The sequence below is a fragment of the Manacus candei genome, unplaced genomic scaffold (assembly GCF_025592945.1).
Source record: "Manacus candei isolate 608988 ecotype Guabito, Panama unplaced genomic scaffold, ASM2559294v1 h1tg000027l, whole genome shotgun sequence".
In the NCBI taxonomy this organism is placed as follows: Eukaryota; Metazoa; Chordata; class Aves; order Passeriformes; family Pipridae; genus Manacus; species Manacus candei.
In genome coordinates, this window is record NW_026138075.1 from 4,218,375 (window position 1) to 4,289,564 (window position 71,190).

General features: G+C 39.3%; 1 protein-coding gene and 1 long non-coding RNA gene across 2 annotated transcripts; both read right to left on the reverse strand.

Annotated features, from left to right (window-relative positions):
* Positions 1-19,464: 19,464 nt before the first annotated feature.
* Positions 19,465-39,992, reverse strand: LOC127471936 (zinc finger protein 474). Its single transcript, XM_051789469.1, has 4 exons — positions 39,812-39,992; positions 29,748-30,623; positions 22,965-23,145; positions 19,465-19,799 (listed from the first exon to the last, which is right to left on the reverse strand). The coding sequence occupies exons 2-4, from the start codon at positions 30,177-30,179 to the stop codon at positions 19,648-19,650; spliced, it is 765 nt and encodes a 254-aa protein (XP_051645429.1). The 5' UTR covers positions 30,180-30,623; positions 39,812-39,992; the 3' UTR covers positions 19,465-19,647.
* On the reverse strand, positions 24,618-27,968 carry LOC127471972 (uncharacterized). Its single transcript, XR_007904818.1, has 3 exons — positions 27,811-27,968; positions 26,870-27,021; positions 24,618-25,546 (listed from the first exon to the last, which is right to left on the reverse strand). It is a non-coding gene; the product is annotated as an uncharacterized LOC127471972 (long non-coding RNA).
* Positions 39,993-71,190: the final 31,198 nt, after the last annotated feature.

Here is a 71,190-nt window from a genome sequence, read left to right on the forward strand (position 1 = left end):
AGCAAAATTCTTAGCAGACCCAAGCGAATTATTTACAGCACTTGACTGTCACTACTAAAATCAATTCCATATTGGAATAGGCCCATCACTGTCTGTCTGTGTTGGGGCACAGGCAGTGGGGGCTTGCACCTGCATAAGAAGACACAGTTCTAGATTTCTTTCTAGTAAGCGTTAAGAGCATCTTCCATTTCCAGATGCTACTTTTAACGTACCACATTATGACTCTGTAACCTTAGAGTAAGCACTAATTAAAACAGATCATGCAATTTATCTACTATGTTCTCTGTCATAATAGTTGGTTAAGACAAATGTGCACATTTAAAGAAAAATTATTTTGAAGGAGTCAGAGTTTCATAATTTCATTAATTATGAGGACCATGATGAAGGAAGTGGTGGAAAAGCATAAGAGCAACAAATCCACCTCTTTCCATAATGTCAATCCTTAAATCATCTCTTTTATTATTTAGAATTGACATTAAGAATTCTAATTTAACTCTCATTCTTTCCTGATTAGTCTCTGCCAAAGTCTTTTCACATGGCACAGGATAAGGTATCAGTGTCTGGAATTTGTCTGCAAAGGTGGCAAGGCTTTCTACAAGGCTTGCACAGCAAGGTAGTGTCTATAAACTATTCCCTATCATTGTAAAGTTTCCTTGTTGACCTCTTGCTTTATCTGCAGAGACCATTTATAAAGTGGACAACCCCTGTCAGTAAGAGTATCATATAAAAAACAACTGACGAACATCAGCTTGGGTTGGACAGAGCCAGGGATGCTTTGGTACTGTGGGTCCTGAAGGAAAGGAAACATTCAGATCCAGACTGCATCCAGAAATAACACGCTTTGTTTGAGTTCCTGGGGGAAGGGGAGATGGGGGGAAACTATGACCTCCTGATTTGCCTGGTTTTGTACAACCTAAATTCAATCTATAAGAAGGAATGAAACAGTCAGCATTTCAGAAGCTTACCAAATAAATTACTAATGCCGTGTCTATTTGTAATTATAGATCAGCTCTTAATACTGCTGTAAACCACACATTCCAGGGCTTTGCAAGCACTTAAGAGCATATTTTAATCTCTTTGGATAAGAGAAGCTGCCACTGGCAACAATAAAAGAAATGTAGACTAAGTCCCTTAGCTCTTACTACAGAATTCCACTTTTCACTACTTTAAACAACTGCCCCAGCATACAAGCTGCATGCACTCACATACCACCCATGCTAAGCTATTTCTTGTGACAGCTTCAGCTACATTATGGAAAAATTCAGTGATATACTGATATACTGTATCACACCACCACACTGACAGTGCTGTCATGATACTATGTCTGGAGAGTATGATAATAATATCGGAGGCAATGACTCATAAAAGGCCTCACTCACTGCTCCACAGACATATCAGATTCAAATGTATCAGATCAAAAGAAGCTGCAGGCACCATACAGTGTCAATGGCAGAGGTTTAGCTTCCTATGGATGTAATTGATCTTTTTGGATTTGGGGAGTTGTACAAAGGCAATAAGAGTTGGATTTCTTTACTGTATGTGTTATGTTCAAAAGTACATCAATTATCATGTGTATCAGATGGAGGATATGGGAAGCATGCAACAACAGCAACAAATTCCTGGTGGTGCAGTGAGACTTTCCTTTGCCTTGAGATCTCTTACCTCCTAAAGCAGGTATAGGAGTCCACAAGGAGGACTTTTTCTGGCTTGCCTGTCTCTGTCAGATGCAGCTGTGGGGAGGGAAGGGTGGAAGGTGCTTATCGTGCCCACCAACTTAATAAGGGCTCAGGATCCTCAGTGCAGCTCTTTCTGACACTCTGGCTGCTCCCTTGCCCAGAAGGTCTGTGCTGTGCTCTTCTGTGTGTCACCCACGCCTTTAGCTGCCCCATTAATCACAGTGTAAGACAACCTCCCAGATGGGCATGGATGGCAGGCAGGGCTTAATCAAGACTCTAAATGGTTTCATTTATGTTGAAAGGAAGAAGCACTGAGCTGATGTTCTGGCTCTTATGTTAGAACTTACTGAAGCCCTGAACTCAGGAAATGAAGGAAAAGATGGATCTTGAGATTTTAAACATCCATTTTATCTATTCAGTGCATATTTAAGGATATAATAATAAAAAGGGAAAATCATGGTTTTTCAACTATGTCTGAGGTCATGCAAAATCAGAAGGAAAAACAAAAAACCAAAAAGCAAAGTATTTTTCTATCCTTTGTTCGCTCCCCATTTTCAAGGTTTCTTGTGCCTTTCCAGAGTCCTGCTGATGTTATTGACTAGCAGGCCAAATTGGGGAGATTTTGTCAGTGGTTGCAGCATCACAATTTAAATGGTGTGGCAGTGATAGTACTATCCTTTTTCCTCAAGTATGATATAGCTTTTCCTGAAATGATCAACAAGTTCAGCTTGACACTATTCAGGCAGCAAATAGATTTGAATTTGGTGCTGCTTCAGAAAGGATTAGACAAATAAGAAAGTTCCTCTGCTCCTAAGAGAGATCATTCATGTAGTATGAAATGCTTCCTTTGCAAAGGGGGATGCAGATGCTCTTTGCATTGATGAATGCCTTTGACATTCTCTTGAGAGGAAGAATTTTTGTCTTCCAACAAGTATTTTGTGCTTCATACAAAGTGGAAGATTTTAAAATAAAACTGTTCACAAACCCATTTTCAGCCTTCCTTGGTATTGGATTGCATGGTGGCTGGAATACACTAACGGGAACTGTTTTCATCCCCACAAGCAGATGATGTGAGTGAATACGGAGTTGCCAAGCCTTGGCGGCTTTTCTGATAATTTTACTGCCATGGAAAAGGGATGCTATCAGCCAGCCCAGCCTGTCATATCTTTTCCTGCTTTATTATTTTTTAGAAATACTCTAAAATGAAAGTACATTGTTTCTGAAAAATGTGGGGTTTGGTTTGGTTTGGTTTTAACCACAAAACACATTGGGGTATGAAGGGGTTTTTTTCCAAGAAAACTCAAACTCTGTTTGTCTTTTTTTTTTTTTTTTTTTTTTTTCCTTTTTTTTGGTGTATTAATTTTAGGCCCATTCAGGCTGTAACAATATGAAGTCTGGACTATTGTTCTGTACAACTGGAGTTTGGGCTTCTGTAATAAGCTATAGCAGCTATAGAGCTATTTTGTTTCAGTACTTTGACACAAAGAAGCTGCAGAACAGGTTTTACTTTCTTAAATAGTAAGTCTTACCTGTTCACGCAAAATTCCATTATCACTCCATGTGGTGGGGGGAAACAGTTTTCCCCCTGAAGCTGTAAAATGGTAAAACCCCAGGGGGTGGTGACCCTTGAGGTTTTACCCAATGAGCGCTTCTGCAAAATATAAACATATCACAAGCAGAACAGAAGAGAAGGTAGTTGTAGTTGTTGGAGAAGAGGTAGCCATGTTGTAAAACCATGAGGAGAAGCAGCAGTAGCCCCACTGGGGGCTGGGCCCCCCAGACCCAGCTGTGAGGGGCTGCAGGGACTTGGAACAGTGTTAAACTGAGCTAAGTGCCTGTAGCTAGAAAGCTGAAGGAGTTTTCTCCACCGTGAGTGGGCAAATGGAGCAGCAGCAGAGGCAGCAGTGGACAGAGAGCAGTGGCAAAGAGCCAACAGATAAGAACTGAAGAAGCAGCAAACAGCATGCAGCCAAGGAAGACACAGAGTTGTCTGAGAGAGCCGAGAGAGAGAGCCAGCAGCAGAGAGAGAACTGAGTTCTACAGAGAAAGTTTGGGTAAGAACTGAAACTAAAACCCCAAACTCCTTGGAGACCTCCGAGAAAGGAGGATGATGATGGACTCTTACCTGAAAGAGTCTTAAAGTGTTACAGCACTGCAGAAAGGAGCTAAAAAGCTCCGAGAAGGAATGTGGAGGGGGTGACCTTGGCCCCCCCCCGCTGGTTGAGACAGAGCACAGAGCTCTGCAAAGGGACTTGAATCCCCCGAAGATACAGACCGTCACAAAGACCTCCGAGCTTCGTGATATGACGTGGTGATAGCACCCGTGTCCTGGGAAACACAGCCCATGGAAGAGAAGACCCTCTCTTTAGATGATGGACCACGAGGGCTTGGATACCCCCTCGTGTGTACTGGCAGAGATCCAGCTACAGCTGCTGCATGGAAGAGAGAGACAGAGAACCTGCTGCCATAGAGACTGCTGCTCTGAAAGTAGAAAAGATCTTTTCCTTCTTCCCTCCTGGACTTTTATTTGGAGGGGAGAAGAGATTTGATCCATTGTAAATACTTTTATGTCATGGTAGAAATAGTTAAGATTGTATATAACGTATTGTAGTATTTATTTGTACAGTCATTGTAATGTATATTCCCTTTCCCCCATTCTGAGTCTCATGTGGTGTCTGGAAAACCCATCTCACACTGGGTTGAGGTGTGGGAGGGGGTTTTGGAGCTCTCAAACCATGACACTCCAGGACAAGCCACTAGCTGGGGTAAAGGTAACTGTGTATGTCTTGTAGCTTACATGAGTATCATGGCAATAACATAAATTCTAATCTAGCAATCTTGGAAATAGTTTAAAAATGCAGATGACAAAAGCCTTAGTTTATTTCTGTGAATTATTTTCCATATCATTCTTATTGAAAGTTTTCAACATGCAGACATTAGTCACAATTACAAAACTGCTTATTCATATACTGTAAATGAAGTGTTTCAAATGTGATGGACTAATGTAGGAGAACAATGCTGCATATAGAGAAAAAGGATGTTATGACTTCTGCTGTGCTGACGTTTGCTTGTCAGTTGGTATCTGAACCAGACAGAAGACTGTGGAACTGAGGTCTCAGTGGGCATATCGTCAAATCAGGAGAAATATTTAGTCAGGATTGCTGAATAGAAAAATCAGGTAATTTCCACATAACGTTGTGGTTTGATTGTTTGGGTTTTGGTGTTTTGTTTTTGTTTTGTTGTTGGGGTTTTTGGTTGTTTTTGTTTGTTTGTTTGTTTTTTGGTTTTGGTTTGGTTTTTTGGTTGCTTGGTTGGGTTTTTTTTGTTTGGTTTCGGGGTTTTTTTGTTTGTTTGGTTTTGGTTTTGGTTTTTGTGTGTGTGTTTTTTTGTTTGTTTGTTTTTGTTGTTGATGGTTTTAGTTTGGTTTGGTTTGGCTTTTTGTGTTTGGGTTTTTTTTATGCTGCTTCCTTGAGAAATGATGTTGTTTAGCTTGCCCACTTAACTGAGGGAAAGGCCAAGTATCATTATCCTTTAGAAACAAGTATGCTTTGGAGAAACATTCCAGAACAGCATAAACACTGTATAAGCATAAAAAGAAAACAAGTCTTATTGTTTTCCAAGCCTTGGAATACAGCTTCTATATGCACTGGTAAATTAGGAATATAACAAGGCCTAATAAAAAGGATCAAAACAGAACTGTACTTGAAAAGGCTGGCATGAGTTATATAGGGCACTAGTGCATGGGAAGAATTATGAGATAATCCTTCACCACCTCCTTCCTTATTTTGTCTTTTAAAAATGTTCTTTTTGAAGCTTCTTATTGTGCCACAAAACAATTTTTATACACACCAATATTTTAAATTAATTTCACATAACAGTAACTCTTTGGTTTGTGTTTTATTACAAAGCACTTTAGGGATTATAACTGTGCAGCATCCTCAGTTCTTTGATTACTCTGCCATGAAGGAGAAAAAACTAATCCACACGAAATACATTAGGCAATAAAGAGAAGAAATGAAGAGTGCTCAAAGGTACTGAAAAATCTCTTGCATAAAATTCCAGAGAATAAATAATGCAACTCGTCATTTTCTAACAAAGAAAAAGGCATGAAATTGCATTTGATTTGAAAAGTGTAGGTGAATTGATGCTGCTAGGATTTGAATTTTGGCTTAAAGGAACAAAGTATTCACTTAAGTAAAAAAATTTTATATCAAGTCATCCACCAATCTAAATAAATTGACTTTTAGAGGTGATATAAATACACCAATTTTTAAAAAACTTGTTGAAATTATATGGTGAGAAATTTGGGTCTACAGGAAAAAGCAGAATTTGAGCTTCCAAAACCACAGATTATGAGTATTGTTTTGCAAATCTAGAGTTGCTTCACCTAAGCATTTATTGCTAACACATTATAAATTTTCTTTGGTGTAATGAACAAAGACTGTTTTGCAACTCCTTGCAACAGAAGAAAATAATGGCTACTTCCCTGATAGAGACACAGAATATTATTTTTTCTATCACAGGATAATCGATTAATACAATTCATCTTATTTAAAATACTACGTTTGGTAAATGCCCCAGAATCTTTTCCCTGCAACAAAATCAATGGCAATTTTTTTATCGGCTTCCTGGGTCAGGATTTTAGCTTTAGGGTTTCTTTGCTACAGAGACTTTAAACAAATTTACACAAAGGCACAACAGATACAAAGATAAAATCCAAGGCCCTGAAGAATGGAAAAGGTCGTTTCACTGGCACCAGAAAACCATTGGACTTTAGTTTGTTATGCTTTGTGACTAACAACAGCAGCACTGTAAACTGAACTTCTGCAATCCCCTCATTAAAAGGCATGCCTGAGACAGCGAAATAACATCACTGGGAAGGCTAAGTAGCAATATCCCAATTAGAAACTGAAGCACTACATCTCTGTAAATTTACATGGCACACCAGTGAAGGAGCTGAGATCAGATTCTCCTGGAGCGCTCCAAACATCAACAAAGAGTCTTTTGCTGCTTGTCACGGAGATTTTGTCCTTGTTTTTATACTAGAGTATCCTTTTCCAGCAACAGCACAGAGCTCATGTTCCAGCAGAGCAAAAATAAAACGGAGCTGGTATTGCAAAAATTAATCCACCAGGGAATGATAATCTTTTGGCTACTGACGCTTTTCAACTTGCCAGATTTGCCCAGTCCTTGTTTTTTGGTAAAATCCACCCTTGTGGTGTTTCCTGATACTTAGTATCAACTTTTTAAAAAATGACACATTTGTGTTGCACTATAATTTCTTACTTTGTGAAAATGTAGTAAATTAACTTTACGTTAAACCACTTTGGAGATGCTGAAACAAAAAAACCTACCATACATATTTCATCTCCATAGTAATTTCTAAAGTAATCTTTGGTTCTTCCTGTTCTTTGCTGAAATTTCTTACACAAATACACAGAGGCACAGTACTGTTGTGTATTTACTTGTTTGCAGGGGTATATCTATTAAATCTGGCAGTTGTTTGATTTTCTCTTTAGATATTTACTGGCTTTTAGTAATAATTGATTAATAAAAATATATATTTTAGAGAAAGAAGTTGTATAACTGCAAATTAAAAATATTTTTCAGGCATGAGATAGAGAACAGAAAATAATACTTTTGTAAACTTGAAAGCATCTCATGTAAAGTTTTCCATATGCCTGGCAGATATTAATTACATTAGTGATGCACAGTACCTGCACTTTTTAAAGTATTATTGTTCCTAGAACATTTTATAGATATGGAGACTGGAATTCAGAGCTTGTCATATGGACAAAGATAAAAGGCAAGGATTTGGCAAAAGCTAACCAGTAATTCAGTATTCTTAATATCCGGTCTCCTTCTCGGTTGATTCTTTGCAAAATATTTAACCAGTTATCACTTGTAAAACCCTGACACTGGCCATTATATTTGTGGACATGTTCTTTTTTCAGGAACTCCTGTGAGAGGATAAGTTTGGTTCTTAAATGTATTTTTCACTGGTTAGGTCACATATAGTCAACATTCTTGAGGAGGAAGAGGATGCATTTTATATTAAAATATCTATTAGGGGGTTTTTTTTTTAATCACTTTCAAATTTTATGGACCTTTCTTTTGTCTCCAACTCAGACATCTGACCCAAAGGCTCTGTTCCAGTGCTGGGCCATCAAAAGAGCACGTGGAGAGTGTCTGACTGTTGGGAGACAGAGCCTGACTGATGTGTGTGGTGAGAAAAAAACTCCCAAACCAGCTAAAACTGACTACTGGTTTTAGCATCCGGACAAGGTTGATGCAGCAGATCAAGGAGGTGTTAGTTCTTTGGACACCTGGTGAATAAGAGAAATATTATCCCTCTAGAGGAGACTCTGGCACAGAGAGAGAGGCTGGCCGTTCTTGTTGTTGAAAACTGGGGACAGGTCTCAGAAGTGAACCTGGTTATTGCATGCCTGCCTCCAACAGCTGCAGCTGCTCTTCCTGGCACCCTGAGATACTGTGCAGGAAGGAAATACAGGATGACTCTGGAGAATTACAACTAATGCACTTTGTAGCAGTTACTTCTTCTGTCTAGATATTCATCCAGTATCTAGCACGTTCTTCTCCAAAGCCAGGTTCAGGGATTCCACTGTATGTGCTCAGCATTTTTAGAAGTTTGTGTCTATACACTTGCAAGCAGTGTCAGTGGGGATGTTCACAGGCCTTGCCTTCCTTCTATACACCACAGGAACCACGTCTTCCACTCCTCTCTTCAGTAAGGAAATGGGGCAGAAATCAGGAAGGCTGCCTTTTACCTTTAAATGTAGCTCGCACCACCCTTTAAAATAATATTCAGCTTCAGGTTTCCCGCAGGTATTGAGGTGAACTGTATTACCAGGATAAAAATTAACCATGTCTGTGCTTCAGTACAATGCAAACATTTTCTTCTCTGTCATTACTACAAAAAATATGCTTTGTTTCTAGTAGTAACTGAGACCTTGTAGAAGCAAATAGGTGGTGCATACAAGAAACAGTGGAAATGGGGTCATCTTTGATTCTATCCAGTTGCTAAAAGAGGAGATATTTCTTTAAATTCAATTTTGTACTGGCTTGCATCAAACTGCAGTATGTCACATCTGATATTTACAGTAGTTTATGTACTGAAAAAGGATGAGGTGAATTCAAGGTCAGGAGGATTCTGTAAACACTATTCCTGCTGTTCTCTGTAATCCTGTGTACCTGTGTAGGGAATATTCCAATTTCTTTTTCACACTTGTGGGTACTCACTCTGGACCCTACCTAAATCAGTGCTGAGCACCTGCAGACACCTGCAGGTCCCAAACACCTTCCCCCAACCCATTTCTTCTCCATAGTAATTTGATGAGCTGAAACCTTATAACCATACCTTCCTGCCCTGCCCCAAATCTTACAATGGTCCAGTCTGGACTTGAGCTCTGCGGCTCATTGCTGATTTTGACCATTAATTTCTTCCTCACTACAGAACATTCATAGACTGTGAAGTCTGCAGATCTCTTGGAGAGAACAAACACGTAATATGACATTGCACCACCTGCACAGGAAGGACAGCCCGGTGGTTATAATTAATCATTATCCCAAAGGTGACTGTGGTCTTCTGCCTTTGACAGAATACACAGCTACAGCCAAAGTCTGATCTCAGTTACACACACAGAAATCAAAAATAATTTCACTGTATTCTCTGATGTAAGCAAGACCAAGGTTCAGGCTTCAGTTTCTTTTTATTTTTTGTTGTGGTTTTTTTTTTTTTTTTTCAAAATATGATATTCCACCAAGTTTCTGATCACAAACATTCCAAGTCTGTAGTGGAGCATACACAGTAAAACTCTCTTCATCAAGATTTGGCAACATTTAAAGTATATCTGCTGAAACTTACAGCAGAATAACATAGACATGGTCAGATACATAGATAATAAATGAAAATAGAAGGGAGGAAAGAAAAGATGAAACAGAAAGGGCTCAAAGAATGTAGCAAGAAGATAAAATCAATACCTACTAGAATGCAAAAGCTTCACCTCCTTGCCTGCATTACTTGTATGTCTTAAGTTTTATACAGACATACAGGTTTCTAAACAAATGTAGTTTGGGCACCAAGAGATTTGAGCCTTACTGACATTACCCTGATGAGTATTTCCCCTTCTTTGGAAAAGTGATCTATGGACTTTGTGATCCTTCAATATATTTCAAAACTTGGGAATCCAAATCTCTCTTAGAGATGCTCATTCAACCCCTTGTGACTGCTCACTGTGCAATCTCCTGAGTGTAGGAGTGGTGCCTGGTCTGTGTCAGGCTGTGGACAACTGTCAGGAATGTCAGGGAGACATGCATACAATGGAAATCACCACAGTCCCTGTGTGCATTACTCAGGGCTGGGGGCAGCCAAGTGGCGACACAGTGGTGGCAGGTCTGGGCATGGAGAGCTGCCACTGAGCCAGCAAGCTCCTCTGTGCTTCCTCTGGAAGCTGCTGACATATTCCCGTGTTCCACCCAGCAACCCCCAAATGTGCTCCTTCTCCCAGGCACCTCCCACCTCTCCTTCCCCACGTTGAAACATGCCAGCCAAGCTGCATCCTGCCTGTCATGGGGCTCCTACCCTGCCAGCTGAGGGTCGATGTAGTGTTGAATAACTGGGGAAAGGGTGGTGCCCATGTCCAGAGCTTAATGGGTGGCCTTGCCTCCAAGTTGTTTTCATCAAACCCAGATGGTGATGTGTGCCAGAGTTCTGCTGCTTTTCTTCCACATGGGTCTGCCTCTGAAGGCTAGGCCCCAAGGCCAGGGTGTCACAGACCACGAGTAGCATTATGACAAAGTGCTGGCAGGAGATTCTGGCTTGTCAGACTGTGGTCTCTTCTCATGAGAGACCTATCAGACAGTCTGACTTAGCTCTTCATCTTGCTCACTGACAGGGCCTGAGCTCACTGACAGGGCCTGTCACAACCAGCAGAAGTGACCTGCTAAGGTTCCTGGTGCTGCCTCTAGAAAGAACTCTTAACTAGAAAACCATTATTACTCTCCTGGTATAGCCTGGCCAGAAGGCAGACAGTGATCTACTCTGAAACTCGTGTGTGATTAGGACTGTGACTGGGCCTCAGAGTGCACCTTTTTGGGGGGGGTGTTATATTCTGCTTTTCCTTCCCCCTCTTTTTTTTTTTTTTTTTTTTTTTTTAAAGGAAAGAGCAAAAGAGGGAAAAAATACCCATAATTTGACCCAAAAGATCAAATAGCATACCAGAAAGCTAAGTGTCTAAATGTTAAGAAAATGCCGAGTGTATTTATGCCAAGCATCCTTGGAACTGTTCTCATACAGCGTAAGGGTAGCTGTATAAGCATCAGGTTTCCCTGGCACATCACGGTTTGGAAAACTATTGAAAGATTCCTTCTTGAGATGTAGGGGCATCTCAAGGAAAGCTTGCAGTGAACTAGCCTGTCATTCATACATTACTGGTCTGTGGTGCAGGCATCTTTCCTCCAGATGCATGACATGAGTGTAAGTAGCAGGTATTACATAAGTATAACTGAGGAATAAAGGACCTCTCATTGAGCAGGTTACTCAACAGATTTGTCAAGCAACTGTACTATTGTGAGCAGAAGCAACCAGTTCTGTTCTCCATAATCCCTGTTTGGGACTGCATTTGCAAAAATCTGTTTCTCCTCAGAAAATGCCAAAGATTTTACGTAGTCCAATTGATCTATCTGCATCTGACATTCTAAAACTGGTTTGCAATATTAAAGATTAATTTTAACTTCTAGATTGACTGCTGTAGTTCAGAAGATCGGGCTTCTTGGCAAACCTCAAGTTCCTAGCAAACAACAGTCAGGGTCCACTTTTTGGAGGTCACGGCGGGCAGAGGAAAACAGGAGTGATTTGTAACATAACACTCCAGCAATCAGTTCACCAACTTTAAAATGGTGCTAATGAGCCTTGCCCAGCAAAGGCTGTAAGCCTTAACTACTGACTGGTTTTAAAGTACTTGGAGAGCTCTGAATGGAAGATGCAGTAGAAGTGCAAAGTATTACGGTTATTAGAGTCTGTCAGAACCCTTAGCAGTCCGTGTAGAGTTCTTAGAGGCTCTCCAGCACTTACAGTTCTTAATTTCACCCTGGGGGACTTTCCAGTTACTTCAGTACCCAGAAGCCCAGAAGAAAACTGGATGTCCACTAGACTCACTTTCTTAATATATTTCTCTAAGCATATACTGATATTCAGGACTCTTCAGGAAAAGTAGTTTAAAGCTAGAAACATCTTCTTTAAATATAGCCTTTGCAACCTACACATGCCTTTTCCCATAAGCTCTTTGTTTGAGTTTCTTTCCTCTCTTTCCTTAGGACTCCTGAGTCCTAATCCAATCTCAAGTATTTTCACTCCTCCCTAAATAATATACATTCATATACAAATGTAGCTGGAAATCAGTTGCCTACCAGGAGATGTAATCTTGAAGTCATACTGAGGAAGGATTCATAGTTTTGAAGGAAGCTGATCAATTGCAGATAGAGCAAACCTTTTGAAACCTTAACCAGATGAGAACTTTTATTTCATGTGACTCATATGTAAAACCTGCTTAGAACAGCATTTTAGGAGAAACATCTAGTCAGAGCTTACTCTGTCAACTTACAGAAATAAATAAAATATCTGATGTGTGTTTCTAGATGTAATCTGCTCTCAGCAGCTACAATACATTGTTCCACCTCAGATGAATGCAATAGTACTTGGTAATACCAAAGACATGAGAAGGATCCAGAGATGGAAAGAATGCCAGACTGTCACACATGGAATTTGCTTTATTTTAGTGAATAAAATCATTATCAGTGTTGAGGCTTATTTTCCATACAAGTCAGAGCTGTAAATGACTAAATCATCATAATGCTATTGGATGACAACAGTTTAAGGATTTCAAATTACGAGAAGTGCTTATATTGCCACCTGCTGGGCTTCATTGCTTCACGAGCATACAAGGCAGATCAGCAAGGTCTTCCACAAATGCATGGTTTTTCAAATGCCTCTTGCAGATATGGGGTCGTCAATCATTTCAATGAACCAAAAGAGTCACAGAGAAAAAAAAACAACAACAAAACCATCGGTGTTAAGCTGTGAAACTCCCAGGCTTGCCTGGAACATGCTGACATTGTGTGCACCCTAGACTTGGAAGTTAGTTAGTCTGGAGTCACTTATCAAGGACCTTGGGATGTATGCTACCACCTCCTCTTCTCCACACACAGTTCTTTCCTTGAAATAGCAGAGTCTACCAATATTTGAGAGGATCACATTCAGGAAGAAATCAAACTATAGATCTGATAACACTCCAGAAACCTCTTAGTTCTAATAAAAAAACCTCAAGACATTTTTAGCACATATATATTGTTGCTGGAACTCTACTCAATGGAGCTCTCTTCATTCTTCAGTCTTAGAAATACTATGCTGCCTAACATTATACTTGTCATGTATTCATCATCAAGCCCACAGATCTTCTTCAGATCCTTCCTAACACTTGCCAAACTTCTGCGCAAGCCAACAGCTTGTTCCACCATTTAGACAGCTTACAGTTCTCTAGTTAACACAGCTGGATCTCTTGAGGTAGGAAAGCACCTAACTTTGACCACAGACTCACAGGGGAAGTAGAAAGTCCTCTTGAAACGAAATTGCCTGACCAGACCACTCTCTACCATAGTCACATTTCTGACAACTGTCTAGTCTCTCTGGTATTCAGGTCAACTTCACAGACCATACTGCATGGAAAACTAAAGGACCTGCAGGTACTTTTCACTGACTTTTTCAGAAGAGCTGAGATAAGCTGACCTGGGTGTCCTGCCTTGTCTTTTTAGAAATCTAAATTTTGCTAAAGCAGATATTCTGGAAATTGTACTGGATATTTTTAATGCCACATGAATGAGGACTTTGGTATCTAGTCTGCTATGTTACCTAATTGAGATAAGTTTATAACACATGCACAAGATCCTGGGCATGTCACAGTTAAGCATGCAGAACTGAAATTCTGTAAATACTCATTTCTACCCTTGAACTTGGTTTGTTTTTTGAAAATTCAGAGCTGAAATATGGCATGCATGACAGACCAAAGATCTGAACAGACTGTCTCTTTATTCTCACAGCCACAAGTATGTTTTTCAAGAAATGTATTTCTTTTACATCCTATCTTCTCAGTGATACAATGTAAATATTACATATTAGGGAATTAAAACCCCTCCATGTGGCTCTACTGTATTATTTGAGTGCATCCAGGTTATCATTTTGTAACGGGGAGTGTGCAGTGTGATCCATGTTTCTGACTCGAGCTTCTTCCACGCTGCACATATGTCATGGCCATATACTGAGAAGTGTAACTTCTCCAAGAGGTATTTAGAAAAGATACCTCTGTCCAAATGCATCAGAAAAGGCTAAATGGTGGAGGAGGGGACCACAGGGAGGTAAAGAACTACAGGGAAGGCTATGGTGGCTAACAAACCAGCACTTGTGCAAAGAGAGAGTAGACTGGAGAAGGAGATCTTGGATATCTGCTTTTATCAAAAGCTATATTTGGCAGGACCTTTGTTTTACTTTTTTTCCAGCCTTTAAACAGCCTTTAAATAGACAGCAGTGAGTATAACTCGTTTTCAATTGGAGGTATTACAAAAATAAAGTGCGAAACATGAACAGCCAGTTTCCTAACCATTTAGATTTACAAGCCCTATGAGCTAACCTAGGTAAATCTTTTTCCCCTTAAGGTGCCAGAGAAAGCAAAAAAGGCAAACCCCGTACTTGTTTTGAAATCAATCTCCTCTTTCTGATGAGACTGGCAACTTATATTCCATTTGAGACTGTATCTCAAAACTTTTTTGTCAAGAGATCTCTCACTGCTGCTCTGAAGATCTCATTATTACAACCTGACTTGGCATCTGATTCAACTTCCAAATACAGGTACAGATCATAACCCAAGTCAAATACTCTTACCTTAAGAAGCAGTTTACTCTTGTTATTTATTTGTTTTATTAGGCCCACATTCTTGGAGAGATGGGACTACTTTTAAAAAATATACATCTTTCAGTTTCTTCTTTTTAACTGCTACCTTTGAAGTACCTAATTCAGAGATAGCACTGGCTACTTGCAATATTTTTCATAACTTTTTAAAGTAATTTTTTATCCTGAAAATTATGTGTCAATTATTATATTTCATGATAATATTTTAGAGTCTTCTAGTCCAGTGTCCTACAGGCTGTACTGTAATACAAGGCTGGTCTAAATTTATTCATATTAGACCTATGCCTATGCATTATTTTTTTAAAAAGAAGTTCATGTTTGTAAAAATCCCGTCATAGACAATCCCCCAAAAATCTCAGTAAACTGCTCCACTGTTTTAATGATCTGAGTTTCTTACTTCTGAGTTTGACTAGCAACAAATTCCTACTTTAGAAATTATTTAATCTTTTCTTCTGGAAAGAAGGCTCTGTAATCTGGATATGTACAGGCTATCAGTGAGGCACTTCATCTTTTTTTTTGGAAAAGTTAAACAGTTTGGGCTCCTGGAGACTAACTTTTCAGGTAAATTTTCCAGTTCTGTTGTCAATTCTATGAAAATTATAAATTTTTTTTTGAATGACAGAAGTTTTTTAAGAAATATAGATTTAGGATGAGTCCCTTACCCTTGCATGTTCCAGAGTCAACAATACGCTGGATATGTGTGTTATGACATTGACCAAGGAATAAATGCGTAACAGCATGCAAGAATTTAGATGGTCCATCAGGCAACTTCTTGGAGGGTTTTCCAGGCCAGTAGGTTTTGTTTTTTGGCGTACTTCATGCCTCTGCTGAATCCTGCCTTTGCATGATGTAGCTACTATGTAGCTGAGGGTGGTATGTCTCCAGGCAGAGCAAACTCATTTGAACCCACTGTGGTTGATACAGCTCAGAAATACAGAATTCAGAAACCTTCAACAGTGAAGCCAAACTAATTACTTGGGCAGACAGGACCCTCAAAGCAAACACTGATCCACACAAAAGCCCACCTAGAATTTCTGTGCATAGACCACCTCCCTGGGTATTAAAACCAAAATTCTCAACTATGAAATTCTATTGTTAAATGAACATAGGCTATGAAAGCTTGTGCACCATCATAAAAAACTGCAGGACTTAATTTGATTAAGACATATACGTGTCAACATCTGATTGATCTCTTAGATTTTCTGGCTCCATCCTGTACCCATCTGCTACTGTAGGATTTGGCTTCAGTGAGTACAGAATCAAATTATGTTTACGAATTCTGAACTAAAGCTTAAGCATTTAAATTGTCATTGTCAAGAGGCAATGCCAAAAATATAATTTCTATATAGTGCTATATGCTTTCCAGGTCTGTGCCATGCAGAGAGAATTCACAGATCCATGTATGCTCTCACTATCTTTTAGATAGAAACTGACATTGCATTTACAAATTTTTTTGTTCCTCAAGCTGTAGTCTACTAAGTACTGGTAGCCCTTAAGAAAAACAATTCAAGAAACTTTTTTGCTAAGGCCTACCAGGAATTTTTTGCTATTGCCCTTAAAGATGGAGTACTTTTTGAAGTTTGTATGGTAACTAAAGGACTGTGACTTTCAACTTTACACATAATACTTTTCTGCAGGTGCGGGTTCTTTGATGTCTGCAGTTAAACTGACTACAATCTTCAGAATTGCTTTCATAAAATATCCCATTTTTTATTTGGAACTGGCAGGTTCAAATGGCTGAACTAAAAGATGAGTCGAGGCTTTTATTTATAATCTGAAACTGCATGGTTATTTGTTTAATGTGATCGAACTTTTCTTGTCAATCCATGTTCTCACTTTCTGTATATTTTGTCCAGGAATAGTTCTGGCTGCTATCAGCACATTTGTGGCAAACTAGATGGAATATCATTGGTTTTGAAGTACCGGAAGATATTTTTCAGCTCTTTAAATGTGTTGTGGCAGTAGGAAACATGGGATTCAGCTGGAAATAACATTGAGCCAACAGTGGATGAGATAAGGTTAAAGTGACAAATCACTCAAGTACGGAAACAAAGGAGGCAACGTAGCTCAATTTCTCATTTCCTTTTCCTCTCCTGCAGAAAAGTCAGAATGATACATGCCAAGCAATAATGAAAAATGCTCATAAGATCTCATTTTAACTATGTTGAGAGCAAACCACGAAGGTACTACCAGTGGTTCTCCCAGTGAACAAAGTTTGCAATAGAACTCACCATCACCATTGGCACAAACTAACACTGGTTAGCTCAGCAGAGAAGCTTGTGACAGAGTAACCTAGGGATGTGAGTGAGAATCTTTGAAATGGAACAATATGCACTTCTATGTCAGTGCTTTTTATATTTCTACATATTTTGGAAATCATTGTACCCACAAACTTGTGGAGGGAAGAGGACTGTACAATCTTTGAGATCCTTCTGAGGGCTGTTGCCTCCTCCTGAGTTTTTGCGTGCTCCTGTCTCACCATCAGCCCTCACAGCCCAGTGCTGACTTGACTCACCATTTCTCAAATCCCATGTTAAATTCAGAGCTCAGCAGCAATCATGTATTAGCAGAGACAGCTCTTAATTTACCAATTCCTCATCTGACTTTTGTAAAAGCTAACCTGGAAACCATACTCCAGGCTTATGGTTTCAGAAGCTCCCATACAATGGTATTGCTGGGTAACAACAGTGCAATTAAAGTACAGTTAATATTGGTACTTTCTCTGTTGTTTATAAACATTCAGCTCAGCTTATCAGACAGATTTTATCGCTTTCTGGGATAAAATTCTAGAAAATAAAAAATATACACACGTAGAGCTGACAATGAAACACAGAAAAACTGTTCTGGGTGAAATTTCTGACAGATTTAAAATCATCACTGAGCCCAGCTTTTAGAATGACACAGACTCTGACATCTGAATCCCACCAAAAGGAAGGGCTAAACTTTTAATGCCAAGGACTGCAGTGACTCTGCAAAGGCTTAGTTTCTTTAAAACATGCTTTTTCTCTTGAAGTGACTCTAGTGCACTTTGATGACCCGCTGAGGGAGATGTAGCCAAAAAATGCTTATCATGTCTGAGAAATGAAAGTGGGTTCCAAGAACTGGAAGAGGGGACATAAAGGTGAGATTGTATGACGCCCATAATCCTCCAATTACCAAACTACTTGTCAGCAGGCCAGCAGTTGGTGTGACTTAGAACAGCCTCAAGGTCTCATGGTGTATGTTGCCTGCCAACAGCTCCAAGGAACCAGTTTAACAATCACAAACCAGTGTCCTAGTTCTTCTTTCCTCAGGCCACATGCCTTCTCCCAGCCAAAAGGAGGAGAGATGGCACTGGTCCAGCTCTGCCAGCACCTCTCATGGTTGGAGACACTAGCAAGGACAGATCTGCAGGGTTTATACAGCTTTGTTCTGTAGAACAGAAACTGAACCTTTGACTCCTGAAGATATCTATCTTCAGACTATACAATCCTCATTCTGAAGATGAAAGGGCTGCTGAGGTACCATTGATTGTTTTGGAAATTATTTTCACCAAAGAATGCTGGTACCACTCCAATCTGAATTAACAGACTGCCAGGGCTGGAGCCAGGAGCATTTCTCTAATAACAGAACAATGATATTACTTCTTATTTCACTTATTCCACAAATCACACAGCTTGATAGCTTGGAAAAGAAAAGTTGCTGGTACCCATATTTCATTTTAGTGTGTATGAAGGCATCCACTTAATCTGATTTTTAAGTACAATAGTAAGTGTGAATGCTCTGAGAAAAGTCACACTGATCACAAAATACATAACAGACAATTATGGGCCTTAAGCCTGCAGACAAAAACATACATGATATACAGTTTCTTTCATAATATCAGGAAGCATAGATTGCTGTTCCACAACTTGTACTGGATTTTGTCATACCTTTTGAATAACCTCACCACTTAATAAAATGTTACAGAGTAAGTAAAATAATAATAATTGCTCTCTGCTGTATCTTGTAAAAGTGAGTATTACTTCTATGTTTTTAGCCTATTCACTGATGTGTTTTGGCACTGATTCTTCTACATAACAAAATAGCACCATCAAACACCTTCCCCACAGCTTTATTGTAGTATACCTACCCTTCTTGCCAATACTGGCACTCTGTTATGGCCACATTTGGTACAGAGGGCAGGGTGGTATTTTATGCCAACCATCTGAGACCCTATGCATGTTTTATCTTGACATAAAAATATGTTTCCTTTTACAATGTTCATGACAAAGATATGCTTCTCTGACTTATAATATTTTTGGCATGATCAGTTTACTGAGCTGAGGATAAATCAAATGGTCAGCATCATTCTGAAGCACAAAATGCTCCAAGAAGAGGGCACTTCTGGGGTCTTTTCTAAAAGCAGTCAATTTCTGCTTCTATGGCCCATGACTGGGTCCCTTTATATGGGAATGTTTCACTTGTAGCCGTCGAGGTCTTCACGATGCACTGTCACACAAGGATATGAACCCTGGAGTGCTCCTTGGATTTAAGTTCTGAGTGGGAGTCCTTGAATAGTCTTGTGCTGAAAATGGACAAAGACACCGCCTCCCTCCCATAAAACCCCCAAAACTTTAACAAAAATGAACAAACTTAATTAAAGGAGCTACTTGGCTTCTCTGATTAGTCAAGTTCAGCTACAGTTCCTTACACTAACCAGAGAAGTCTTTGGTAGAGGAGAAACAAAATTATCAAGGAAATAATTTTCTGTATTTGATCTTATCCCTTGGTAGCAACTGCTGATTTTTACTCTAGAGATTTCTGGAGCACATGATATGATTACACACTACAGTTTTGATGGCCATGCCTCTCAGCTGAATTTTATTTCTCTAGTGGTTTGTCTGAAAGGTATGGGTGCATGCGTGTGCCTTCATGCACACACACACACACACACACACACACACACATTTTATTGATGCGTGTTTGTGTGTTAGCAGGCGTGTATTTGTATGTATGTGTGTTACATCCACTTCACTTTGCAGGTTTTGGTTTACAGGACCTCTGGTGGACGATCAGTCTGTCTGGAAGAAAAGTACGCCCACAAATATCACATGGAACTAGCTGGGTCTGGGCGCTGCTCCAGGCTGCCTCATTTAAAGAATCAAGATCATAGAAACCTTTGGCTGGAAAATTAGAAAAAGAAAGTATCAGCTTTCATTCTGGAGACCCACATTCAACTCTTTATGGAAAATATTTTCAGGAAATACCTGTTGACTGAGCCTTTCAGTTTAACCAAACCATATTGCTTTTGCAAATGAAAAAGAAAAGAAAGAAGCAAAAGAGTAAAAAATACATAAAAAAGACTCTGTTTTTTGTCCCAGGGGTTGAATTAAATTGACTTCAAACTGAATAATTTTGTATTGTATGAGAAAACATCATGCTGTGTGTTATGATGTGCATTCTAAGTTAATTACTAACATCTTTACACACATACTATTATCAGCAAATTCACTTTTTGGCTTCATTTCAAGTTCTGTTTAATGAGCATGTGTTATCTGACCATGGCTACGGGCGGGAATGTATCATATTTGAGAATATGCTCTTTGCACTGCTCTGGACAAGGGGCTCAATTTTCTTCCCATTGAAGTTTATGCAAGTTTTGCTAAAAATTGGAGTAAATCTTAGATAAGGCCAAAACCTTACAGACAAAACCTACAGTACTTTTAAGCCACAACTTCCTGTGAGGTCATTGCACTGATGCATCTATTGTGATCTAAACACTAATCCAGTCTTACCCTCAGTTATTTTCCACTGTGGGAAGAATGACTGCTTCAAAAACACGGGAGCATTCTTCAAACACTCAGATGTATTTTCAAGATTTTATTTGGGTATAAAAAAAAATCTTGTTTACTTTCATCTTGAAATTGACTTTTCTTTTCACATACTATTGTCTCAAACTGATTTGCAAAAAGGCCAGGCAGGTTGCTTAATACCTGGATTTAGTTCTTAAGAGTTTTCATTTGAAGTACGTGCAGAAAAAAATCCACATGGCTTGAAGATGTACTTGCTTCCCCCTTCTCAAATAGTATGACAATATAGAGACAGATTTAAAAATCTAGTTTTTTTCTTTGAACTTTTAGCAGTGGACAATTTTTAAAAGAAAGGCATTTGTGCATTTAAAAAAAATTCCATGGTTTCTGTCACTGGCACATGATAGAGCCCTTCATTAAAGGCCCATACAATTTTAATATGATTCATATCCAGTGGTTCACATAACCACAATAAGCCTTAGATCTCTTAATATGCCTGTTCCTAATGTTCTTTTTGTTAGAAGAGCAACCAAGTAGTGTTTCTTTTCTTGGCTGAGACAAATATCCCCTTTGCTTGCAGGAAATGAAGCAAGCAAAGTACTTTGGTGAGTTTATGGAATACAAAAAAAAAGGGGGGGGGGAAAAAGAGAGATAACTTTCTCCTTGCAGGCATGTGTTAGGAATTCCATAAACAAAACACTGTGTAATGAGGGCAGTGGTTGTCTTCTCGTGACACTTGAGTTTTCAGAAAAAGATTTATGTAAGTTATAAAAAGTTTTATGTAAGCAGTTAATATTTCTGAGCTTTTTTTGAACATTCAACAACATTTGTTTCATTCAACAACAGGGGTAATCCCTTCTCCCTGAGCTGAGAAACTGTGAGACATGCAGTACATGCATGTGGTCTCAAGGTCAGTTATAGCATTTACCAGATGATCGAGAGTAACTCTTACGGAAAAAGAACAACACTGAGATTATTTTCTTGAGGCCAGAAGTATGAGGCAACTGCAGGGGGAACAACAATTTTAGCTCAAGGTACAGAACTGATCAGGCTTGCATCAGCAGGCATTTGGGGACATATGCTGGAAGCAGGTCAATGTCCCCTGGGGAACCATGGGCACACAACACTTCACAGGAGATGAGAGGCGCCTGATATGACTCACTGCATAAGACAACTTTCTGATTCATATCTGGGAGCTTTCTGCTAGACTGTTTTCTCAAAGAGTTGCTGTCTTTCTGTTTCCACTCCTTCAAAATAAGAACAGTGTATTTAAAAAAAAAAAAAACAGATTTGTCCTTTTGCATCCTTCTCTTTCTCATGGAATTCTCATTTTCTCCAATCTGTTTTACCCCAAAATGTGTAATAACTAAAAAGTGTTTAACATCTAAAAGAGCAAATACAATGAAAACATCTTTCGAACATATCTTTTACTGCAGATTCAACTCTGCCACTTGGCATCTGTTAACCAAGTTCTGATTTGATATTATTTGATCTTTGATTATTATTTTGAACAGCTGTTTAGTGTTCTTCGTGATCCTGCTCTCCTCTGTGTGTCTTCTGAGGACATATTTCTTTATACTGCTGTAAACTGACCTAGTGTATGACTCGTTCACAGTGAGTTGTAGCAGACTTTGTCTACTTTTCCAGACATTAGGGGAAGCTGAGGGAAATTATGGGGAATATAAAAAAAAACATGTGTGGATTAAACGCCTGTGAGGAAGTGGTCCAAACTTGGCCCAAAGTAGCTCAGACCAGCTGGCAGAGCCAGGGAAAGCATCCAGAAGAAAAGGTGAAATAACTTTACATGGGAATAGGGAAGTCCTGGGAACAGCTTCCAGGCAACGCACAGATAAGGATTTGGTTTTGGTCCTACAGTGAGCAAATCCCCCCTGGAATACATACCAGAGCCTATCTCTGTGGGTGCTGGGGATCATCAGTGTTTGTTGATTCGAAGAAGTGGAATCTTACAAAACAGGATCCACAACATAAACATGCCAAATTGGCAGAATTATTTTTTTTTTTACTACCTGTATTTTTTCTTCACCATGTTTATATTATAATATCTCACAATGAAAGCTTCTAATACTTTTAAATAAAAGGGATCAATAACATCCACTGGATGTTGACTGCAGAAGAACATAGCTGAAGCATCTATACCTATGTTGCCTGAGGGTATTTCATTTTAATGACTGTATGTGTCAAGTCTGCACATTATTCTTGGATGTTTTTGCTTATTTCAAAACATACCTATCTACAGTGTTGAAAGGAGTCAAAAAGTAGTGATGTAGTGTTTTGATTCAGAACATACTGACACATAAAGGGGACTGTCCCAGGAGCCACGTTCCAGAGTCAGTGACTACTCTTACTTCTCACGGATGCTTTACAGAATAACTGGATACTTAATAAAAAGCTTAAAACCCGTAAACTGAAGAAAGCAGTTCTTGCAAACTGTTTATCTACTACTTTAAATTACTTTTTATTTTTTTTTTATTCCTCGCACTTTCTTCATCCCATATCTTAATTTAGTATGTATCTTACCTTGCACAATTCTTACTTCAGGCTTTTTAGGTTCTGGCCTTCTCAAGTGCTTGGGTAGGTTGTCATTCTCCTGGTGCCATTTTTTCAGGCATTGTGGTTCATGAATACTAATAGATTTTGTTCCATACTCACGACCACATATGTAACAAATCACTGTTGGTGGTCGTTTTATCACTTTTGCCTGCAAGTAACAATGGTGAAGAAGAATAAATACTGATTCAACATTAATTTTGAATCAGAATGACTGTGGATGAAAACAGTCATGTAGATAAGGAACTTGATACTTGTGAAATCAGTGTAACTGTTTCTATCAATTTCATTTTGTTTGGATTCAGTCTCGAAGCTTGTAAGAGATATCACCTCATTAACAGGTGGGTTCATTCTGCAGATACTGGACTGAAAATTCATGTGTGTGACTAATACTTAGCTATGTAAGTTTCATCTCCTATTTTCACACCTTCAAATTCATGGAAATGCTCAGTCTTCACATGCAGAAACAACTCTGCTTCATCAAGTTGTTGAGGAGCAGCATCCATCTTAAATGGTCAAAGCCCTTTTTTACAGACCAAGCAGAAGTAACACGTAAAGCAGCAACAAAAGCTTCCTCAGCTGAACACAGCTGCAGTAACAGAAAGACTCCATCTTCTGGCAGAACACAGCTCAAACCACTGTGTCCAGCCTTAGTGTCTCTCTAAAGCTGGACAATGAGGGCAGCTGTCCCAAGCAGTGACTGTGGTCCCTTACCCTATGTTACTTTTGCCACAGGTCAGTTAGTTGATGGAATTCTTGGCCTTTAAGGATTAAAATCAACCCAGGATATTTCAGGATGAGCAGCAAAATAGGAATTGCTGTTTGTTTATCCCAAAGGCCTCAGTGTGAACTTTGCCAGTGACTGTAGCGAGTGCAGAACTGGACTCTAAGCAAGTTATTGTTTTCACACTTCAAATATGCTATTGTTCTCAGAAAAAAAACAGCCCAACAATGGAAGAAAAAGATTCCTCAGCCCCAGACCTCACAAATACATATTCTAAGGCTGAAAAATGTATAATTACTGTGGTACGGTAGATTATGGACTCGGCTGTGTCCTTAGGCATGTCCCGGACTAGGTGTGGTGTCAATACCAGCCCTGTTCCAGGAAGTAGAGTAAAAACACACTGTAGAGACAGAACTTGGAGGTACACAGATGGGTCTCTAACTGCAGAATACCAGTAAGAGATGAGCTATCCCCTGCCCTCCTAAACTTAGAGGACAGCCATGCCAGACCAAACATGGGAAGCCTTTCTCACTCAAACAAGGGAGGTGGGGATTTAATTTTTTCCTCTGCTGCTGTTTAAGACAAAGAGTAACCTGTTCCAGTATTTATGACTCTCTCTGTCAGCCCATCAGTGTGTTCAAGAAATTCTGGGCATTTCTTCTCGCATTTACGTTACAGTCTGAAAATGTCATTAGTGAACAATCTGCATAAGCTTGCTTTCCTGTATCACACATGTAATCTCAATTATAAGAATACTACTCTATAAAGTGTATTTTTGCTGGGAAAAGGTGGACTCAGCCTAGAAAGTTCTCACAGTGACTTGAAATACAACATCCAAAGACAGTCTCTCCAAGGAGATTTTCAGCCTCTTGACTTTCAAATGGAATTTTCTTAGCTACCTTTGATAACACAGTATTTATACATGTATATTTTCCAATAAATATAAAAACATATCCTTCTCCTACTTGTAGGTGAATATATCAACAGCTATTGTAAGAACACCTTCTGATTTTTCACTATCAATTTTCACCTACTTCTTTGCTTCAAGTCTTGAGCTAAATCTTGTCTGATTTGGAGATAAGACTCTGGGTCCAGATGGAGTTGTTTGACGGCACTATATGTTTATTTGTAGGCTCTGGAGAGGTTTAGATAAGGATACTATAATCTGAATTCTTGAGGTCAGGGGACTCAATTCAGTGTGCATTCCTGTTTTGGGCATGTTACAGCATTTTAGAAATGGTTTCCTTAAAAAATGCTATGTGTAAAATCACTGGGAACACATTTTCCTTACTAGTGTCATTAGCTAGGTTCCTGCCATTCACTAAAATAGGTTATCTATTGGCTGAAAACTAGGAAAGAGCAATTTGATTTGTATTCGGTCTGTAGGTACTCTTTATATACCACCAGAAATGAAAAAAGGAATCCTGGTCCAAATGCTGTAGAACTCTGTTCAAGTAGATGTGTCTGTCTTTTGTAACTTCCACAATAAAAAAATGTACAGGAACAATAGCAGAGACCAGAATTAATTAAAAGGAATCAGGTCACTCTAAGGATAGAATTATTTTTTTTCCAGAAAAATAGTGAGTTTGAATCATCACCACACATAAAATTATATTCACAAATCCTTCTCTGCACACATGTTAAAAACCTGAAAAATAAAACCTGAAGGAGATTAGCCTTACAATTGGTAGTAACAGGTTTTTCATTTTTTAACTGTGGAATCCAAGATATGATAAGCTTTACTTGGAATTTCTACAGCTGATGATATTTACCCTTCATTTCTTTTTCTCTTCAGAGTGTGCTTATCCCAAATGTCACATCTGGAGGCCTGCAGTTTGAAATGAAACTATTTTTGGAAACACCACAATTTTCCAACCCAAACTACTCACAGGCCAGTGGCTAGGCTGTCTGCTCACTGCTTTGTTTTTAACTTTTAAAAAGGGTTGTAGGGAAGGTCTGTTCCTGAGGATATGTGTTATTATAAAAATACCTACAAATACCTAACAGTGTAGTTAGGCTTTCCTCTGGTGTCTCAGTATTTTCTTTTTTTCTCCTAGACTGCTAAGTATGTCTGCGTGACCATGAATGAAGTTATTTAGCTCAGAGGGCTATGCAACTATGTATTTTCAATAGACCTGACATTACTTGAGGTTAGCCCCAGGCTGCTTGTTATGGTGTTACATGAGGTCAAATCCTTCCATACTGCACAAAGCTTTTAATTTCTTCTTAAGTACACACAATAAGACTGTCTCCCAAACTCCACTACATAAATATTTATCATCCAGGACTGCACACACCTCTGCCTCTCCTATTTGTTTAGTTATCCAAGTATTTTAATGGGAAGAGGGGAAGCATCTTGCTCTAGGACAGAGCTCTCATCATAGACTTGAATTGCCCAGGGAACAGAGGCTCAAGACAAGATCGATGCAAACACTTAGCAGCACCATTCTGTTGTATGACAGCAGCCCTTTTCATACACTCCTCCCTGGAAAGTAGAAAGCATTTTGCACAAGGAACAGGGACAAGCTGTGGCATGGGGCTCATGACTATCCAAAGTTGCATTTCACACCCCACTGGAGCACTTTCAGCCACAACACAACAGCTCAAATGTTAGGACTAGTGTCCTATATGCCTGTGTATAAAATTTATTTGAAAAGCAAGGTAATTTTGCCAGATGATGCTGGTAATTAAAGATATTACTACACTGGGAGCACTAGAATATCCCATTTTGCTCCTGATGTGTTTTATTTTAATTGAAATACATCAGCATAATGAACATGGCTTTTTTGTACAAAAAGAAAGGCAAGAAACTCAATCACTCCCAACGATAAGTTTCATTCAAACCATCTGTTCACTATCCATTCTCAACTAACTTTCCATATTTGAAAATTTGTTTGTCAGTATTCTCCTAAAAAGGTGTTCAAAACCACTGCAATCAAGGCACACAAAGCTTTTCATTGACTTTCCACCTTCATTAGAATTACACAGCATCTGAAGGAGTCTTCCTTTTACCAAATGCCTAGACAGCTTTATGCTAGAGCAAAATACAATATCAACATTGTTGCTACATGAATTGTCAAGGTTTATGCTGTGTTAAAATGCACTGCAATACAGCAAAGGAAGATCAGTGAAATCTTTTTAGGTAGTTCACCTGATAAGAAGAAAACAGCAGATGGCAGCACCAGATGCTAGCGATACATCAATAGGCTTCCAAGATCAGCGTTATCTATTGTCAAAACACCCGTAACTCATATACACACAGCAAGTCACTGGTGCTCACTTACACGTACCACACATTTTTTTCTATGAAAGAATAAAACACAGACTCTGTTCTAGTGCAAGTCTCAGTTTCAGTAGCTCCAGACACCACTTCTATTTTTTGGGGTATCACAGTAGAATTTCTGAGTCTTTAAGCATAGGCAGTGGTTTGGTTTACAAAGCCACACACGATCAACTCAGATGTGTTCACTGATTCTGAGAGCAAGGGCAGTAAGTGGAAGAGATGGTTTACAGAGGCTGTTGTGCCTCCACTTCTAAAGGCATTTAACGCAGAACTGTGAAAGAGTTTGTCAGTAATGATACTGGTCTAGTTGGTCCTTCACTTGCTAAAGGGGAGGGAGCTCCAGGACAGAGGCACACAGACAGAAGTGCTTGCAGCTGTAAAGTTAAAATGCCCTTCACATGGTGTACTACTAAATCAGTCAAAACTTTTATTTTCCAAATGAAGATAATCCAGCTTTTTCATTTAGGGCATCTTTCGTTGCATAAATTAATTTGACTGCAGCATTACTTCTCTTAAATACACTTATACAAGGGTTGGATGTTTTTTTCAGTTAGTCTTTTCCTCTGATGTTTTGCTGAATCAGGACTTTAAATAAGTACTTAAATAATTCACGATCACAGCAAGTAAGTCTGTTGAGACAATAGCTGCCCCAAATGCTTTCCAGACAGGACCAAAACATATTGCCATTTCACTCCACTAATGGAGTACTATTTTTTAACAGAACTAATAAGTAGCTGAGGAGCTGGTAAGGTGAACAAAACTAAAAACATACGTTGGAAAAAGATGAAGACTGTAGAGGGGACACAGACCTTGTCCCTGTTCATAGCAAATCTGTAGATCTTCCATAAGCTTAGTGCTTTTCCACATCCTTCCATCTGTGGACCTTTCAAAATTTTCAACTGTAAATAGAGAGCCTCATGCAGAGAATTTAAACCTATGGAAAAGAGGCTTCCTTTGACCACTTCCTATAAGCTGTCTGCCAGTCCTGAAGAACCACTTGGATCACAGGATATTTCTTTCAGTCTTTCTGTTCTGCTCTCTGCCTTTAAGGTGAGCCTCTGCACAAAAGAACGGCTCTAAAAATATAAAAATGAAAGACCTCAGAGAGGTAAAATCCATCACCCCTTCTTGAAAGTCATTGTTAATAATAAAGTCCCTTAGAGTCTATTACAAACTGCAAGCTGTACAGCCTCATTAGTTCTGTTGCAACTGATGAACTGTAACTGCTTGGAAGTAAATGAGGAAACCTGTCGTTCACACAGAAGGAAGAACAGATTGGAACAGATTTCACTCTGGCTCTGCAGAGCTCACAGAACTAAAAAGTGGTAATAATGTTGTTGTTCAGCAAGTCAGCAGATGTGACTGAATCCACACAGGGAGCAGATATGTTGTGCAAGAGGGTAACGTTTTTACAGAAACACTGTCAATGCCAAACCACATTCTAAACTTTTTTCTTTTTTTTCTTTCTGATGGCATTATAACTATAGCCAATTCCCCCACGCCCTTGTTTTTTTTTTTAAACTACAGAATTATGTGCGATGGATTAAATTCTCTGTTTCACACCCATGCCTTTCATTGAACAATCACCTTTAGAGCAAAGCCAGTTCTTTGGTAAAGGGTACAGTGTAGTGTAAAACAAGAACATCACCCTTCTTACAGCTATAGATGCAGCTGTGCAGCACTTTGAACTCCTTGGAATTATTTGAAATTTGCTGATAGAAGACCTAAGGAGTGAACCTTAATTTGCCAGTATCTATCAGTTAGTGGCCTCATATAGCATAATAAAAAAATAGTTCCTGTTGTCTTAGTCTCATGTGAGCTAGGGTAATGCTATTATCTTTATTTTATTCAGCAGCTGGTAAACTAACAGGTAACACCCTTTGATTTCTAAAGCATCTTTAGAAATGTTCTGCATACCACTGCATTCCTTTGGTGACTGAAAGAGCTAAATCTCATTTTCAAAATAAGGTAGGCAAACAGGATTTCAATCCCCATTTAAAAAAAAAAATAGAAAGAGCTGTTTAATTTAGACACTGGGCCTAAATTTAGACAACTATCTTACAAAACTCCTGGCCGAAAGACAGCTTGTGCAGAAAAAAATGCAGAAAAAAATAAGCCATTTTCCAAAACTCTGTATAGTTTTTGGATAATGTGAATCAGCTTCTTTACTCTTGGATCTTGAATCAAATTCAGTGGAAAGAAATGTGCAGTCCTACTTATTTTGTTGTTGTTAGACCCAGAGCTGCTGCCTTTGAACATGCAGTCCTCAGTAAACTCATGTTCCATGCCAAGGTTAAGAAAAATGGTAAAATATGAAAATCATATTTTGGAGTGCTTATGGGACAATGAAACACTGCTTTTCATGTTAATTAAATAAAAATACCTAATATCTGCTAAAAAAAATAACATCCAAACCCTGCCTAAGCTACTCAATAGAATTGTCTAGGGAGCTATAGCAAACAATGGTCCCTCTTGGGGCATAACTCTTACAGGACCACAAAGAAGGAGAACCCAACTACTCCCTTTCAAAAAGAAAGTTGAAACAAATAAGAATAAGCAGTTTCTCCATGCACCAAGTATTCCACTTTTCTTTTTCTACTATTCAGCAGATAAACTTTTTCATGGAGCCTAAAGGTCTTTCTGAAGGAAAGTGATTTTAAATTTGATGGGAAACCAGTCTCCCCTGGAGATCCAAGCATCAAGATGCATCCACACACTTTCATATAGCACATGCTTAGCAATTTACCTGCGCAGCTGATGCAGTCCCACTCATTCCTTGATGGTTCTCAGATTGATCATATCTTTCTGAGCCAGCTCCAGATCTTGGTCCTTTACCAGATTTATGAGCGCTGCTACCTCCTCTGCAACACCTTTCATGCACAGGAAGACGCTCAGGAAAAAAGGTTCGGCCACAGTTTCCACAGGGTACGAGTTGAGCTTGAGCACTCTGATAAGCCGCCTCATTTTCATCTGTAAGTGTATAGGAACCACCAGGAAGGACCTCAGGTTTCCTGGGCTCTGGTCTTCTAAGGTGCTTCGGTAGTTGATCGTTTTCAATATGCCACTTCTTTAGGCACTGGGATTCATGTATAGAAATAGACTGTGACCCAAATTCTCTGCCACAGATATAGCATACCTTGAAGCCAGGTCTCCTTGGTGGGAAGGGCGTTTGAGACATGTTTGAAAAATCTGACAGTTTTGATGCTATTGCAGTGCCTGGTCACCTTTACAGGGGTCCAGCTTCTAGATGTACTACTTTGGGAAAATTTCTGGGAAGATCTGCACGTTAGATCTGCCAGATGATGCTCTGAGGACGAGGTACTAGAGATACTAGTAGGGGCTTCTCCAGGACTTGACAGAGCACTACAAGTTTTGTTCACATTCTTTTTCCTGGCATTTGTTTCCATGAAGGGTATGACATTTTGGGAAATTTCTCCCTCTCCTGCACATAAAGGTCTTAGGAAAGTCTGCTATTCAGAATGATTCTACATCTTCTTAATCCATTTTCATGAGCCAACATATATTAGGGACTTCAAAGCTGGAACACTACACCTAATAGCTGTTTCAGTAGAGAAGGGGGGTTTCTGTGTGTTTTCCGTTTGTCTTTTGTTCTTACATGATCCTGAAACAAATGAAATTAGTACATATTAATATATGTCTTCTTCCTTGTTAAGGTTACCAACCAGTGGTTTACCACAAGGAACCTTAATACTCTTGTACTTTTAAATAGCAGATAAATAACATCAAATATATCCTTACCCTTAACGCGCAGTTGAACAATGTAAACCCAAAATTCTAGCCTCAGAGGACAGAAAGTCGTGAAGGACATGAAAGAAGATGGATTTGCACAAAGTGAAGCTGATGAAATGCAAGTGGTTCGGAGTATACTCAATAGGATTTATTTTGAGTTATTGATAGAACTGGTATTTCTAGCACAGTCCTTAATTTTATAAAAATAAGCCTTTATGTTGATAGTTAAACATAATTTCCCTTTCTCCAGAGAGATAAGAAAAAGTCCCTTAGCAGAGGGATGTTAGTGTCCAGTCTACAAAGGGACTGTCAGAAAGGAAAATGTTTCCAGTCTGTAGGTTGAAGGAAATTATTAGGTCCCTTTATTCAGCACTTGTGAGGTGGTGGCTCAAATTCTCTAACCAGTCTTGATTCTCCCAGTACAGGAGAGCTACTAATAAAATTGAACAGGTTTATTAGTAAGAGCTAGTGACATGCTTTGGGGGCTGAAGCACATGCAATATGAGGAGAAGGTAAGGCAACTGCATTTGTTTAGTCTCAACACAGTACTAAACATATTTCAATTTTTCACTGTGCAGTCTATCCCTGTATACAGATAAATCCATCCTGTATCCCTTAAAAGTTCATTTCTTATAATATTTTAACCTGGTCCTCTAAGGATCAGAAAATAAAATTCAGACCATACGTATGTATGGTAGATGCTACTGCGTTATTGCAAGAAAAAAAAGTAGCCAGCACGTTGCACAGATAGGCAACTGCCAAGGACAGTCTACTTTTTCTGTAATAGAAGAAATGGTTGGCTAAATGGTCACCTTGTCCTTACCAAATATTCCAAACTTCATCTCATTCCTTCCAAATTTTTAGGGGGTTTCTAACTCACAAACTTATCCAGAGATTCCATTGACCTGTCTTGGTTCACTTTCTCAGCTACAACCAACCAACCTGGTGGATCTGCTCTTTACTGTGGATCTGCTGTATTGTTATGTCACCATGGAAGACTTTGTTTCCACTCAACAGCCTTTTCACCCTTATCACTCCCACCTCTGAACCCATGGGCTGAATTTTACTATCCACAAGGGAAATGACGCAGTTTTTCAGATGACAAACTTAAACTTTATCTGTGCCACAGAGACACACTCAGCTCATTCTAGTCTCTCATAAATATTCTAGGGGATGTCTTAAGGACATGGGCAATAGTGAAAAAAGTCGTCACACAGGTTCATGTGCATAGTCATCCCTCTTACCAGGCACATAAAAAGTGTTTAGATTGCTGCATTGACACTGCTTGCTTAAATACTCACAAAGCTACATATTCCTGGGATACTTTCTTACTTAAAAAAAAAAAAAAATCTTCTGTGAAGCTCAGATTTATTTGTAAGGCAAATTGGAAAATGTGAAGACCATCAGACCCAATGTGTGATTTGTACTGGAACGAATCTCTGTGAACAAATATGTTGCACTTAGCTGTTAAAAATAAAATTCTTGAGGGACTTTGCACTCAAAGTTAACACCTCATCTAAAACTCTATTAGATAACTGCACTTTGGGAAAAAATATGGTAATGTACAAGGATTTAGTATCCTCTGATGTCTCAAGCTATCAGGTACACATACAATGTATGTTGAAGGTTACACAAAACTGTAGCGCTGGAATTTTTAGTTCAGATATCAAAATAACAGGTTCAGCAGTATGTGAAATTTAAATCTGCAAACTAGTTTTGAGGCTACTGTACTGCAATGCTGTTTCAAGGACTGGGACAGTTTCCAAGGAGGGTGGCCTGTTGGATGAATCCAAGTTGGGAAGTAGCCAAGCTCTTTAGGAGGATGAAGGGAACGGAGAGCCAGGGAAACATTAAAGGGTCATGAAGGCAGGGGAGATAAGGGTTATTGGCAGGTCACAGGAAGAGAGCATCAGAAAGTTCAGTTACATTTCAGGGAACTTCTGAACTTTGTAAGGTCCTATTTATGTCCTATTTATTGATTTATGTCAGACCGAAACTTTCTGCTACCTGAGAGGATTCTTAAAGCAACAGTGAACACTGAACTGCCTGCCACATGAAGAATGTTAGGTGACTAAATCTGTTGCCATTAGGAATGAATCAGTCAATAAAAGATGCTATAAACAATCTATTAACAATACAACTTATTGTTGGATTTCTAAGCTTGCTATTGTAAATACTTCATAACAGAATTATGTTTCCTTGTGGGGATTACACCATTTGGTCTACATTTATTCCTGCCAAGTTGACTGTTATTATTTGGAAACTTACTATAAATTCAGTGTGAAATGAAAAGGAATATGAGCAGTGCAAATTTTCTCTTGAGCTCAGTGGTAAAGTTGTGGAAGTAAGTCAGACTGTGATTTTACATTTCAAAACATAAAACTTCCTTATGTTTTCCTTTCAAAAATGTTGCGATATGTTTTTTAGTAAAGTGGGAAGGTACAGTTGATCACTGCATATAGCTGTGGGAAAGCATTTCTCTCCTCTGCAGTTCCACTGAGGACAATACTTAAAAACAATCTCATGAACTGCAGTGATAGGTCATTTACAACTAGTGAAGTTAAATTTAATTAAAAACAAGTGCAATACTATGGCTAGTTCAGCACCAGGCTGAGAGCTTCACTCTGACCAAAATAGAACAGAATGACAAGAGTGCAAATATCTCAGTACATCTCTAATCTTCTTGTCCTGAAGAGGGAACTGGAACTCTTGCACATTGTTTTTAAGCTTCATCTAACCAGAAATTGCAATAGCATTATTATCCATGCTTCACTAATGCTGCCTGCTCTTAGCTGCCATGTGTGATTCAACCTATACAAGTAAGTGGAAACTTCTTCCCTGAAATGGCCTTCTTTATGTCTTCTTTTATGTCAGTGTTGGAACTTGGAAGCAAAGTTGACACATACGTTTCCTATTTCCTGTATGCAGCCCATTTCTGAAGAGCGACCCTCTCTGTTTTTCATCTCTCTTGATTCTCTCATGTAAACAATTCCTCAAAACCCATTATAAGGTCATTTTATAAGCCTGGATTCCTTGACTGAATTGAAGAAAACATACTTGTGTTAGCTGGGGAATTAAACTGGCTGTTTCCAATGAATTCTCAACACTACTGCTTTTGACTTAGCTAGAATTCCACATTGAGACCTCTCAGCTGAAAAAAACAGAGATTACCTTATGGAAGAACACATTGTATGAAGCCTCCTACTACCAGGACATAACCATGCTTATTAAATGGACAAAATAAAAGAACAGTTGTGACAATTTTGTACAGTTTATGGATGCTGACTGATATCACAGACTTTCCATGTGTAGCTGTAACAGACTGTAAACTCTGTTTAAACTATATGGCTGGCTTACTGTCATTGTTCTCATCTGCCAGCACAAAAAGGAATGAGATAAATCCTTGCACCAAATAAAAATAGAGCTAAAACAAAGGTCACAGAGCTTTCAAGCTTATACATGTCAAAAAACAAACCAAAACAAACCCAAAACCCCTTTTAACTATGTTTGACTCCATCTAAAAGCAGAGACAATTTTCAGAGAAGACCATAAACAAGCAAAATAAAAATTGGGAACAACTGATTCCTTTACTACTTTTTTTAAAAACAGTTCTTGCAAAAGCTATGAAAAGGATTTATATGAAGTACTTGCTTGAGGTTACAGTGGCTTAAATCCAGGAGGCTCTTTGAAGAGTTCATCTATAGTTAGAGAGCACTTACAAAATCAGGACTCCTGTAACAGAGTTATGAGAAGGTCAGCATTGGTTGATCTGCCTGAGGAAGAGTATGAAAGGCATAAGAGATACATTAAATGAAGTGGAAAACATAATGCTCCAAAATGGTGCCATCTGAGTACAACAGCCTGCTGGAAGCCCAGCTATAGACCATGCTGTCAGTGCCAAAAAAAGAAGAAACTAATTTTAGCTTGCAAAAAAATACTGGTTAATTCAGTATCTTGGATTCAAGAGTTCTTGGCTGTGTAAACCCTTGTTTAAGCAAAGCCCCACTTCACTCTGAGTTCTGCCTTTGTTTTCCCTTTCTTCAACACTACACTTAAGGTTGTATACTCATTCTGCCTGTTCATCATGCCTTGCTTGGAGCCATAAGCTTTCTGTTTGTGACATCACAGTTGTTGTTATGTGGGTCAATTAATAAGGACGATTCATATATATTGGACTAAATTTGCAAGTATTCTAAAGGAAAAGTTTTTCAGTTGTAATACCTAATTTTACTGTTACATAAATTTGAAATATCTCAAATAGCTTTATATAAGAAGCAACAAGCAAAACTTCCCGCACTACAACAGTACCCAAATATCCTGGTTTCTCACTCTGCGATGGACTGTCCATAAAGACAAAGGAGAACAACAACTCAGTCTAAACAACAACTCAGGATGAGAGATGCAGAAAGAGAGAGATGAAGTAAGTGATCTGCTGAGCATAACAGAGCAAGTCCGAAAAAGAAGGAAATTACTCTAGATTTTCTAGCACCCCAATACTAAATCAGGCCAGTCGCAGGATTTTCTAAGGCTGATTCCTAACTTTACAGTCAAGATGAAGGTAAGTCTTTTTTCTCCACTCTACTGGGTTTTCATTATATTTACATATAAAAGAGGTGTCAGAAAGGACCAAACTGACATCCTGTGTTGAGTGCCAAAAAGCCTTGCTTCAGGCTCTTTCCAAATAAAATGTCTTCTATGAGGCTTCCTGTTATTCTCTAAGGGAAAGCAAATTAAATTAAACCAACATCTTAAGCTTTACCTTTTCTTGTACTAAATATTGTTTTGTATTGCTCAATTATAAATCATCTTAGAAATCTGTTAAGACACAGTACTCAAACATAAGCTGGACTAAAATATTGGACAATTTGTAGCATCTTACTGTTGGATCTGTTTTTCACTGAAAGATAAAAGGAAAAAAACCATTCTCATGTTTCCAACAATATTTTTAGCAAATTAACCACACATTAAAAACCTCACATTTTTCCAGCTCAGTACTGCATTTTCTCCACAGTTTCTGGCTGGAGAAGTCTCCTTTGATTAGTCCTAGAGACTAATCATTTCCTTCAGTCATGTGAAAAGAATAATCTATTATTTGATTGAACTTAAATAAATACCCCTGAGATGCAGGAAATCCATAATTTTTTATGTCAGGATGCTTCATCTTCTCACAGCTGAGCATGATCCATACTTTTATGCATCCTCCTATCTTAAAAAACTATTTGCAATCTCTGAACATACAAGTATTGGCATGCACCCCCACTTCTGGCAGCTTCAAGACTTTGTTAAGTCTGTAAAATCTAACATTGCAGCAGCCTGGCTTAAATGTCTTATGAGTAATGCACACTCAGAAACATCCAAGTGTGGAGCTTGTTCCATTAGGGGATCAGCTGCACATATAGTAATACCTTTTCCCCCATACCATCTGCAGCCCAGAGGCTGGTTGGTTACGCCTTCGTTAAACATGGATGCAGCCAGCTACAAGGACAAGGCAAGAACACTCAACCCCAAATATACCAGGCTAAAAAGCCACTGTTTTCTGACATATACAAACAGGCTAGAACTGTCTGGGAATTTTCTAGTGAACATTTTTCCCATTGTTTGAAGTGTTGGTTAGACAAAACTGAAACTTTCTTCAAAGATGTACCTCTATGAAGCACAGAAGAGAGAAGTCTGTTTGTGTCTGTGAGCTGTGGGTTCATTACAATGCAAGAAAAGGAAAATATAAACCCCATAGGTTTTCTACAGAAATATTTAAGGTGATTTTTGTGATGAGACAATCATCCTAATCAAAGTTTTTTGTAATTTTCCTCTGACCTATGAAAATAACCATGTCTTTCTTTGGATCTGATAGTCTTCCTACCTAAAACTTTATGGATCAATCAAAAAATCACATCAACAGCAGTCATTGTATACTTGGCATCTAAGAAGGCCCTATGTATAATTATGCAGTAATTAAATTTATTTTATTTAATTAGCTCTATTTGATTTCAGTTGATGACACTGTTACCAGAGAAAGCTGGAGACTTTTTCTAGTGACACATAAGTTCTTTCATGTTACTATGTCTTCTGCCCAAACATAAGAAATAATTCCTTTGATTTGACTGAAATCCTTTACATAAAGGAATTATGATTCCTACTAATTAAAATATATGGGAAAAATGAAACATTTTCAGTAAAAAAATGTAATTTTTCAGACTTTCAACATTCAAAATCCTGGACCTGCTCCAATAAAACCATTCTCTCTCAGATCTCCTTTATACTCTACAAATAAAGTTGTTGCTTTTTGTATTTTACTTAGTGATGTATCACAACTCATCAGGGTGAGGATTACCTTTGTTTGACTCCTAATTCTTTAATGCACATCTCATATTTTAAACAAATGTTACTCTGCCTTCACACTTGCTCTTGTGCAAAACTCAGCACAGACATATTCCCGATATGTGTGACACTAGGGATACTTACGCATCATATTCTTAACAATCTTCAATTAATGAGGTATATCTGTGATACTTAACACTCTGGAAATCATAAATGGCATATTGGATATGGATCAAACAATGAATAGATTGGGTATGTTCAACCTGCACACAGCACAGGAGTATGAGAAAAAGCAGGCATTGAAGCAAGCGAGTTTACACAGCTCAAAGTGAGCTACTTGTACTTTCTAGATCATGTCTCTGTTCAACATTTCCATTTCTGGAACTTATATGTACAGAATCAGGCTGGTTCCCAGTGATTTTGATGATGACTATGCAATTACTTCAAGAAAGTATGCTAATTGTTAGGGAGAAAAAATAGGTGGATGGATAAATTCATAATTGGTTCTCAGCCTGTTTGAAACAAAAGAATAGAAGCCAGGTATGTCAGCTTGTACAAACTGACACAAGTCAGTGGAAATCAGTAGAAGGATGACACTGCATATGTGCTGAGAGCCTATCACTTGAAGTGTAAAGTGATTCAGTATTGGAAAGACACTTTTTTCAATTATCTGCAGTAACACAGTTACATTATACAGGAGAAAATAATCAGAAAGGGTAAATGTTCTCATCTTTTATGGTGTAAATCAACCTTTCTATTTTTGAATAGAAAGAAAGTGATCCAGCTGATAAATGACTCTGTAACTAAGATTTTTGCTACTTTTGTTATGAACAGGATATTCAAACAGATAATCTGATTACCATGGCAATTAGTATCCCCAGCAAGATACACCAGCTATTAAAATATGAAACTTAAATGATGAACAGAAAGCCACAACAGCAGAAAAGAATCAGAGGGAATCTACACAAGCAGATGAAACTATCCAAAGTGGAAAATGTCTAGAAAAATAAAACTCTGGGCAACCCAATTATTTTGTGAAATGTTGGTACACCTAACAAGACATTATTTTGCTCATTGCATTATGCATGAACAGTACAGCACATCTTAAAACTTTGCAGAACAGTCATGACACAGTATTACAAAAAAGAAATGGCCACACACTGAATCTGTTAGAGACAACAGCATCCTAGGAGCGTTATCAAAACATCCATCATGTCCAGCAAGATACCTGACAGCATTATATCACTCATTTTTAAGGTTCTGACTCATAACAAATCTCAAAAAACATCACTCTTTTACATTATTGTTCTTCTCTCCAGATTAAATCAACAGTAATTTATAATTGGTGTGAGAGGAAATGGTGGAAAAATGTCAAGTTTTACCTGGTACCCCTCGGTCCTGATGATTATATAATTTGTTATGTTTAATGATGATCTTTTCTCAGTTTGTATTTGCAGCTGTTATCTACACATCTGTCCATATAGTCCTGTTTTCTGTTTTATAAATCTTTAGTTAACAGGACTAAATTTCATGAGCCAATAGAAATACATATGGAATATAAGCCTGAAATATCCTCAGACAATGTGGCTTAAAGGAAGTGATATGTCTGTCTGAGCTCCTTACCGTGTAACCATAATTTCACCCGGTCAGAAACCAGTGCATCCTATAATAGATCACTGCCCTAAGGAATTTGGTAAATAGAAAAGTAAATTTAAGTAAAATATATAAATTTGTTATGAAGGCAATGGTGTTAATTTGTAACTTGAGCAATCAGTTCACTGACCGTACCTCACAAATAAATTTGGTAATAAGCTTTAAGATAGACCATTTGGATATGACAGTAAAGTTTTCTGTTTCACTTGCACTTTCCAAACAAAACAAAATAAAGCAAAACAAAGCAAAACAAACTGGCTTTTTAGTAAACCTTTTCATTACTGTTGAGCACCACATATTGTCCAGGAACAGAACTGGAAGAGATAACTTCTGTTATACAGTAGAATCAGTAATCACGTGTCAGGTAGAGTTACCTTTTACAAAGATAATATTTCTAGATCTCAATATCCAAATGGTTGGCCATGATTATTCCAATTGTATTCTCCTGTCCTTAAAACACACCTATAAATGAACTCCATCCACTTCCCTGGAAAAGTGCAGAACTAGGTAGCCAGAACATCTGACCTGGTAAATGCTCACACACTTTTTGCCAGGCAAACCTCTGTAGAAAAAAAAAAAATCCAGAGAATAAATGCACTATCCTTGCAGAAAGCGCTGTTACACATGCATTTATTACCAGCTGGCTGGTCTGAGGGGTGAAAGTCACCCAAATCGTTGTTGATAGACCTAGTTATCTACAACTGGGTCCTTTATCTCTGTGGGGATTCAGTCATCTGGCATTCAGAGCAGGCACTGGTACAGTGGGATGAGGGCAACACGTAGGACTGCACTGTTTGAGCCTTGGCTGACTGACCTTCAGGCCAGGACTGTTACCAGTACCATCACCACAGTTTTAGAGGGAAATGAGGTGAAAACTAGCAGAATTGGATTGTGAGCTGAGGATCCCAAGGATCCGCCCGTGTCTACTTGCCAGGGACAAGAGGTGCTTGAACTTCGGGAGGGAAGGAAAACCACAGTGCCTCCTGACCCAACCACTGCCTGAAAAAAGTCCACAGGCTTATTCAGATCCAACGCGCAGGAGACCGTGGAAGGCATCGCATTTTTAGCGTCCTCCTAAACTCCCATTACCTTCGCTCCAAAGGGCGGGTCAAAATTCCCTCATGTCCCCAAGACCCGGGCTTCTCTGATGCTGTGCTTTGGCTCAGTTTGCCCCTTATGGAAGGAAGAAGAGAGTTGAGCAGCACAGTCGGGCCCACATTTCCCGGCACATTTGGGGTCCCCACACCCACCCCCGCTCCCGCCGTACCCGCACCCGGAACCGCGCCCGCGCCGTTCCCACGGCAACGCGCAAACATATGCAAATGTATGCCGGCTGCGCCGCCGTTGATTGGCCCGCGCGGCTGTCGCTCACCGGCAGGGGAGGTGGCCCCGCCCCCGGGTCCTGCCGCCCGCTCCTCGGCGTCCTTCTGGAGGGATGCGTGCAGCTCTCGGCTTTGGGGGAAATGGGGCTTTTCCTGCCAGAGAAGCAGGAGTATGTGTGTGCGGAAAGTCTGATCGACCGAACACTTGCGAGCTGCTCCGTGGGAAGGGTCCCCAGCCAAGCTCTGCATCCATGAGCGGGGTCCCCTCTCTCAAACCTTTTCTGCTCCTGACGAGGTGAGAAGGGACAAATGGCATCGCCGTGAAGCTCAGGCAACAGAGAAGAATAAGAGAATAAGGAGCCCGAACTCCATCTTCGACGGAGGCAAAATTTCTCATGCAAAAATTCAGTTTTTGGTCAGACTCTTTCACGTTTTTTGAAATTTAACTTCTGCAAGACTCATATTTTCCATGGAAATTAATTCTGCAGAAACAATGATAAATAATTGCTACAAGAAAACACCACTGTTTCAAACATTCCCATGGCAAGTGTTCTCTGATGGCGGTGCTAAGAGCAAGCCAACAGTGCTGTTTCCATGTTACCCCTTTCTGCTTAACAAACTTCAGTTGTCACTGAAACCCTTAAAATGCAGAACATGTATCATTTGCTTACAGTCTTGGCAAGAGCAATGTCATGTGTTCTGCTAAGCAACGGAGATCTACTGCAAACAAATTTTAGTACCTGTTTCAGACTGAAACTTTTGGTGTGGCAGGTATGCTGCTAAAGCAGATATGAAACAAACCTGTCAAATGGGCTTCTACAACATTACATCCTTCAACCATGTGAACTCCCAGGCTGGAGACACAAAAAGGAAAATTACAGAAGGCTTTCAGAGAAGTAAAATCATGTTGTCTGATCAGAATGAGTTGCATTGCAAAAAACCAGTATGCAAAGCAGGAAAGTGATAGTAGGCTAGGCCTTCTGACACTGCAATGCCAGTAAGATCAACAGTTAATTCACCTTTATGCCATGTATGGCAAAAGGTGTTTATCAAATGACTAGCACTTGGATCAAAAGCAAATGCCTTTTAACCTCCACTTGGCCTTAGGGGTTAAACAAAATTTGTATTGCACAAAATTTGTTGTCAGCGTGACACAGAGCTCACACCGTTTAACACAATTAAAATGCAGATGGTCTTTTTACCAGTCTTTGCAGAATGCTTTGATGCCAGGAAAAATACATGAAAAAATTATTTCACCTCCGGCACTGATGCTATCACCGAAGACTGTTGGCTTCAAGTTATTTGAGGTATACAAAACTGTGATCACTGTACGTGACAGGTAAATAAATAATAAAGAATAATGTAGCTACAGAATTGAAATTCAGGAAGATTAAAGTTACTCTTTGCCTCATAGATCTAACAGAAAATTTATGAATAGAAATATAAGTATGCTTGCATTTTGTAAACACCTACATTCACTTATGGTACAAAATTGCCTTTAATCTCTTTCTGTTTGTATCTTTTCAGTACTCCATTGTCAACTCTCGCTGTCTAGATAGAATACAAACAAGAGACACAGGAATTACTTTTACCAGAGGAAGAAAAACAGCATAAGTGAATTGCTTTCCATTATGTAACTTCATCAAGCCAAACTCAATCACATAGTGGACAAGGTGCTCCTGGAAGAGGCTTTATTATATGAAATAATTTACATTTCATCTCCATATTTAATTAGGGCATCCTGGAACACTGGGAGGGTAATACAGAAGCCATGGGAAACTTATCAAAGGATATCAATGTGTCTGATAATTTCCCAAAGGGTCTGAGGAAAACATCAATAAAAATATTTGTATCTCAGCAAGACAGGAACAGCTCTGATATAATTACTTTGCACATATTTTTGTAACCATCATTTAAATTAATAACTCTCTTGTTTCTGTTGCCCTATTTTTTTTCCTGCAAAACTCTGAGTGGGATCCTGAAGGTCAACTTGGAAGCAGCAGAGGAACAATAAACAAACTCTGACTATGAAAAATGCCTTAAAGAGCAGCTTCGATGGGGTGAAGGTGAGAGGTCATCGATTGCTAGGACTTCTTTATTTTCACTGTTTATTATAGCTCATTTGCCCATGAAGAAAAAACAAATGAGGAAAGTCCATTTTGTTATACATTTTTTTTTTTTACTTTCCGGCTTGCTTTTCTGAAAGTTTGGAAATGTTTGTTGTATGTCTTTCCCATTACCAGTCTTTTTTTTCTTCTATGTGTAAAGCAGCAATGTTAGGTTCTCTGAAGATTTTCCTATGACAACATGTTTTGTTAACTAAAAATTTAAGAACTTGACTATTCAACCCATTAAATCAGTCTGTGCTTCATATGATTCAGTTGTTGTGAAGGCATTACCTAGGAGACAAGTGTATTTATTTTTTGACATTGCCCTGGTAGGTGCCATCCTTTTGCTTTACTCTACAGATTAGTATGCATCAAAGCATACCTTCAACTGACATCTGAAAGGATATCAGGAAATGAATTACCCTCCGGGTTCAGGAACTTTTCTTTCCTGAAAAACAGAAAGGTTACACTGAGGCTGAAAGGACCATGTGCCGTGTTTTCATTACCATTTCCAATGGATAACCAGAAGACAGAAAAGATGTTGCAGCTAAAAACACAGTTCAAACTTGTACAACCAGATTTCCCTTTGAAGCTGGAAGTTTTCCAGGAAGATAGATATGGCTGCAGCTGAAGCAACAATCATTTTTCATTCAGTGAAATACTGCCACACATTCCAAGGCTGGACTATTCCAAGCAAATTACACAGTGCTAATGACATTTCCCTGTGTGACCACCTGAAAATAACTTGTGCTATTTTTCCGCAAAACCATATTTACCTCACAATTATACTCCTATGATACCTCTGATAATACTTTTCAGTAACAGAGAATTGTGGGAGAAATGTCAGATCCTCTGAATTAATATCATTAACAACAGGAAGGGAAATTATGAGAAAGAATTTTGAAACTCCAAAATGCAGTAAGAGACAGGAAGGATCCTTGTTCTTGGACACAAAAAGAACAAATCCAGTATTTAGAAGTAACAGAAGAATAAATAGCAGCATGAAGATTGTAAGATGATGAACTTCTCAAAAAAATCTTACAGAAAGAACAATTTTAATTGATGCATCAAATTTCTCTCTCTTGGCAAAAAGGGATAAAATCATTGGTTATTAAAGACACCTATATATAAATTTTTTTCTGTCAATGGTTGTGCAATACTTCAACCATTAGTCTTACACTGCTCACTCCATCACAAAGGAGGCAGTTTATATTGCCCTGAACACTAGGATTAGTTTACGGTCCCTCTTCAGGACTGTTGTTGCAGGACATGGTAACCACATTTATTGGCCTGCCTTCCCAGAAGGCAGCCTGACAGTCATCACTCCACACACACCAGAGCACTCTGCTGCAAGTTTCCTCCCCTGACTGCCAAGAACTTCAGATGAATTGGATTTGCAGAAATCTGAACTCCTCGCCTCCCGCTCAGGGCAGCCCAATGCTCCTCTATACAGACTATACATTTCTTCCAGCCCTCTCGGAGGGGCTGACTCACTGCAGCCTCACACAGTCTGACATTCACTCCTTCTCCCTTTGCATCACATCCCAAATAGGCAGCCACCATTGCCAAAAGCTGTCCCAAGAGCTGGAATCACGTTGTCTCCAGGGCAGCCCTCTTTACCCTGATATTGCAGTGTCGAGCCACAGGGGAGCCAGTGCCCTTGGCATGCTGGCATCAATACCTACAGGCAAACTGAAACAGCAATCCATCAGCTGCAGAGAAGCCCAGTTACACACAGTATACTTTAGAATGAGGCAATTTTCTTGACAACAGATGTTCTTCTTTCCAGTCACTCATATTACTGCCGTCTGGAAGTATGCCCTTTGTTTCATCCATCTTTTGTACCTAGTGTACACTCTTCAGTTCATAAGCATCTTTCACATCATGAAAATAATAGGTAGTGAAGGCTTCTAATAGAGCAGAAAAAGCTTAACAAAACAGCAATGACAACAAAAAGAAAAAGGAGGCTGAAGCTATATAAAGTGAAGTTAAATATAGAGTCAACATATTTTGAGCAACAAGGAAGGAACTATCAGAGGACAAACTGTTAACATGCATTGAGTTCTTCATCACCTTAAGCCTCCATATGAAGCTCACCTGACTTCAGGAAAGACAAGCTCTAGGCTAGCAGCAAAATTAGCTGGATGAAATATTATGGAGCATGTTACCCAGTAGGTCAGACTAACAATCTGTTGATCCCTTCTGGCTCTAAAATCTATGACTCCAGTAATTCTTCTTAAGTGGTCCCCAAGGGATTTGAGCCTCTGTGACTTAAATCCCTACCACTTCTTTCTGAAATTACATGCTAAAGATTTTTATTTTTAATCTATTAGCCTTTCTCTTCCCATTTCTTCACCCCCACTAAAATGGGTCTACAAGCAGAATAGCTACAAGTGATATCCTATCCTCTCTCTTTTTCCATTCATTAACTGCATTGGAAATAAATAAATCATGAATAATGCCAGCAAAAAGGATTGATTTCCATATCTTCCTTAAAAATCCCTCACAAGTAAGATCCAGAATTTAATTACAGCCAAAAAAAGTCAAGAACTGCACTTAGATAAGTTTTTATCCCATACTTCTAAGCCAAGATGTCACTAAAACAACAGCTGCATATTATAAATGTAACATGGACTCTAAAATCTCTCTGCACTCAAACAAACAGTGGAGAAAGTCAGAGATTCTCCAGTCTTCAGATGGGTTTGAAAACACTTGAAGGCCCTCCAATGTTCAATCTGTCAAGGCATCAGAGTACGCATATGCCAAATATGTAAAACAACCAACGAGGTCTTTTCTGAGAACCTGGATTTATATTCTGAAAGAGGACAAACAAAGTCTTCATGTGAGAAGCAGAGAGTGTCCACTTTGCAAGATCAGCAGTCTCTTTGAATTAATAATGAATGAAAGAATCTGTCATTGTCACATTGGTCACTATCTGTTTCTTCTCTCTGCCTCCTCTTTCCTTTCCCATTTTGCAATCTTTCTTTGTCTCTTACTTTTTGTTTATTTTTGTACTCTATATCCTCCTAACACTTGACTTTTCTAATGTTCTCTTCTGTGGCACACCTGTCAGTGCCAGCTTCCTTCTTCATCCTCTTTTCTGTCTTCCCACAGTTTGCTTTCCCTCTCATTTCACTTTTCAGCATGCTCACCATTTTGTGTTCACTGCCCAGCTGTACTGTTTGAACAGTTTTTTTCTCCTTTCTATCCACTCACCTATTTCAGTCATATGTTCATGTCCCCAAACATCTACGCCTGCCATCCATCTTTGTCAAGGATACTCTTTTAGACACTTGTTTTCTTCAGGCCCATATCCATTTACTATTCAATATGTGTGAGTAACCTGTTAACTGGGAGCACTTTGTTCATCTCCTAATTCACCCATGTGAAAAACACTCCTAGATGTCCTTCAGTATTTCTGCTACTTCCTCTCAGTCATCTTCTAGATTTCTCTCAGCCTTTCTAGATACCACCACAGCCCAGAAGTTCTCTAGGATTTTCCATCCTCCTCATTATTTTGTACACAGTTTTTGCTGCTGGAGAGGAGCAGGAATTGAGGAATCAAAAACATAGCATGGGAGGTGTCATAGTTTGAAATTGGCCCCCCTGAGAGGCTGGGGGGGCTCAGAGGTGATTGGGTGCCAGGACAGTGTTCCCTGGAGAGCAAATCACTGTCCATGTTGTTCGCTTCTGCTCAAAATCACATATCACAGCACCGGAAGCTGTTGGCAGTTCTGTCTTGGTTGTTTTGCTGTTGGTGTCTGCTCTGTGTAGGTGTAGAAGGCCAGGGGGTGGCTGGGCTCCCTCTCTCCCCCTATGGGGGGAAGAGGGGAGCCCTGCGGCCCCTGTAACTCTGCCTAGGCCAGAGTTAGAGACAGCATTGGAATAAGTGCATGTTTGTGAGGGATGCGACTCACAAACAACTGGTAAGTGGGAGACAGAGAGGCCAGTCTTGTGGCCAGGCCCTCTTCTTCCTTCCCCCCCACCTTTGCAACCAAGCTGCAGAGGAGGGCTGGTTTTCCCTCTCGCTGTTTAGTGCGAGTGGATGTGAGGCTCAGCATTTAAGCAGAGCCAAGTGGATGGGCTGATAAATCAGCTCGGCGCTCGGGAAAGGAATCCCAGGCAAAATTGGAAAAGGACCCCAGAGAGAGAGAGGGGAGCCCGGAGGATGTCTCTGCCATGAACTAAAATGCAGGACAACCGAAAACCCGAGGAGAAATCAACATTCCAGGATGTGGACGCTTGATAAGCTGAACTACACTGCAGCAGCCTATGAACCAAGGTATGACAACAAGAGAGAGAAATCACACAGCAGCAGAAGAGCAAGGACTCAAAGCTATCTTCTTGGACTTCATGAGGAGGAGAGACTGCAACAAACAACTGGAACTTGGTGAGGAGGGAGTGTTCAGGAGCCCAGAACACTCCTACAGCAAAAGACTGTGTTACACATGAGCCTTGAAAAGCTGCTCCTGGACTAAAGTTAAAGGAGGGGCTTGAAAGGACTGACTGATAGAAATGTTATATATATATATATATATATATATATATATATATATATATGTATATGTGCTTTTAGTTTGTACAGTATATTTATTTGTGTAACTAAATGTATATACTTCCCCCTTCCCCTACAGAAGCCTCTGGTCTGATAGTTTCTCTCCAGTGTTAGGATAAATTATGGGAAGGGGTGGGGGAAGCCTGGAAATTGGATTTTTGAATTTCTAATGTGGCTCAAACTACCACAGGAGCCATTTCCAGCTGCCATCACTTGCTTAAGTCATCCTTTGTGTCTGGTGAGAAGCAGGGGCAGCAGCTGCACCCTTCCTTATAGCCTAATTAGGAAAAGTGGGGAATACAACAATTTGGTTAAGCACAAGGAGGGGACCAGCAAAGAGATGAGGTGAGTGATATACCACGAGGTTTCTGAGAAGGTAGGGGTCAAGGTACTACAGGAGAAACCAGAGGGTCTGTGGAGGAATAAAAATGGCCACAAAAGGCTTCTAGAAATCAGAGGCCTGACTGAAATGAAGGTACTTATCCCTTTCCTGTAGGAGGGGAAGCCCCTTCTATCTTCTTGCTATTAAGTGGATTTCATATATCATATCATATCATATCATGGCTGGGCTTTGCAAATGAAGATTAGGGAAAGGTCTCTACCCACGTTTGACACAAGTGCGCTGGTGGCTAAAAAGGCCAGTACGAGACAGGCATGTCCGGTTGCAAAAGGCACAGCAGAAAGACTCCTTAGGTGGTAAATTCTGCAAGACACGGTTCTTTCTGCATTGTCTTTTCTCCTCAAGGGTGATCCTGCAGGTGTTCTCAAAGGCATCAGCAGCGTAATAGATGGTGTGTCTCCAGACCTCCCGATTGGAGGCCAGAGTAGACCAGTTATGTTGATCAATATGGCCAAGGCTGAGATGTTGTTTCAGGGAGTCCTTGTATCTGTTCTTCGGGGCTCCTCTCTTGCAGCAGCCAGTGGCAAGTTCACCATAAAGTAGGATCTTAGGGAGGCAGTGGTCCTTCATCCTGGAGACGTGCCCTGCCCAGCACAGCTGTGTTCTCAGCAACATGGCCTCAATACTTGTGACTGCTGCTTGTTCTAGAACAGATGTATTGGTCACATGATCTGACCAGTGGATAAGTGGATTTAAAGCCATTATAATGGAAGACAACAGAGTTAATCTTTTACCCATTTTCTCCTCTGATGTTGATCCCCACATATTGACCCCTTTCAGTACCTGTTTGAGTATTTTCCCTTTCTCTATCCTCCTCATCTCTCTGTCTGCATATTCAACTAAGCAGCTCACTTCACGTTCCCTAAGGTCAGAGGATTTCCTCAGCCCTTCCAAGTCCTGTATGATGCAAGCATGCCAGACAAACATTTAGCCCTCAAATGTACTTATGTGGCCTCTTGTTTTCCCCTTGTGTGGCTCTGAAGGGTTATGAAAATAGGAGGCCAAACAAATTCATGCCAGCAGTAATTCCAGCCCCACCCTGCAGAATGGGCAGACACCACATGGCCCAAGGAACAGCCAAATTTCATGATTACATTTAAATAAATGTTGACGGTTGAAAAGACTGCTCTGTTTCCCCAGTTTTCCTCTCTCCTCATGTTCTTTCACTGCAGGGGGCTATCAGCACCTTGGCTAACTTGGCTGCAGCATGAGGAGACCGCTTTGTAGGAACAAAAAGTTCCTTTGAAAGCTTGAAATTACTCACGTAAAAAAGCGATGTTAGTAAACATAATTCCAGCAAGCACCACAATGCTTAATGATTTCGAGAGTTAAGAAAAGGCACGGATGAGGTGGGAAGAACCAAATGCTTTTCCAAATATTTTAAGTTCAGTGTTTGCCAACACTGAACTGTTGGAGGAGGGAGACACAAACAGAAATATTAATAACAAGAAAATAAAGGATTTAGAACAGTATTTCACTTCATTTTGCAGGCGGTCTGGGTATTTTGTTTACTTGCTCTGATTTTTTTTCTGTACTTGGCTGAGGGTACCTGTGTATTATTTAGACACTCCAGGCAGGAATTTATAGTTGCCTTTTGTTGAATTGTTCACAAGTGGTATGGGCAGCATGTTTCTGTATCTCTTTATCCCCTTGTTGTTCTTCTCATCCTTAATTCTACAGCAGACTTCTTTGCTCTGCTTCTGACTGTGTATGAACAGTACTTTTTGGTATTACCAGAATTAAACAAGCACTTCCACAAGCCTTTGGAAAAGTGGAATTTTTGTCATCTGTTTTGAAAAGAAAAAGAGAGATATTGTCTATACATGAAACTTATTTTTTAAAGGAGATATAATTCAAGACTGTGCTATTGTTTTCTGGGAACTGAGAATATGAGTGGTTTTTTCAGTCATTTCACTTTAATTTCACTCTGTACTGTGATTTGAATGCTGTCGATACAAATTAAACAGGGCATATGAGGTTATTTTTAAAGCACTTTGCACTGCCAGATAATTTAGAAAGGTTTACTCTACAATGTTTAGAATCCCACTGAAAAATTTACAAATCCTATCTCCATAGTGGTTTTGTTTGCTTGTTTGTTTGTTTATTGCTTTTATTGGCATATGCTCCATTTGTTTATTTTTTAATTGTGTTAATGAAGAAACATGCAGTGTAGCTCAGACCTCACTGTAACTCAGTATTATTACAACATTCTTGATGTTGCTTGTACTACAAATAACAGAAATATTAACAGCCACCTTGCAATAGGTAGATGTCAACTGTAAAAATACTATGATGCATTTGCATTTTCAGCTTCAGTATTTTTTAGCAGTAAGAGTGGGGCTCATGTTCTTATTGGCTTGACATCAGTTATATTATCAGTGCAATACCATGATGAAAAGTTTTGAGTCTATTAATAAAACATCAGAGAACTTGATCAATAAGTTGGGCAGTTTTGGATATATGCTCAAGGTAGATTACTTTTATCATCCTTTCACATTTGTTTTTTCCTTCTCATCTCCCCTATTTCTATTTGCATGGATTGCTAGAGGCAGATTCATAGAATCATAGAATCATAGAATAGATTGGGTTGGAAAAGGCCTCCAAGATCACCAAGTCCAACCCCTGATCCAACTCCAATTCCTATATCATGGCACTAAGGGCCACATCCAATCTCTTCTTAAAAACCTCCAGGGATGGTGAAAAACCTCCAGGGATGGTGACTCTTGCAGATTTGACTTTAAAATGCTTGAGTAGGTTGTACAAGGTAATAAGAGAGCAACAACATTGTATCAAGGTTTCACAGACAGCACAGGGCTGTTTGACTCCCATATCTTCCTTGCAGATGGCAAGACAGTGAACATCAAGAAACCAAGTGGAATAAGCATAACACATTCTCTATATTCTCCATATTTTCCTCACATGGCTACTTGTCATGTGTACATCTGTACAGCTGATTAACTGTGCCACAGAAGACAAGGCAGTGCTGACTCTGCAAGAACCTATATAGTCTCCTTGAATTGCTACCTTGGGGCAAAATGAAAAAGTAGTGTGGCAATTTTGAAGCAGAATACAGCACAGGCTTGGATTGGGATTAACTCAGTAGAGAGCCAAATTTGTTGTCTCTGCACTGCACACACTGAATCAATACTGTGGAACCCTCTGGAGCAGCATCCAATGGGCTCTTCTTTGCCAGCTCGACGCCAGCAGATTTTATGTACTTGTGTTCATGCCATATCAAGCATGATCTGGCTCCTACTATGCTACAGAGCACTCTGGATTCCTAGAAAGTTCATTAGCTCTGATGAAATGTGGTGCACTCAGAGAGCAGTTCAGGTCGGGTGCTGTGTCTGAGTAAGTCCTCCTCCGGTTTGGAGTGTCAGGGGGATGCAGTGCAGCAATATTCCTAGGTCTGGCTAGTCTTATGAGAACTGGTTCCATGACTGCTCCCAGTACTTGCATCATTCATTTTTTTTTCTGCTATATTTGTTTCTTTCCATCAGGTAATGGAGAATTCACTGTAATTATTTTTGGCTAGAGTACTACTGCTAAGAACTATTTCAAAGTGGTGTAATGCAGAATGGGCTCATGCCAGTATATGGTTCCTTTGTTTTAGAGAAAATGGTTACTGAAGGTCAGACTAAGAGATCAGAAACCCCTGTAAAAATCAGCCTGATGCAGGAAAAGGACTGGACCAATGTTACCTACTTGTCACATCAGTGTCCTAGCACTGGGGAAGGCAAGTTTAAAGGAAAGCCTTAACCTACTCTGTTCAAAATGCACTGACAGCTATTGAGACAGAAGGACTTTCCAGCCTGGTGGTAAACATAATTATCTTCCCTGAGAAAGCCGTGTCAAGCTAAGGGATTTGAGAGCAGATTCATCTCAGTACTTCCTACCATCCCGAGCAGTAGCTCTTCTTTGCTTCAGTGTTCAAACCATGACTACTGTGACCTGAGGGGAGGTGTCAGATCTACATCCTCCATATCACCGACTGCTCTGAAGACTTCAATAATGATTAAAAGTACTGCTATCAGCATTCCCTGTCTCAAAAACATACGAACTGCCTGCATGATTTCTTTCCTATATAGGGAGTTTATATGCCTGTGGAAAGAAAGAAACAACAACAACAAAAAGTCACTAAATGCAGTTGGTCTGAAAAATACATATATTTTTATTTATTTTGTTCATCAGAAGGTAAAAATACCTATTTTTCACAGTCTAATCATTGTTTAAGTGTCATGGTAAGCTGTCACCTTGTTTCTCACATGAATATCCCTACCACTGTTCTTAAGATTACAAAGAGTAACTTCTGCAATCATTGCTTACAGACCTCTCTAAAATGCCACAATCAATGGAATTTACTTTCATCCATTTCGTGAACAAAGACAAAACCTCATCCTTTTCAAAATTTAGTCACTGGACTCCAGCAAGATCCTCTGGAGAAGTTCTGTTTCGAAAGAATGTTACAAAAAATGTGAAAGCTTCTACACTGGCATAACATGAGAAGACCCTACAGAAATTGAAATGCCAGACTAGTGAGCTGGAATTTGCCTGCGTTGCTAACTGGGAAGGGAGAAGAGGAAGAACAGCACACATTCCTACTCCAGAAGGAAAAACCTGGTTGTGACTCAGACAGGGGAGAATTTTTTCCAAGAACAGTTCATCCTAGTGAAACTAAGACACTCAGGTCATGTTGCCAAGGTCATTGACATTTTTGTTTATCTGATCCTTAAAGGGAAATTACCAAGTTAAAAGTCGTGGGCTATATCCTCACTAAGACAAACTGCTGCAACTCCACTGGAGGCAGTTAATGGCACTACAGCTTTCATAGGAGCTTCTTAAGAGTTTCTTTCCCATGTTATTTCAGTTCTATATTACATCCAGTTTCCATAATCTTTTCACAGTTGATTTCTGACTTTTCACAGTCTGTCTTTCCTATATGTAATCCTATAGCTGCATGGTTACAAATAGAATAATGGAATGCATACAAGAAAACTTGCTTGAAGTCAAAAACAATGTAATGAACATGTTGCATTAATATCTAAAGCAACACTGGACCATAACTTCCTGCCACTTGCTATCTCCTACCTCCTTCATTCTCAATCACCTCTTGTTAGATGTCTACCCTTTTCCTCCTTTCATGTACCCTCTGAGATAAAGCAGCTCTCTTAAGCCATTAAACATCACATTTAATAAATGTTAAGCCAATGACCTCCATATAGAACAAGTTGTACAAAAACCTCCTAATAGAATAAGCTGCACAAACCCCATCTTCGTTGCTTTCACAGAGACTCCTTGCTGGAGGCAAGAATTTGAAAATAGCTTCTCACTCTAGATAGTGTCATTTTTGTTATCTCAATGTGTTGAGTTCCCTGTATAGTTTAAAAATTGAGGGATTTAACTCTAGCACAGTATCAGTGTTGTGCTCTTCTTATTTGCCTTCTGAGTGGACAAGCACTCCTTGCTGGCCGGTAAGGGAAGTAAGAGTCTCAGATTCACTGGGTGCGAAGTCAACCAAATGCCAGCATTTCATTCTCCCTATTGCTTCAGCATTTTGCAGGCCATAGTGAACCAAAGGCCAGATTCAACAGTCCTGGGTTCAAAAGTTATTTGACTTTTCAATAAAAGCAGTGATCCTCACACACTCTAATAGCTGGGGTTTTAACAACAACTCTGTCTGATGAGAATTCTCCACTCATACCTTTTGTCCCTGATCACACACCTGAACTGTGAACTTGGCAGGACAAGTTTTCCCTCTCCTATGATCAGAGTAACTTTGATGCATCAGAGGTCCTCTGGAAGTTTCATCTTCCCAAGCATCATGGGGTAACCTGGCATATACAGTGTCACTATGGAGAGTTTTATGTACAAACATACTCTATGTTATAAACAGATCAAAAGATTGATTATTCTCAGTATCTTTGACTCATTTATCCAACACAGAGCAGCATGATAGTTCCTGGCAATACTCCTCAAGGAAAACTTTTGTGTAGGTTATGTCTGTATCTTCTCATCAAGAATAGGGTCCAGATTTCCTCAACCACATAAAACCAGTCAGTCAGAAGCCACTGCCATTTTATGTCTGACCTCAGTATTGCTTAATAAAACATTTTTTCTGTTTTGGAAAACTTGTCTACTCAAAGTACGAGCAGAGACCCTAGTAACATCTTCAAGCAGTCTCACTGTGAAAAGAGTACTCAAGAAAAAAGTATACTGAAGGTTTAACAACAAATATATTTAGAAAACAGTAATATCATATGGGAAACCACATATATCAACATGTTGCTCTGTACAAGTTTTTTTGTTACAGAACAATTACTAAATCAAAGTGTTGATTATTAAGAGAGAGACTTCTTTTATGACTAAACATTCTCCTTATATAAAATTACACATAAGATCTACACAAAGAATACTCACTTCATCAGACAGCTTTGTCTACAAACAAGGCTCTGCATATCTCTAAAAAATCCAATAAATTCTTGTCTGAATTTATTAAAAGGCCATGTCCATTAAACAGTCAGTTTTTGTTGTTCCCCTGAGAGACTGCTTGCGGCAAATTTTACTGTATTTCCTTCCCTCCTGGTATTGACTTATAATAAAAGAAAAACATTTTTTCCCTGTTTAATGCATTTTCCAAAATTACATCAGTGCCCATCCACTTCAAACAATTTTTAACAAAGGCCTTGTCCAGCTGGGTAAACAAAAAGATTTTACATATATTTCATTGTGCATTTTTTACTTTTTTATTGTGAAATATTAAAGCAACACTTCTTGCCACTACTCAGATGAATAATATTTTGCATGTTTAAACTGAGCTGTAGGTGCTTTTACTGTCACAAGAATAGCTAAGAAAAACATCCCGGTGTAATGAGCTTGCAACCTCACATGAAAATAGGGCATTAGTACGCAGTAGGGATATCTCTGAAACAATAAACATGGCTGAAAAAAAAAAGATAAACTGCTCATGCTGATACACCTGTCATAAAGATGAGCAGCATAAGATATTTTAGCTTGTTTTCTTTTTCAGCAGATTAAACACAGATCGTTACAAAAGTGGATGAACAGATTTCCTGAGTGCACAACTATTCCCAAAAAAGTAGCAACACAGGCAGCGTACCCAGTGCCCCCTAAGATAAAAGTGTTTTCATCTCCAGCTGTTGAGGGCACGCACTTGGAATATGCTTAGAATGAAGCTTTAAGCATAAACTTTTGTGTTTTGGGTTTTTTTAATTAAAAACATTAAATTCAAGGAAACAAACCCAGCATGAGCCATTCTTCTTTCTTTGGTGCTTTAAGCAGATTCTGTTAAAAGCTTCATTGGATTCCATTTGACGTTAAGGAAAGGAAATCCTGTTCCTGAGGACAAGCTGAGTGGCAGGGTGGGCAAAGGAAGAGTGCCCCTGTTTATGGATTGGTTTCAACAGCTCAGGTTCCTCTTCCTTTTTTTTCTTAAGGACATAAAGACAGCGAAAAAGTTGACAATACAGAGGAGAGACCATATTTGACTTGTTATACAGCCCTGAAATAGTCTTCAAAACAAATCCAGCTTTCACTCACATTGTCATGATCTCAGTGGAGTCAAATTTTCTTGCAATGTGCTGCTGTTGACTAGAAAAAATTTAAAAGAAAGGCACTTCTTCCTCCACTAAATTTTAAACACACGGATGAGTGCTCATTGCTGCCAGAGTTATCCTGGTTGTGGTGTCTAACCACAGAAAGTCCACTACGTCCAAAGTCTTTGAAAGTTTCAATGTAAATCAGTAATTACTTGTAATATGAGATACCAATCAAGCTTGCATGTTTCTTTATGTCAAGGTTTCATCTTTTCCCAGAGGCGTGTATTTTAGACAATCAGAGAAACTGGTGACTGTGCAGCTAATTCACAAGTACGTGGCAGAGGAATTCTGGATCTTGCTTCAGGGTGGTCTTCCTGCATAATCTTTACAGTCAAGGGTCATTCCTTGTCTAATGACAACTGAGACCTTTGCGTGCCACATAACACAGTAACACGTTGTGGTGGGCTAGCCCTGGCTAACAGCTGAACTTCCCTCCAGCAGCTCCACTATCCCTCTCCATCAGGACTGGGAGAGAAAGGAGGTTGAGAAAGTTCATGGGTTGAGATAAAGATAGGGAAATTGCTTACCAGTTGCTATCATGGGCAAAATATATTTTGGGAAAACAAATTTATTTTATTACCATTTAAAATAGATTCAGATGGTGAGAAACAAAGACAATCAGTGAAACCATCTGTCCACCCTCCTTTCCCAGGCCCACATTGACTCCTTCATTCCTGACTCCTCTATCCCACCCTGAGTAGCACAGAGGGGCTGGAGTCAGTACAGAACAGTTGTCCATCTTCTGCTCCTTCCTCCTCACACTGTTCCCATGCTCTAGCATGGGTCCTCTTCATGAGCTCCAGTTCTTCAGGATAAACACATGCCAGAATGGGTTTTCTGTGGTCTTCAGGGAATTTCTGTTCTGCCATGGAGCACCTCCTTCTCATTCTCTGACCTTGGTGTTTCCCTATTCTGCTTCTCACTCTTTTTTTTCTCTCCTTCTCTTTTTGTAGCATTTTCTGCTCTTTCTTAAATATGTGTTCCCAGACACAAAACCAGCATGGCTGAATGGCTCAGCCATGTCCTGTGGTGGGCCCATTGGAGCTGTCTTAAATGGCTGTGGCTGGCATGGGGCACATGGGGCACTAGTGTTGAAGATTTGTAAATATACTCTTCATGATCTTTTCTTCTAGCAAATTTCTTTTCTCTGTATCCTTCTCTCACCTTCCAGAAAACTTTATGAACACTGTTAGATTGAACTAGGTGTGAAATAAACAGAAAAGAAATGTAAATAAAGGAAAACAAATACTGTATCTACAGCAATTTAATAATCTAAACAAAGACAGGAACCAGATATGCACGGATGTGCCTCTGTATGTGGGCTTGTGTGTAAGAAGAGAGAGAAAGATGAAGGGGAACTTGGGGACTTACACACTCCGGGCATAATGAGGCAATTCAAACAGCTGCAGATGCAGTCATTTATGGCAAAAGAAAACATATGCATTGTTGCAGACTGAACTAGGCTCGAACAGTGTTCACCTGCCTGTAACTTAGCCAGTAAATCTGAACCATAAAAGATCCCTCCATTCTTTAACTGGAGTGCTAGAGCTGTGAGGAATGTAGAGTTAAGATAAAAGCGATTAATGGAGTAGTACCTGATTTCAGGCATGGAAGGTGATTTGTGGTGTCAGATCCTGGCTGAAAAAAGCAGTCTGTTGAGGACAGTGGTGGCTAAAGCACATTGGATCCAATCTGCTACAACACATGACAGAAAAATCAGCATCTGTTTAATATTACACCTATAACAAATATTTTAAAGAAAGGAATTCTGAAGGCAACTACAGAAAATGCAGACTATAAAATAAATTCTTAACTCTTATGACCAATAATCATTCCTGTACCAACCCCTTAATACTAAATAGCCTGAGCTTTACACAAATTATGAGCAGTAAAATGTAGTGTATCACATGGGCAAGGAAACAGAAAAATCTGCTATTTGGAAACTTCTGAAAGTGAAAAGTCACATATGCAATGCAAACACATTTTGGCTGCACTGGATCCTGAAGTATGATGAAGTAAACAAGGAAATGCTTTCAAATTTAATTGCCTTTTTGAAGTACATTGTTTTCAGAAGAAAAGGTTTTCGATCCTCATATATTTGATTCTAGGAGACATTTATCTTTCCTAGTCTCCTTTCTTTTTGCCTTTTCAGATCCTCAATATTTCTCAAAACAGAAGCAGAGTAAAAGATACTTACAGGAGGAAATGAGAAAAAGATATTTTTGAAAGAGGAAAAGGGGATATGTTTAGCCAATATATTTGAAAGGGTTGCTGTCCTAAAGAAACTTGTCTGACAGTTTCCTGCTGACTTGTGATTTGTACTGGGTCATTCAATGTATATATGAAATAAAACCTCTCCTGTTTTTAGTACTTATTGGTACACAAAGAGAGATGCAGTAGATTAAGTACAAAGTATTTTAATTCAGTTTACAGAGTGGCTGCAGGTCAGGACAGGGGCAAATTGACTAAGCATGGAGAGGATTCCGCTATGAATTCTTCTGGAGTAGTTATATGGACAGTTATATGGCTGTCAACCTGTTAAATTTCATAGCAGTAGAGTTGCTATTTGTCTGTTTTTCCAGAACGTTTACAATCAAAATAATTTCTTTATTAAAATACAGTGATGATTCCTTACGTCAGGAATTTTTTGTGCCTTCAATTTATTGAAACCATAACAGAAATACTTTCTAAATACATAGAAATAATTAAATTACTAAGTAGTAGTTTTACTTAGCAGCTCAATTACTGGCTATTGCATAGAATGATCATAGAAGGTTGGAAGGTGACATCAAGGATCATCTAGCCCAAATCTGTTCAGCCAAATCTTAAAAGTCTCTAGTGCTGGGGAATCCACCACTTTCCTGGGGAGATGGATCCAATAGCTGATTGTTCTCATTGTGAAAATTTTTCCTCTAGTGTCTGAATGGTATCTCCCTGTGGAGTAACTTGTTCCCATTACCCAATATCTTTTCCATGTGATTCCTTTTAAAAAGGGAGTCTCTACTTTCTTTGTAGCCATCCTTTAAATACTGAAGCATGGTTATTAGGTCTCCCCAAAGCCTTTTCCCAACTGGTAGGCTTCCTGGTTCTTTGTATCACTTCACTGGACCCTCTCTAGCCTGCCCACATCTTTTTTTGTATAGTGGGGACGAAAATTGAATACAGTACTCCAGGTGTAGCCTGACAAGTGCTGAGTGAGGTAAGGACTTCTCTATCTCTGTCCATGATATTCTTGTTGATGCAGCCCAGCATTCTGTTGGCTTTCTCTGCCACAGCAGGACAATTCACTCAGATTGAGCTTGTTGTTCACTAGGATCTCCAAGTCCCAGACAGGTAGATCCCAGCTGATGCTGCACTCATGGATTACGCTTTCCTAGGTGCAAGACCTTACACTTGTCTCTGTTGAACTTCACAAGATTCTTGTTAGCCTACTAATCTAGCCTCTACATTTCTTCTGGAGAACTATGTGCAGTTTTGGGCACCACAATATAAACTAACTCGGCATATTGTTTAATTCTATGGCTCCTGAGGGGTGGCTCTCTCTTCCACAGTGTCCACACGCCCACCCAGTTTGGAATCATCAGCAAACATTATCAGGGTACACTTGATCCCATTTTCCAGATGACTTACAAAACTATGAAACAGCATTGGGCCCAATATCAATCCCTGTGAGACCTCACTTGTGACAGGCTGACACTTTTAAAAGGAGCTATTTGCCACCACCCTCTCGGTGTGACTGGGCAGCCAGTTACCCACCCACTGCTGGACCACTTGTCTAGGGCCATAACATATCAGTTATCCTCTAGGAGTAGGTTGTGGGAAACTGTGCAATTTATTCACCTGTCTTAGACATAAAATGACACCTACTCTGACAAACATTGAGTGCTTAGTTTTTTTCTAGTTTTCCAGTCTCTATACCTGTTCTTCCCTTATGCAAGAAAAGAAGCGAAACTTAGCCACAGATACATAGCATCACGTCCTGTCCCAAAATGAGGTGAAAGTACGGCAGCTATACTAGTACAAGACTATGTGCTCCAGCATTTCTTGCTTCATATTGCTTGTTGAGAATTCTCACATCTTGTCCTTGTAGATTTAGCTACTCATCCTTGTAGATCTAGCTGAAACAGATGAGTTTTGCTTCACAAATAATAACTTCACTTTGACTATAAACTGCAATAATATTTGGGAGTAATGTTCTTTTCCTTTTAAATTGGGCAGCCAACTAAAGTAGCTAGTGCTTTAGTTCCTGTTTTGGAAGTAGTTCATACTGACTGAAAGCCTGAAATGGCAGGGTCACCAGCTGTGGCACTCTCCATTGTCAAATTGTGGGAATGGAATTGTCAGCACAGTAGTACAAAACAATGGAATAATCGTGTCCTGTTAGCTGGGACAAAGTGAGTTTCATCTCTTAACAGAGATGCACACTTGGAGTGAGTAGCCAGAGAAAAAAGAACTGATGGGAAAAATAAAATATTCAATACCTTATACTCCAAAAAAGATAAAGAGTTCAGAGCAAATTTCTATTTTGGACAACCACAACTGAGCCAGGAGCACAGAATTATCTTGATGAGAAATCACAGACCATCAGATTGCTAGCAGCCCTCAGAAAATCTAAGTACCATTTACAGGTATAATAAAGCTTTATATAGAGTTGTGTCTGGTTTAGACTATATAAAAATTCTTTAATTTAGACTGAGGACATTTCAGGACGTAATTGTTGGACAATTAAAAACACTATTCTGCTAACTTATTAATTTGAATTTATTTCTATAGGTGAAGACTAAGTGAATTATAAATACTACCAGCATATCAGCCTTGCAAAATTCTGTTTGTTTGCTTATACATGATAGATATATTATTTTGACAAGGAAGTAAGTTATAAATAGTTTTTGCATCAGTCAGTATGACGCAACTATAAAGGGAAATCTGTATGGGTATAGTTGTTACTGATTCATATTATCACTTGGCTCTTATGCCAAGGCCAACATCCTATCTTTCTTGAACAGTTCTAGACATATAATGGCTGCAAGTTATTTAAACCCTAATTCTCCCCTCGTCTCATGTAACATGCTGTACCTTGAACAACACACTACTTCCTACCTTTGTGCTGGACAACCGGATTAGACTCAAAAGAAGGCTGTCACCTACTAAGTTATCACCATATAGTGCAGTATTTTACAGCAGTGTACTTTCATAGAGTTGGAGAGAGCTGACCAGAGCCTATCTTCTTCTGGACTACGTTTAAGACACTGCCTCTCACCTATTCTCTTGTATTGTTTTAGCCAATCTCCAGCTCTCTGTTTAAAATTACTTTATATTTATGGTTTCTTACACAGATTTAAAATATTTTTTAAAAGAAAAATATTTGCTCCTCTTCAGTCTCTAGTGGGTTTTCTGATTTCAGTTAGATTCACATCACTAAGAAATGAGCCTAGAGTACAAAATTCCATCAAAAATACAATGTTTTAAAAGTTTATAAAAAAATCTCTGCCTGAATATTAATTTGGTACTACTATTTGAAAAATCAGATTAGTTAATCTTACACAGGCACGTGGCCCTCAGGCTAGGAGGAGAGTACCAAAAATCAGTCCTGAAGGACAAAGGAATCCAGGAAGGTTTGATGTGCTTTAAAAAGGAATTGCTAAATATTCAGGAACAGGCAGTCCCCATGTGTAGAAAGACATCAGGGAAAAAGACCAGCTGGAACTTAGATGAAAAAAGAGAATGCATTACCTTTGGAAGGAGGGTTAGGTAACTTGGGAGGGCTATAAAGATGTCTCGAGGTTATATAGGGAACAGATTAGAAAGGTCAAAGGCCAACTAGAACTTGATTTGGTAGCTACGGCTAAATAAAACAAAAAAAACTTCTTTAAATACATTGTCAGCAAAAGGAGGGTCAAGGAAAGTTTCGTCATTTGTTGAATGCAGAGGGCAGTGTAATGACAGGATGAGGAAAAGGCAGAGGCACTCAATGCCTACTTTGCCTTGGTCTCTAATATCAAGACCAGTTATCTTCATAACACCCAGCCCACACAGTTGGAGAGTGGTGATGGGGAGATGAACGAAGCCCCCACAGTCCAGGAGGAGATGGTTAGTGATCTGCTATGCCAGTTAGACATGTGCAAGTCTATGGGCCCTGGTGGGATCCAACCCAGAGTAATGAGAGGACTAGCAAAAGAACTTGCCAAGCCACTTTCAGTCATCTACCAGTAGTTGTGGCTTACTGGAGAAGTTCCAGATGACTTGAAATTAGCAAATGTAAAACCCACTTACAAGAAGGGTTAGAAGGATGATCCGAGGAGGTACAGGCCTGTCCGCCTGACCTCATTTCTGGGCAAGGTTATGGAAGAGATCATCCTGAGTGCCATTACATGGTACATGCAGGACAACCAGGGGATCAAGCCCAGACAACACAGATTTACAAAAGGAAGGTCCTGCTTGACTAACATGATCTTCTTCTTCTATGATGAAGTGACATGCTTAGTAGATGAGGGAAAAGTTGTGGATATAATCTTATCTAGACCTCAGTAAAGCATTTGACACCGTCTCCCACAGCATCCTAGAAAAACTGGTGGCTCATGGCTTGGATGGGTGGACTCTTTGATGGGTAAAAAACTGACTGAATGACTGGGCCCAGAGAGTTGTGGAGAATGGAGCTAAATCCAGTTGGTGGCTGGTCACTGGCAGCGTTCCCCAGGGCTCAGTTTTGGGGATGGTCCTGCTTAACATCTTTATTGATGATCTGGATGTGGGGATTGAGTGCACCCTCAGTAAATTTGCAGATGACACTAATTGGGTGGGAGTGTTGATCTGCTTGAAGGCAGGAAGGTTCTACAGAGAGAACCGGATCAATGGGCTAAGCACAACTGCATGAGGTTCAAGGAGGTGAAGTGCTGGGTCCTGCACTTGGGTCGCAGCAAGCCCATGCAGCACTGCAGGCCTGGGGAGGAGTGGCTGGAGAGCTGCTCATCAGAAAGGGCCTTGGGGGTGCTGGTTGACAGCCAGCTGGATATGAGTCAGCAGTGTGCCCAGGTGGCCAAGAAGGGCACTGGCCTCTTGGCCTGTATCAAGAGTAGTGTAGCCAGCAGGACCAGGGCAGTGATCATCCACCCTGTACTTGGCACTGGTGAGGCCACACCTGGAGTTTGCATTCAGTTCTGGGCCCCTCACTTTAGAAAGAACATTGAGGAGCTGGAGTGTGTCCAGCAAAGGACAACAAGGCTCACGAGAGGTGTAGAAAACTTGTCTTGTGAGGAGCAGCTGAGAGAGCTGGATTTGTTTAGCCTGGAGAAGAGGAGGCTCAGGGAAGACCTCACCGCTCTCTACAAGGACCTGAAAGGAGGTTGTGGTGAGGTGGGGGCCGGTGTCTTCTACTGTGCCTGCAGTGAGAGGACTAAGGGAAATGGCCCTAAGCTGAGGCAGAGGAGATTCAGGTCAGATATTAGAAAAATTTTTGTGCTGCTCGAGTGGTCAGGCTTTGGAATAGGTTGCTGAGGGAGGTGGTGGAGTCACCATCCTTGGAGGTGTTTAAGAGGTGTCTGGATCTGGTGCTGGGTGATGTGGTTTAGTGTTTCAGGGGTTACAGTGGCAGTGCTGGGTTGATGGTTGGACTTGATGATCTTAAAGTATTCTTTCAACCTTGATAATTCCCTGTGTCTATGATTCTATGAAATGGCTACCTTGTCAAAGAGGAAATAGGCTGATGGTGATGATAAAAGCCAATTTAGATTACAAACTTTATACACAGTAAAAACCAATGTGGGAAATAGATGTGAAACCACACAAATTTTTTTGTTGATGAATTTGAGTTGGTTTCACCAGGGAACATTATTTTTTTAATAGAAATTAAATCTATATACTGAGTCTAAGTAGAAAAACTATTGTACAAATGCGAAGATTTACTAAAGGAATTACAAAGTGATGCTTACCTTTCTAACAGTTTTCATGCATTATTTCCCCTTAAAAGCCCTGAAGTTTTTCATGGATTTGCTGTTCTGAATTGTGTAGATTCGTAATGAATAATCTACATGTATTCACTGGAATACATGGAATACCCCTTTATTTTCCATTTAAACTACAAGACTATCTTACCTGGAACTCCAAGACACTGATGTGCCTTAGATATCCACACCCTCTACCTGACACATAAGGTAAGCTCTTTCACACTCTGATTATGGATATACCTAGAACAACATAGCATATGATGCCTTGTGGCTAGTATGCTAATAGTCACTGTATATCCGCAGCTGTAGGACAGCCAGAAGTTCTAACTCTTTTTAGTGTTACCAGGTTATAAAAAGCCAGATTCCAGCATGTGGACATTTTCACTGAAATCTACCAGAATGTCTGTTAAATCTGGCAGGCAGATTATTTTGGGAGCACTATGAAGTTATTTAGACAAATTCTTTAGTCTAAACAGTCAGTTTAAGTCTCATCCCAGAAGACTTCTCTTACTCCTGGGAGGTCTTGGAACTACCAACATTCCTCCTGGACAATTTGGGATCTGAATGGAATTATCTTCAAATGGAAATTAATAAATAACATAGCTAAAGGAAAAGTGAAGTTTCAAGAATGCCCCAATATTCTGGCTTTCATGACAACACTGCATCCACATGTTTGTGAAAGTCTATGAATTTGTGAAATCCAAAACTTTGCCATAATTATAGATCTTCATGCAAGTTTTCTAACAGAGCAAGTAACTGGGGATTTGGTATATTAAAAATGTTGATTTTGCATTATAAAACACAGGGCCTTGCGATTCAAAGGAGGAAAATCTGGGATTATTTAGTACTGTGTCTCAGTTTCACCCCCAAGTTTGCTGCTGATGTGACTCTTATGAAGATGCCCTTGTAAGACACTTGGCTTGTTCGCTGTCTCTCACACTTCCGTGGCTGGGAGAGTCTTTGCCCAGGTATGGGTTTTCAAAGTCTCTTTTACTACTCCAGCGTTTTCATTTCACAGAAACAGCAGACAGCAAGTCAGATAATAACTTTCTAAATGAAATGTAGTGATCGTGTTTACATTTAATACATGCATACATAAATGCAAAACACACACAAAATAAATATATGTAAAAATGAAATATCCACATAGTAATCTGTTTACAGTGCAGGTGAAAACGAACTCCTGACACATGCACAGGATATACATACCAGTAACACACTTCAGTTTATATAGCAATCCAAGATGATTTCCTTCAAATTTATAAACATGGGAACTCAGATCCCAGCTCCAACATAAGACTGTTTATGTGAAGTCAGACTCAGTGCTACTTCTCTTTCTAATGTCTTTTCCAAATTATGCCATTAAAGTTACACTTAAAATTTCTCATTCTTCTGAACAATAAATGGAGGCTTCAGGATTCCTAATTCAAACGCCTTTACCATGTGTGCCATTGCTATAATTTATGCTGCCCCTGCCAGTGCCCAGCACGGGATGACTAGGGGGGCATATAGCAGCAGACTGTGTCTGGGGTGATCCACCTTGGGAACACATTCCTAACCAGGAGAAATCAGCAGACTGCAGTCCTCCTGAACACAGCTGCTTTTAGATGACTGGGTTTAACATATGTGTTCTATCTTCCATTAGCTTCTCAGTTTGGTTCACAACTCCAGCCCCAGAAGGTGAAGGCTGATGAAAAAAAACCAAACCATTTTAGTGTAAGCTTGGGAATGGTCATATTTTTGAGTACTAAAAAAAATTCTCCCTATTTCCCTTCCCTGCACCAGTCAATAGACTTTTAACCTCTATTGTTCCTTTGCTTACATCAGTTTTCTCCTTTATGAAATAAAAGGTCCTTCCTATTCTAAGGAACAACCTCATCAAATTAGAAAGTAGAAATCTTAATACTAAAAAATTTATCTACTGTAAGGGTTCTGAAACACTTAAACAGGCCCAGAAAGCATGAGGGATCTTCATCCCTGGAGACACTTGAAATCCATGTGGGCATTTGAGCAAGCTGCTGAAACTGGGCCTCGTGTTTCATGAAGAAACATGCACTTCTGCACTCTGAAATATCCCTACCTGTAAAGATCTATTATCTCACAACAGCTTCCTGTCATTATAAGTATTTCAGTTGGGATGCTACCAAAAGCATTAAAAAAAATAAAATAAAAAAAAAAATAATGAAGCATTGCCTGCATGGCCCAAGTCAGTGATGCAGACAGGTACCACAGCAGCACAAAGAGCAAACATCTCACCAAGTCTGACATGCCTCTCAGACTGGTACCACTACACTGATGAGAGGGGTCTCATCAGTGAGACTGAAACTACTGAAAAACCATGTTCACAAAGGATTGGACTGGGCACGGCAAAAATTCTGTTCAAAGAATGTATAATGTTCTCAGGAGGCTCATTTTGGATATATGAAACCTGAAAAATTACCAGATGAAACCAGGAGAGGGCAATGAGAACACAGAATACTGTTGATAGCTAGAAAGGCCCGCATTATTGAATGATATGCCATTTTCTTCTTTTTAATCAAGGGTTAAATATTTATTTGCACTCTCATTGGCTCTGAAGAAGCTGCAGTTTTGAGGTTAAATATTACCGCATTGCACACAATAGATGCAAGGGTCTCACAAAACAAAACAAAGGTTTCCACATCAGTCTTGCTAAAATAAAAATCAGTTCACAATTGCTGCTGAGAATTTCCTCTTGGGCTAAATGGAAGAATGTGTTTAACTGGAGAGGTTCCCAGAATTAATGCCACAGAAATTTGCATTAAAAAACAAACAAACAAACAAAAAAACAACAAACCAACAATCAGCATTTTGAAGTGAAAAATCCATTGCAAAGGTCTGTTCTAAGAAATTGCTTTCACAACAGTCTTCGCATGAATGCACTCTGAACTGCTTCTTTCTCAACACATATTCTTTTTAAGAAGCCTGTTTAGTTCATTTCAGTCTCTTTCAGAATGTTTAACTTTTGGTGAACTCTGAAAAATCTATGTGTTCATTAACAAAAGGAGGACAGTGTTTGTTTGGTTTCTCCAGAAAGAACGCTCTATGCATAGAGCATAGTCCACTGCAGACATAAACAACAATAAATTGTCCTACTGGATTGAGGCATATAATTTTCTCAGTTTTCTTTAACAGAAAACTTCCTTTAAGAAGACAGGGTAAATTTTAACTTCAAAGATGCTGTAAAAAAAAAAAAAAAGTTGCTTCAGCTGAAACAAAAATAACCTTCTCCAAAAGTGAATGAATAAGTTACACCATTATTCTCAGGTATAAACAAGTGCAGGGGTTTATACTGGAGGTTTTTTATAGCTGAAGTGGAAACATGTTCCATCAAAAAAAATATTTCAGAAGCTTAAGTCCTGATTTTTTATTTTTTAACCTTAGTAATTTAGGTGGCATGTGTTGGATTCTGTTTTTGTCCTAAAGGTATTGGTTTAATATTTTATAACATAATATTTAAAGTCCTGAGGAATTCAGAATACTTTCAGTATCCACGGGAGCAAACAAATACATATTGCCTGCATACCTAATAGTCTAGTGGTTTACTGCAGTGAAAAACTATCCACCACATTTTATGGTTTAACATCAGTGCTTAGGATTTTATATGTTCAAATGAGTTGAGTTTGTGTTTCTCAGGGATATTGCTATCTCACACTTAACATACACAGTTTGTTCACTGCTTGTAACATACTTACAACATAATGCATTGTAAGTATCTGTACAGTTTATAAAAACATGATTTCATGTGATACGAATAATAACATGACCATTTTTTGTCACAGAACATTACTGAATTAAATCTTATATTCTTAAACAGAACAAACTTTATTGTTTATGAGATCATTAGTTTTAAAACTGAGGTGCTGCCACAGCAAGTAAAATTAAAATGAAGGCAAATTTGTCTCAATAGTGTAAGAGATGCTCTCTAGATGCTGTGTAGCCAATGATTCAAAAGAACAGGAAGGAATGTGCCAGTAATCTCTTTTTATTTGCAGGCTTCTTGGAAGAAGTACTTTTCAGCAAGGATTTCATCACATGGAGCATGGAGGTGCATAGGACTCAGTGGGACTGCACAGGTGAAGCATGACTGACTGGGTCACACTACTGCAGTGAAAATCTGTCCATTTTTCTGGCCTCTGCTTGCTATCTTTTGACTGCAAAGAAAGGAATCTGGCCAGTTTCTACAGGTATGGTATATAGTTTACCTGACATGTTTTAACCCTGAGCAAGAGCTGCAAATCATGATGAGTACTTGGAGTTCTGTGGTCCCCTGGTACCAGGCTATTTTTGAGAAGTCCCTCCACCCAGTATGCCTTCTAACTACAATGTGCATCTTCAATGTAATTTTATAAACTCCAGCTATGATTGTGTGTTCTGAATAAAAATTCTGAGTGGTGAAGGAATTTGAATTTTTTCAGGCAATGAAGTACTCATTCCAGTCTTCAGAAAGCAAAAACCATTTAACAAAAGAGAAGACTTAGCAATTTCTCTTAATTAATGTGTTTGATAACTCCATGAGAAAAAGATGCCAGACTGTCTTCAGATGCTTGGACACAAAAACTTCCCAAAATGCTTGTTGGGGGGGGTAGTGGGTTTATTCCCCCCCCAGCTGACACTCACTAGTGGTTTTCTAGTCCAGAAGCACTCCATCATTTGGCAGCAGGAATGCAAAGTTAGATAAATACATTTTCAGCTCACCAGAGGCTGCATCCTAAATTGTTGCTTTACAGCAGCATACCCCTTTCTCACAGTTGGAAAACCAGAGAAGGACAGTTGCTCCAAAGGCCAGATAATGGTAGGGTTCATTTCAAAAGGTGTTTCAAAGCTGTTGCAGCTCTTCAGGACATCCCTGACACTCTCTCATAAAGCAAGTAGCCAGAAGGAAAAAGTGAGAGACTGTATAAAGATGAGTGAGCGAGAACAGTGAACAAAACTTTGCTTTGTTTTACTTAATTCTGCCGTCAACACTTTTCATGCTTAAAACTTTTTCATTCATGCTTATGTTAGAAGGTCTTTTCTCACTACAGATGTTGTCCTGAATGACAACTTTAGTCGAGGTGTTCAATTCAAACTATAAACAAGGCACAGTTTTGTTTTGTTTTGTAGGGAAGGAAAAAAACTATTGCATCAGCTGACTTTGGGTTGTGGTGTGCTCTCTATCATTTGACCTCTTTAATCCAAGACTGTCTTTCTAAAAAAGATATCTTAGCTCAGAAACTAATTATGACCTATATGCAGAAATTACTGGGTGAAATTCCATTGCCTCTGTTATGCAGAAGATCAGACTGTACAGGTCCTTCCTGGCTTTAAAATTTTGAAAATGCAAATTCTTACACATGTAATCTTACTTACAGATTTCCTCAGAGGTTTCTATAAAAGAATATTTCATTTTCTTTCTGTCACCAACTGCTCACCAACACTTCAACAGAGATGATGTGCTCTTCCTGAGTAGTGTGCAAAGAGCAGTGATGGGAGAGATTTCTATAATCTCAAAAGCAAGTGCTTTTGAATCTTCCATGACATAATGCAAATTAAAGTTCCTACTTGCTGTTTTTGGCAAATACTAACCTGTAAGGACAGTGTAGTAATGACGGAAAGGCAAGTAGTAGTTTGAGAAATACAGTACCTCTTTCTTCTTAGCTCAGGACTTTTAGATTTTGCTCTGGTTCTACTTCCTATCATATTCAAACTTAAACATTAATTAAACAAAGTTTTACAACAGGAGAGTTTTGCTGGTAACCATTATAATTTTAATGCAAAGTGAAATACAAAGCCAGACTTACAACAAATAGTTTTGGACACCGCAATATAAAAAAAGACATTAACCTATTAGAGAGTTACCAAAGGAGGGCCAAAAAGATGGTGAGGAGTCTGGAGAGAAAGCCATATGAGGAGTGGCTGAGGTCATTTGGTTTGTTCAGCCTGGAGAAGAGGAGACTGAGAGGAGACCTCATTGTGATCCTCAGCATCCTAGCAAGGGGAAGTAGAGGGGCAGGTACTGATCTCTTCACTCTTGTGGCTGGTGATAGGACTCAAGGAAATGGCATGAAACTGAACCAGAGCGGGTTTAGTTTGGATATCAGGAAAAGTTCTTCTCCCAGAGGGTGGTTGGGCACTGAAACAGGCTCCCGAGAGAAGTGATCACAGCACCAAGCTTGACAGAGTTCAAGAAGCATTTGACAATGTTCTCAGCCACATGGTGTTGTTCTTGGGGTGGTCCTGTGCAGGACCAGGAGTTGGACTTGATGGTTTTGATCAGTCCCTTCCAACTCAGCATATCCTATGATTTTATGAATTAAATGTGGAAAATACAGTATCTAGAGGAATTTTCATTCTTAAAAAGTACATGACAGGATACATACAAACATGTTAAATGCTCTACTTTCAGCTCCATAGTCTCACTCTGGTGTAACTCAATTAATATCGAAGGGAGTTGTTCATTATAACTCAGTATTATCTACAAAACTTTTATCCACAAAATACTGTATTTCTTGTGTGAGTGTGTGGGAAACATTTGCTTCTGGAACCAGACATTTAATAATCTTCATTCTCCTCAAGCAGCATTTTTGCTTCTTAAACTCCCTGATGTTTAATCATGTTCTGTCTTCCTATGGAGTCTCTTCCACTGTTATGATTCCCAGAGAAGCCCTATAGGAGTTTCTATAGTCTCTGCTCTTCATTCCTCAAGAGGTACATGACAGTGAGTAAAACCATGCCACCAAGTGAAGAATTTCTTACTCCTTATTGATTTTTCATGACTCTGGAAAAACTGTTCCTGGCTTCCCCTGAAAAGCTTGACTTCAGTGGAGCAGGCACAGAAACCTTCCACTTGAAAAAGCAGAAAATTTAGGAGCAGGCACAACTCCTTACAGCCCTTTCAAATTGTTGTGCTAGAAAGTGTGGTCTGCCATACTATGAGTGAGAAGACTCCATTCTGCAGAATAGCTGCCCCTGTGATGGAGGTGACCAGAAGTGTAAAATCTTCTGAAGCTTAGGACTGTATGTATTTTTTTAATGATGGTCTGTATAAATCCAAGAATATGATTTTGTTCGAGCAATTCAGGGAAATGGCACTTGTACCTAGATACAATGTTATATAGATAGATACATACATAAAGTTTTGTTAAACAAGAACAACTACAGGAAGAAATTACCATGGTGAAACTACACCAAAATAAAACTACTTGGACTTAACTGTAGATTTGTTGAGGAAGATAAGTGTATGGCTTAATTGTTCCTGTTTTCCCCCATCTCATGTTCTCACATGATGATCCCAACGTCAGCACACAGATAACTCATACCAACCCAGCCACTCTGTGAAACCACAGCTTTTCCCTGTCGCTTTCAATGCTACAGAGAATTCAGTATTGTACCAGAGTCAAGAGTGTCATCTGTCCACTCCCTCAGCCCACTGTCTGTTCTTTTGTAGGCTGTACTTGCAGCATCAGCCCATTGCCTCACCTCATGCTATCACACCACCCAGACATATGTCACAGGAACACAACACGAGTCAGCTGGAGGGATGGAGAAGGGGCTTCACTTTCTCAGTTAAAGGCAGCAGCCACCTCTGTCACTACAGTATACAATTGAATGTATACATTTTTGAATCATGTACCTATTTTCATGGAAGTCTCGGTTTGACTGACATGACATTGAATGTTGGGATAATTTTGAACGCTTTGAAATGGCACACATGTAGTGCAGTTTAAACCAATTACCGTGTTAGGTTTCAACTCAGATAGAATAAATCCAGTGAAATCAACCTGGCATATCATGACAGGTTCCAAGCTTGCCCTCAAAGAACAGTCTTCATTTAGTAGCTGCTTGAGTCTGTTGACTGTGAGGGGAAAATAGCATTTAATGTTAACTTTTATTTCAGCTCATTAAAGCCAAACAAGCACTTCCTAAGCATACACTCTCTTTCTACTCCTGGTTGGTAAAGCAAATATTACAGTCATTGCCCTGATATACCCTAAACATATTTTTATAAACATTCCTTTCAATCTAACTGCATGACCTAATGTTTTACTTCAAATAATTTTCCCAGTCACAGAGAATATCTAAGGCGAAGTCTGACAATCACCCATGGATGTAGATTAGGAATGTATTTCAAAAAGGATCTACTAAAAAGCAGAACAGTAAAAGAGTTCATAATACTGGTATGTAAGACAAAATATTATGATGAAATCTAGACCAAAGGGAAAACCACCATGGGTGTTTTATTTGAGTCAGAATTGCTGAGTGTCAGCTCTGTTCAATAATATACACAGCTGCATGAGGGTTTTCACATGTTCTAAATGTTGCATCTGTTCAATGTAGCATTCTATATTCAGTGCTGCTCTTCATATTGCAGCAGTGGCCAAAAGTAATAGTCAGACTCAGTGCCCTACTGTGAGCATCACTAAGCCTGCACATAGGAAGCCACAGTCCCTGCCCTGGAGAGCTTACAATCTGGCTTGAGAAAGGACAAAACAATTGGAAAAAAAAAACAAGACAGCAGTGAGGA

Bases quoted from the DNA above. Each gene is read 5' to 3' on its own strand.
- LOC127471936 (XM_051789469.1), bottom strand. From the start codon at position 30,179: ATGTCTCAAACGCCCTTCCCACCAAGGAGACCTGGCTTCAAGGTATGC. The intron at 23,146-29,747 runs GTAAATTGCTAA...TGTTACTTGCAG, and splicing joins GGACTGCATCAGCTGCGCAG to GCAAAAGTGATAAAACGACC. The intron at 19,800-22,964 runs GTAAGATACATA...CTAATTTTCCAG, and splicing joins TGAAGTAAGAATTGTGCAAG to CCAAAGGTTTCTATGATCTT.